The sequence below is a fragment of the Agelaius phoeniceus genome, chromosome 10 (genome assembly GCF_051311805.1).
Source record: "Agelaius phoeniceus isolate bAgePho1 chromosome 10, bAgePho1.hap1, whole genome shotgun sequence".
Classification (NCBI taxonomy): Eukaryota; Metazoa; Chordata; class Aves; order Passeriformes; family Icteridae; genus Agelaius; species Agelaius phoeniceus.
In genome coordinates, this window is record NC_135274.1 from 25,691,038 (window position 1) to 25,745,656 (window position 54,619).

The window sequence follows — 54,619 nt, forward strand, 5'->3', positions numbered from 1 at the left end:
ACTCCTGCTCAGCCCTCAGGATGCGGATCCAGTGGGAAATGCTCTTCCATTGTCTGGGAATGGTGTTCCTGCTGTTCCTCAGGGGCCTGCTCCAGTTAATTATGGCATTTAATTAGTCATGAGTGCTGCCTGGGGAATAAGATAAATGGTCTCTGCTGATTTACAGCATTCCAGAGATTGCATCAGTCTAAACAAAGGAAAATTGGGAATTATCACTGATGGATGAGCCTGGGTGGGATCTGGGGGAATTCCTCCAGAAATTCAGGACAGGATTCAGGGATGGAAGCTCCCAAAAATATGGAACAGGGAGGGGGGATTTTCCTGCATTCCTGGGGCACTTCCCATGGCAGATCCTGCACTGGATCCTTGGGGATCCCTTCCAGCCCAGGGTGCTCCACCACGCTGGGACACTCAGCACAATCTGACCCCACTAAAGCCCCAGACCCCAAATTTCTTCTGAAATGCTGATTTTTGCCTTCTCACTCTCCAAAAAATGAAGTTCTGGGCAGACAGGAGCCGGTTTGGCCCTGGAGCTGCTCCCAGCTCTGCTCCTCCAAATCCACATCCCAAAAAACCCGGCTTAAAATGAACCATTGGCACATTAGGCAGTTAAACCCGGCTTAAAATGAACCATTGGCACATTAGGCAGTTAAACCTGGCTTAAAACGAACCATTGGCACATTGGGCAGTTAAACCCGGCTTAAAACGAACCATTGGCACATTAGGCAGTTAAACCCGGCTTAAAATGAACCATTGGCACATCATCCAGGGAATTCCTGATTTTCTACCAGCTCCACTATTCCCAGTGAGGGATCTGCCCTTTCCCAGCGCAAACTCTGCTCCCTGATGGAGTCCTGCTGGGTTTGGTGATTGTTTGGTGATTATTTGGTGATTATTTGGTGATTATTTGGTGATTATTTATTTGGTGATTATTTGGTGATTATTTGGTGAATGTTTGGTGATTGTTTATTTGGTGGTTATTTGGTGATTGGTGATTGTTTGGTGATTGTTTGGTGATTGTTTTGTGATTGGTGATTATTTATTTGGTGATTGTTTGGTGATTATTTGGTGAATGTTTGGTGATTATTTGGTGATTGTTTGGTGATTGTTTGGTGATTGTTTATTTGGTGGTTATTTGGTGATTGGTGATTGTTTGGTGATTGTTTGGTGATTGTTTTGTGATTGGTGATTATTTATTTGGTGATTGTTTGGTGATTATTTGGTGAATGTTTGGTGATTGTTTGGTGATTGTTTGGTGATTGTTTGGTGATTGTTTATTTGGTGGTTATTTGGTGATTGGTGATTGTTTGGTGATTATTTGGTGATTATTTATTTGGTGATTGTTTGGTGATTGTTTGGTGATTGTTTTGTGATTGGTGATTATTTATTTGGCGATTGTTTGGTGATTATTTGGTGATTTTTTGATGTTATTTCCATTCTGAGAACTGTGTTCTCCTTTCCCCAGCAGCCTGGCCTGCCAGGCCTGGATTATTGAGGCCAAATCAGAGATGGAATCGGCACTTGTGGGGTTTGATAAAAGCCACAATGGCATCAAAACCCTCCCAAAGCCACCGAGGACAAAAAAATCCTGTGACAGCCAGGGCAGGGAAATGATCTGGCTTTGAAATTCACAGCCCACAGACACCAAAGCAGAGGTGACCTGTGCCTGTACCAAAGATTGCCAGGATTTAAATGGAAGGTTTCTTTCAGAATAAACATTTTATTCTGCTCAGAGAGAGATGGGGATGGGGTTGTGATAAAAGGGGCTGTGCTGGGCAGACCCCACCAGGGATGGTTCAAAAGCACTGGTAAATAACAAACAAATTCCTGTATCAAAGGACTTTTGGGTGGCTTCTTCAATGTTTTTAAATCTTAATTTAAATGAGGTGCTGCTGTCCTTTGGTGCTGCATTTTTGGGAGAAAACAAAAGTTAAATAACAAATTAATTCCTGTATCAAAGGACTTTTGGGTGGCTTCTTCAATATTTTTTAACCTTAATTTAAATGAGCTCCTGCTGTCCTTTGGTGCTGCATTTTGGTCCACAAGCACTGTTAAATAACAAATAAATTCCTGAATCAAAGAACATTTGGGTGGCTCCTTCAGTCCTTGCTCTCCTTTTTTTGGTGCTGTCCTTTCCTCCATGCCCAGGGGAACCAGAACCAGATCCCACCTGTGCAAACCCCCACAGCTGTGGAAGGTTACATTTTTCCCTTTTTTTTAATTTCTTTCTCCCAGGGACTTTTGCTCCCTTTTGCTCCTCAGAGATGGAATGAAGGTGCTCAGGGAACACAAGGTGTGCTTGGGATGGGGATGAGGATTTGTTGGGTTCTTTTTGGCTTGGGATGGGGATTTGTTGGGGTTTTATTCTTGCTTGGGATGGGGATGGGGATTTGTTGGGGTTTTTTGGCTTGGGATGGGGATGAGGATTTGTTGGGGTTTTTATCCAGGGCTGATCTCAGTGTCTGGGGGTTTTCCAGGGAAGGGCAGGGATCTGGGGGCTTGGCTGGGCTCAGGGATGGGTTTGGGGCCAGGCTGCTGCTGCTGTGGGGACAATTCACAGCCACACCAGAGCCCTGTCCTCACTGCTCCTCCTGCTGTGGGTGAGTCTGAGCTCCTGACACTGGGGTCTTTGCAAAATCCCTGAACCCCAACCCCTGACCCCCCACCCTCTGCTCAGGGGAATGCAGGACCCCAATCCCTGACCCCAATCCCTGTGCTCAGTGCTTTAGAGGAAACCCAGGACACCAATCCCTCATTCCTCCCTCCACAGGGACCCTGACCCTCAGCTTGGTGCTTTAGGGAAATCCTGGGACCCCAATCCCTGATCCCTCACCCTGTGCTCAGTGCTTTAGGGAAATCCAGGACCCCAATCCCTGATCCCTCACCCTGTGCTCAGTGCTTTAGGGCAAATCCTGGGACCCCAATCCCTGAGCCCTCTCCCCACTGCCACCCCCAGGACATCTCACAGGACAGCTGAGAGCCCAGGAAAACCCCAAAAAGCCCCAAACCCCTCTCTCCTCCACCTCATCCCTCCTGCAGCTGTTTCCTGCTGCTGCTGCTTTGGGGTTTTTGTTCCATTTTAACCCACACCCCACACCCACCCAGACATCCCACTGTTCCCACAGCTGCACCCAAGGGGGAATGGTCCAGAGGGTGGGAAAAGCTTTTGGGATTGTTTCTGGGATTGGTTTCCTTGTCTGCATTGTTTTCCTCATTCTATACACCCTAGTAAAGAACTGCTGTCCCTTTTCCCCTGTTTTTACCTGACCCCCCCAGCATTTCAAAGCTACAGAGCAGGGGATTTTCCTGGGATTTTCCATTCCAGGAAGTTCCTGCCCTCCTGGCAGATTGCTGTCCTTCCAAGCAGGACAGAGGGATCCACCCCAAGGCTGGGCAGGAGGAGGAACCGAGGGGAGCAAGGAATCCCTGGCTGGCTGCTGGCACTGGGAGTGCTGCATTTAAACAGGGCTGCAGAAATCCCACAGCCCCACCCCTTTTTTTCTCCCACCCCTTTTTTCTCCCCCATTTTTTCCCACCCCCCCCCTTTTTCCTCCCCTTCCTCTTGCTTTTCCTTTTTCCCCCTTTCCCCCCATTTTTGCCCCAAATTTCCCCCTATTTTTACCCCCCTTTTGTCCCCTTTTCCCCTCCTTTTCCCCATTTCCCCCCTTGTTTTCCCCCCTTGTTTCTCCCCCAATATTTTTTCCCATTTATTTTCCCCCGTTATTTTTTCCCCCATTATTTTTTCCCCGTTATTTTTTCCCCCGTTATTTTTTCCCCTGTTATTTTTCCCCCCGTTATTTCCCCCCATTATTTATTTTTCCCTTATTTCCCCCCATTATTTATTTTCCCCCCATTATTTATTTTCCCCCTATTATTTATTTTCCCCCATTATTTCTTTTCCCCCATTATTTCTTTTCCCCTTTTCCCCTTTTCCCCCTCTCGGGGCCCCTGCTGCTGCCAGCCCGGGCTGGATCCCACACCCAGCTGGGGCTGCCGTGTCCCTGGAGCTGGGGCAGGATCCGTTCCCATTTCCCCCCCAAAGGGAGCCCAGCTCCTCCCAGGGGGTCCCTGTGCTCCCCTGCCTTGGGAGGGGGCTCCAGGCAGCCCCAGCCCAGCTCCTGCACCTGTGGCAGAACAAAAACTGAACAGGAACAAAAATGAACAAAAATGAACAAAAATGAACAAAAGTGAACCCCAAGGTCAAACTCTGAGCCCTGGAGCAACCGTGAGGGACCCCAGGGACATCAGGTGACCCCAAAATGACCTTGAGTGACCCCAATGACCTCAAATAACCTTCAGTGACCCCAAAATGACCTTGAGTGACCCCAATGACCTCAAATAACCTTCAGTGACCCCAAAATGACCTTGAATGACCTCGAGTGACCCCGCTCAGAGACTCAAAAAACCTCAAAACCCAAAAATGACCTTAAATTACCCCAATGACCTAAAGTAACCCCAAAATGACCTTGCATGACCTTGAAATGACCCCAATGACCTCGAGTAACCCCAAAATTACCTTGGATGACCCCAATGACCTCAAGTAACCCCAAAATGACCTTGAAATGACCTTGAAATGACCTAAAGTAACCCCAGTCAGGAACTCAAAAATCTCAAAATCCAAAATTGACCTCAAATGACCCCAATGACCTTGAGTAACCCCAAAATGACCTTGAATGACCTTCAAATGACCCCAATGACCTGAAGTAACCCCAGAATGACCCCAAAATGACCTTGAAATGACCTAAAGTAACCCCAGTCAGGGAGTGAAAAATTTCAAAATCTAAAAATGACCTCAAATGACCCCAATGACCCAAAGTAACCCCAAAATGACCTTGAATGACCTTCAAATGACCCCAATGACCTGAAGTAACCCCAACATGACCCCAAAATGACCTAAAGTAACCCCAGTCAGGGACCCAAAAATCTCAAAATCTAGAATTGACCTTCAATGACCCCAATGACCCAAAGTAACCCCAAAATGACCTTGAATGACCTTGAAATGACCCCAATGACCTAAAGTAACCCCAAAATGACCTTGAATGACCTTCAAATGACCCCAATGACCTGAAGTAACCCCAACATGACCCCCAAAATGACCTAAAGTAACCCCAGTCAGGGACCCAAAAATCTCAAAATCTAGAATTGACCTTGAATGACCCCAATGACCCAAAGTAACACCAAGATGACCTTGAATGACCTTGACATGACCCCAGTGACCTCAAGTAACCCCAAAATGACCCCAAAATGACCTTGAAATGACCTAAAGTAACCCCAGTCAGGGACTGAAAAATCTCAAAATCTAAAATTGACCTCAAATGACCCCAATGACCCAAAGTAACCCCAAAATGACCTTGAATGACCTTGAAATGACCCCAATGACCTAAAGTAACCCCAAAATGACCTTGAAATGACCCCAGTGCCCTCAAGTAACCCCAGAGTGCTCCTGAGTGCCCTCGCTCAGGTCTCAGTGGCCCCGAGCAGCCCCGTGAGCTCCTCAGCCTCAGTTTCCCTGCTCTGAGCCCACGGTGGCTCCTCGGGCTTTGTGCTCCCTCCCTTGTCCCCCTGTCCCTCTGTCCCCCCTGCCTGGCACTCTGGGGGTGCCCTGGGTGTCCCCAAGTGTCCCCAAGTGTCCTGGGGCTCCTCTGGGTCCCTGCTGGGCTCCGGGCCCTTGGCAGCTCCAGAGCCCTGGGGACACCGGGGACAATCCCAGGGACACCGGGGACAGTTCCAGGGACAATCCCAGGGACACCAGGGACACCGGGGACAGGCCCAGGGACAGCCCCAGGGACAGCAGGGACAGTTCCAGGGACAGCTCCAGGTGACAGAGCCCAGCAGGGGCTCAGGGCCTCTCCCCTGTCCCACCCCAGTGGCACTGGGAACATTGTCCAGATTTCAATAATTTGGGATTTATTTGCTCGCTGTTATCAGCAAAATTGGCAATTCTTGATCAGTTCTTGATCATTGAATACAGAGCCATGGATTACTCATGGACTCAAAGAAAGATCAACAACTCCTTATCCCTATTGATAATAAATTAAAAAATTCCAAGAATTCTAGTCTAGAACTGGGAGGGAGATAAATTATGGAATTCTAGAATTGTGTGGGTTTATTTATTTTCATTCATATATATATATATATTTTATATATATATATATTTTTATATATATTTTTATATATATTTATTTATTTATATATATGTATATGTATAGATATATATATATGTGTGTGTATACATATATAATTTTTAATATATATTTAGATATTTATATAATATATATAATGTAATACAATATACTATGTATAATAATATTTATATATTAATATATAGGATATAAGACTATATTATGTTGTATATATTATGTTATATGTAAATATATAATAGATATATCTATTTCTATTATATATTTTTAGATATAAATATATAAATAATTTTAATTTTTTTCCCCTAGAATTGCTATGCAAGAACTCTCAAATTCTTCAGAATATTCCCATGAATTCCCTTGGATTCTCTTCCTGGCTGGTACCTGTGTGTCCTTCTTGTCCCTGGTGGATCAGAGCCTTTATTCTGTCATTCTCTCAGAATATTTTTCATTACTTTAAACCTTTCCCTGGCAGCACCCAGGCTATGAGCTGGAATTTAACAGAAAATTGACAGAACAGTCCTAAACCAGCCCCAAAATCAGCCTGCACACGATCCAGGAGCCTGAAATCCTAAAAGATTTTTTCCCCAGGAGTCACAGAAGCACCACAGCACACAGAGCTTGTGTGTTCCAACAAAGGAAATTTTATTTCAACCACAAAACTTTGGTTTGGTTTCTTTCTCACTGCCATGGGGAGATGGAACTCCAAACAGAGAAACTCTTGGTGGGCAGCACACGAGCCTGGAAACAAATAATAAATAATAATAATTGTATTAATGTCAGCATTTTAAATGTCATTACATTTATTAAAGTTATACATTTTATAATTATATCAATTATTAATTTTATTAGTGTTTGTAATATGATGAATATTAATAGAACTTGTGGACATTAATGAGGTATCTGCAAACAAAACCAGCACTTGAACCTCAGAGCTCAGCTGCTCCCTGGGTGAACATTTCCCTTCTGCTTTTCCTCCTTCTTTAAAATGTGAAAGGATCAAACCCTGCTGGGACAATTGTACATTAATGTCACTGCCATACTTCAGTCTGAAAAAACGTTTGGTGAAAATCTCCACGTTTTCATCAGTGATATTTTCCAAACTGGGGTTTGAAAGGAGCAGGAGGAGCTGATCAAAGCCTGTGACACAAACTGCTACATGAAAGTAAAAATACAATTAAAAATACAATTCGAAACTTTGTAAAACACAGTTCCAGCCTTGCCATTCTAAGTGAACCTGTTCAGTTCCCATTAAAAAAAATTATAAGGATAAGAATCAGTTTAAATAACAATCTGCTCTTGTGAAAAACCAGCTCACCCTACAAAGAAAATTCCACCTGTGTGAAACCCTCACTCCCCAAGAGACAAAAAATGTAAACTCTGTAAAAAGAGAAAAATGTGAGAAACACACATTGGTCATTGCCAGGCAATTAGCTGAGTTTCATTAATTCACTAATTAATTAAAGTCACACAGAGCACCTTCTAATAAAAGGTACTCCATATAAAAATCAACTCTGTAAATGAAAATTCACCTTTTCTACAAAGAAAGCCCCACATGTCTCTGTCTATTAGTACACCCAACCAGGCTAATTAACTCATTAATTACTGAGATCATTCAGGAGAGCAGAGACCTGCAGGGTAAACCCAGCCCAGGATCCCATCCCAGACTGGTTTGGACTGGGAGGGACCTTGGAGGGACCTTGGGGCTCCTCCAGGGACACTTCCAGCCTGGCCTTGGGCACTGCTGGGACCAGGGGCAGCTCTGGGAATCCCATCCCAGCTGGGAACCCCTTCCCCAAACCCCACAGAACCCATGGAACTCCGGGAATGCCTTCCCCAAATCCCATAGAACCCATGGAACTCCAGGAACCCCTTCCCCAAACCCCACAGAACCCCATTCCGGGAATGCCTTCCCCAAACCCCACAGAACCCCACTCCAGGAATCCCTTCCCCAAATCCCATAGAACCCATAGAACTCCGGGAACCCCTTCCCCAAACCCCATAGAACTCCAGGAACCCCTTCCCCAAACCCCACAGAACCCATGGAACTCCAGGAATGCCTTCCCCAAATCCCATAGAACCCATGGAACTCCAGGAATGCCTTCCCCAAATCCCACAGAACTCCAGGAACCCCTTCCCCAAACCCCATAAAACCCCATTCCAGGAATGCCTTCCCCAAACCCCATAAAACCCCATTCCAGGAATGCCTTCCCCAAACCCCATCCCACTGCTCACGGGTGCTGGGAATGTTCCCCTGGCTCTGCCCCATCCCCTGGGCTGAATTCCCCCTTCCTCCTCCTCCCAGATTGATTTTTGCAGCAGTTCATGAGCAGTAATTAATATCCAGGCAGGAGGAAGGAGAGCAGGGTTCCCACTGCTTGGAGATGTTTATTATTTATTCCTCTTTAAGCCTTGTTAGATTAATCCATTTTAAATTACCCCATGCTGCCAGGCACAATTATTGTAATTTATTGGGATCATCCTGGTGCTTTATTTCCCTCGGATGTGAGCTGGGGGCTGCTCCCCCAGCGCTCCCAGGAAGCTGCAGGAGCAGCATTTCCTTCTCCAGAGGGAACAACCCAGCCCAGCCTTCAGGCCACACTGATTCCTTTTTAATTTCCAGCAGAGAGGAATCATGGAATGGTTTGGGATCCCCTCCCCTGTGCAGGGACACCTTCCTCATCCAGCCTTGGACACTCCCAGGGGTTGGCAGCCATAGCTGGGATTCTAAGGACAGAATTCCTGCTCCCTGAGCCTCTCCTGCCTCATTTCCCAGGGGGGAATGGCTCCTCCTCAGCCATTCCTCAGGTTTTCCAGGGAAAAAAAAAATCCTCCAGCTCTGCCCTGTGTCAAAGACTTCACCTCATTTCTTTAGGAAAACCCCACGTTTTTGTTAAAAGCTGCAGCTGCCATTATTCCATGTAACTGCATGAGGGGCTGGGAGTCCATCAACAGCCACTGTAAATAGCAGCACCTTAAATAACACCACCTTAAATGATATCACTAAATAACACCACCTTAAATGATATCACTAAATAACACCACTTTAAATAACACCACCTTAAATAACAGCACTTTAAATAACAGCCTTTTAAATAACACCACTTTAAATAAAAGCACTTTAAATAACACCACTTCAAAAAATATCACCTTAAATAATACCACCTCAAATGATATCACTTTCAATAATATCCCCTTAAATAAAATCACTCCAAAAAAATGTCACTCCAAAAAAAACCCACCTTAAATAATTTCATCTTAAATATCACTTCAAAAAGTATCACCACCTTAAATGATATCACTTCCAATAATATCATCTTTAAATACCACTTTCAATAATGCTGCTCTGACCCCAGCACCCCAAATCCTCCCTGCACTGAAGGGTTTCATCAGAACTCCCAGGGGAAATGCAGCCACCAGGAAAAAAAGAGCAATTTTTAAATGGAGGAGGGAAAAGGGGCTCTTTGGATGAAAACAAATGGTCCTGGACCAAAGGATGGCCTGGGGACAGGGACACAAGGGGAGCTTCTGCTGCCATAAGCCTGCACTGAGCTGAGTTCAGAGCTCAGCTCCTACCCCAATTATGAACCTCCCTCAGCAAGTCAGGGCATGGAATTCAGTCTCCTCTAAGAGCAGCCCAAATCCCAGCCTTTCTCTGTGAGTTTTCAGCTCTGGAGCTTAGGAACAATCCAACAGAATCACCTCAGTGCTGCTCCATCAGATCTCTGTTATGTGAATTTTGTGCTTTTGAATTCCAGGCCGTGCCCTGCCAGCCTGTGGGCAAATAACACCAGGACATTCCCTTTTCCTGCCATTTACAGAACTCTCCATATCACCAGGATATTCCCTTTTCCTGCCATTTACAGAACTCTCCATATCACCAGGATATTCTCTTTTTTCTGCCATTTACAGAACTCTCCATACCACCAGGACATTCCCTTTTCCTGGCATTTACAGAACTCTCCATTCCCTCTCCTTTCATGAGCAGAGGGTGAAACTCTGGAGTCGCCAGGGGCAGTTTCCCAACAGGGAAAAAACAACCTTTAAATGTTATTTAAGCAGTCCCACAGGGCTCCATGAGCTCCTCCAAGCTCTGGCTGTGCTGCTGAGGTCCCTCCATGACCCTGGCAATGGAGAAATTTCATTTCCATGGGTAACCAGGCCAGCCAGCACAGCCCAGCACCCCAGGCACGTCCCACAACATCTGCACTTGCTGCAGGAGAAACACCCAAAAACCAGGAGAAACCAGAACCCAGCAGGGCAGAAGCACAGGATGGATCCCTCACACTCCCCAAGCCCTCAGACTGCCCTGGACATCCAAATTTCTCCTTTTCCCTCTGGAATACCTGACCACAGCCCACACCCAATATTTCTGACACCTGGCAGATTAGGGCCTCGTGTTTACAGTGAAATAACCAAAACCCAGGAGAAACCAAAATTCCAGCAGTGTAGAACCCAGGGGCAGAGCCCCTCCGGCCCCTCAAGCTCTCAGACTGCCCTTGGAAATCCAAATTTCTGCCTTCAGCTCCTGCTTTTTCTCCCTAGAATGTTTCACCACAACCCACATCCAAGATCTCTGGCACTGGACACCCCGAGGCCTCGCGTTTGCACTGAAATGACCAAAAACCAGAAAGAAACAAAATCCAGGAGTGTAGAACCACAGGATAAATCCCTCACGCTCCCCAAGCCCCCAGACTTCCCTGGAAATCCAAATTTCTGCTTTCAGCTCCTGCTTTTCCCCCTGGGCTGTTTGACCCGGGCAGACCCAGCCCTCCTGGCACTGTGGTTATTTTAAACACACTTTCAATAAACTCCCCAAGTTGATGCAGTTGGAGACCTGCAAATAAACGAGCTCATTAAACACCACTGGCACTTAGCAGCATCTCTGGTGGCCAATCCCAGCTCGGGCAGGGCTGTAATTTATAACTTTGATGCCCATTTAATCTGCTCATAACCATCAATCTCTGATTTTTATTGCCCCGTTCTGCAGCCTGAGCAGAAAAGCTGCTCCAATTAGGCCCCCCCAAAGCGACTCTCACAAATAAATTCTGACTTTAACATCCCACAGCACAACTGCCTGGGATCCATTCCTTATTTCAGAAATAGAGGAGCTGGGGAAGAGCTTTGTGATGGCAAAAGCAGCTCCCAAGGGCTGGGGAGCAGGAGCTGCTCTGGGCAGCCCAGAGGGCACCAGGAGGTTTTGGGGTGTGACATCCCATGAGTGACCCCTCAGAAGGTGGGGGATCCCATAGAGCTGCAGCTGGCCCCAGGTTCAGCCCCCAGCAGGGAAATGGGGTGGCTGGAATGATGCTTGGAGCAGGGGAGGCTGCCAGGAAAATGAACCAGAGGGAGCCCATGAACACCCAGTGGTGCCAGGCTGCCACTGATCCATCCCCAGTCTGAGGAGCTGGAATTGTCATTTTCCCCTGGACACCAGCCTGGCTCAGAGCTGGAATCTGCACCCTCTGGAGCATCAGATCCCTTCTGCAAGGCTCTCCTGGGGAAGAGCATTTCCCACTGAGGGTGAAAATCCAGCTTTGGTCCCAGCCAGGAAAACAGAGGGAGGCCCCTGAGCTCCTGATTCCTGGGAATGCCCCTGAGCTCCTGATTCCTGCAGCTCCTCCAAGGGAGCTGCTCTGGGCAATCTCTGGTGTGTCCATAAAAACCTCAGGCAGGGATCACAGCAGCAGCTCTGGAGCTGCTGCATCAAATCCAAGCTGGGTTTTCTACCTCAACAGCACAGATTGATCCCCTAGAAAAGCCCCACTTTGGGAATGTGAAACCTTCCTGGCAGTGCTGGGGCAGGGGATTTGCTCCTGAATCCCTTTGGTTCACTGGGAGGCCAATTGCTAACTCTGTTAGGCAATGTTGCAGTGATGGATTCCAAAAGGATGTGCAGGGCAATCAGGCTCTGCTCCTGAGGGCAGTAATTGGGTTAAGCTCATCAACAAACCCTTGAGAGCAGCAGCCTGGGAAAGGGAGAGCAGGAAGTGCAGCAAAGGAGAAGGGAAAAAATTATTCCGTGCAAAGGGGAAAATGTGAGTCTGTGGATTGTGCCCTTCATCTGACACCCTTAAAGTGACCAATGGGAATAGAAATGGCACAAAAATGGATGGGTGGGGCATTATGGAAGTGCCAGAGTCCTGGAATGGTTTGGAGGGACCTCAAAGCCCATCCAGTGCCATGGCAGGGACACCTCCCAGTGCCCCAGGTGCTCCAAGCCCAGCGTCCACCCTGGCCTTGGGCACTGCCAGGGATCCAGGGGCAGCCCTGGGGAATCCCATCCCAGCCAGGATTCCTGCCCAGCATCCCTGCCAGCCCTGCCTCTGGCACTGGGGCTGCTCCGAGCCAGCCCAGAACAATTCCAGGCAGGAGGAGCTCCCTGTGCCCCCAATATCCCAAACAATTCCAGGGCAGGAGGAGCTCCCTGTGCCCCCAATATCCCAAACAATTCCAGGGCAGGAGGAGCTCCCTCTGCAGCCTCCCCCTGCCCCAAACATCCCAGAACAATTCCAGGGACTGCCCCAGCAGCCACCTCTGCTCTCATTCCCCATTTGGAGCCATTACAAAAGGAAAGGGCTGGATTTGCTTCCCCTGCAGCAAAACAAAGCCCAGAATTCCAAATTCCAGCAGTACCAAAGAGAGATTTTCCCTGGGTTCAGCTCTGAAATAACGCTGGCATTACAGCCAATCCATCATCTATCACTGAATCCATGTCAGAATCCACAGGCAGGGAAATCCATCCATGCAAACGAGGAGCTGCTGGATTTCCATGGAGCCTGGAGTGCCACCTCTCCCCTCCAGCTTTCCCTGTGTGTATCCCTCATTCCTGACACCTTCCCTGAGTTCTTTAATCTAAAACCCTGGGAAATTTGCTTTAGGGAGCTCTTCTAAGCAATGCATTTTCTCACAGATTGAGAAGTCAAGGTTTGCTTTGGATTTCATCTTCATGGGGGTCTGGAATGCAGGGTGGGCAACGAGGGACACCCAAAAACCTCCTCTGGCCCAACAAATCCAAGCTGATTTGTCCCTACTGCTACACTGTAAAATAAACCCCAAAATCCATATACAAAAACATAAAATAATATTAGAAATCCATTTAATGCTTACCTGCAGACATTCTGGGAATAAAGTTGGGTTTTTAATGAAGTCCTGGAGTCTGGAGTTGAAGGAAATTTCCATCAGGATTGAGGGGACACCTGAGATGTCCCTCTGGGTTTGCCCCAGCCCCAGATGAGCATTTCCCCCCAGCTGCCAGGAGGCTGCTCCTTCCCTGACCTTTGTTTGATATATGATCTCAAATATCCATGATTATCATATATTCCATCCCATTGCAGGTGCCAGCTCCACCAGAGCTCAATCCCTGCCATTCCCAGCTGTGCCCACACACACAGAGCTTTGTAAACTCGTTAACAACTCCATTAATTAAGGGCTAACGTTGATTGGGATCATTTGAGGAGCAGCCCCGTGTTCACAGAGCCACAGCTGCAAAATCCAAATCCCAGGAAGAGCAGCTTGGGCTGAGGGAACAGAGCAGGAATTTTTTCCCTTCTGTTCCCTGGAGGCCCCAGCTTTGGCTTGGAGAACAGAGAGATTCAGCCCCAAATCCCAAAGAAATGAGGAAGTTTCCTTCCAAAGGTCAGGCCCAGCTGGATCAGACAAAACTCATCCACCAGAAGCTCCCCAAGCCCACCCAGGACCATGTGGAGAAGCCACAGAATCCCAGGAGCCCTGAGCTGGAAAAGCCCTCCCAGAGCACGGAGTGCAACCTGTGCCTGATCCCACGTCCAGGAGCTCCTGGGACACCTCCAGGGATGGGTGTGCAACCCTCCCTGCCAGGCCCTGAGCTCCCTTTCCATGGGGAAATTCCTGCTGGGGTCCAACCTGAACTTCCCCTGGTAAAACGCAGCAGAGAACACCAAGACTTCACCCAGCTTGGAGATAAATTCAGTCCAAGAGAAGGGAGGGGTCGAGGTGCTTTTCCCAAAGACTGGACTCTATCCCATGGAACCCCAGACTGGTTTGGGCTGGAAGGATCTTAAATCCACCCAGCCATGGGCAGGGACCCCCAAGCCGTGTCCCTGGGCACTGCCAGGGATGGGCACCCGTGCCAGGACCGAGCCGTGCCGGGACCCAGCCGTGCCGGGACCCAGCCGTGCCAGGACCCACCCGTGCCAGGACCGAGCCGTGCCAGGACCCAGCCGTGCCAGGACCGAGCCGTGCCAGGACCGAGCCGTGCCAGGACCCAGCCGTGCCAATCAGGCACCAAGCAAAGCCCAGCACCGCAGCCCCGTTTTGAGGTTTTGATCCCAATTTCCCCATTTCCCGACATCCCGAGGCAGCGCGGGGCGGTGCTGACCTCTAGTGAGGGATGCCTGGAAAAATGAGAATTCCCGGGGATGAATCTCCCGTCCCACCCGCCCGGCTCCAGCCCTGCCCCTCCTTGCAAAGGCTCCTCGGGCACTGGCACAGAGCAGATTCGGAGCAACTGGCACAATAAATCCCCGATTTCGAGATATTTTCAGTAAATGTGTCCATCACTGCCCCGTGAGGGTCAAAGCCCTTTCCACTGCAGCTCAGGGGGGAATTTGTCCCGCAGGATCCTGAAGGGTGCAGAGAATTCAGCAGTGAAAGTAAAACAGGAACTGCAGGGTTGGAAATGCCGGCCTGGAGGGAACAGCAAAGGAGCTGCTCCTCCCACCAGAACTCAGTGTCAGAGCTCAAGAGAAGCAGAAGAGCAAAATTCAATTTAAATCCCTCCCTCCCAGCAGTGGAGGCAGCTTTGCCTTTGGATCCTCAAAGAGAAACCTCCCCCAAACTCTCCACCCTTCTCAGGGAACAAAATATCCCAACAGCCCCCAACAGCAACAACAGAACCCTGGATAAGCAGAGACCACAGGCGCCAGTGTCCAGTGGAAGGTTTTATTTAAAACACCCAGAATTCACAAGTCTGCAGGGAAACCACCCAGCCAAGCCTCAGTGCTGGCCCTGAGGAGGCAGCAAGGACCAGTGAAAACCAGCACAGCTCAGGGGCAGGGAGCTCCCAAGCTGCTGCTCTGCTTCCCCACAGCGTCCTTCAGAATCCACAACTTTCACCCAAAAGGGCCTTCAGGAAAATGAGAGTTTTCCAGGGACATCAAAGAAATCTCCACTGAAAAGTCTCTTTTAAAACCAACTTTAAGACTGTGAGCTCTGCTTAAATTAAAACTATTAAATTAAGACTATCCTAAATCAAATGCAGCATTTTTATCCTAACAGACTCCACTCTCTGCAGCCAAACACGCAGCAAAGGCTCCTGAGCTTTTTGTGGCACACAGAATTCCCTGGAGCCATCCCAGGGACATTCCCCATTCCTGGGGCTCCACAAACCTCCTGTTCCTGCCCTGTACAGCAAGATCTGCTCACTTCAGGGACAATTTATCCAATTACCTCGAGGAGTAATTAAACCAAAGCAAAGTGCACTCTGCAGGAGCTCTGGGAACTCCGTGCTCAGCAAGGAGAAACGAGAGAAATGAAATTCCCACTGAAATGATGGGAAAATGATGAGTTCCAGCATGGAATTCAAGGCCTTTCCCTCTGGAAGCAAAACCCAGCTCTTGCTTTAACTCTTTCTATAGTTTTTAGTCATTAATTCTTTAAAATAAATCAGTTTTCACATTATTCAGGCTTGGAGAGGTTATTGCTGTTCCTGCCCTGGGATGAATTCCAAGGTGAACACCTTTTGTCCTTCTGGAATTGGAGATTGCTCTGCAACACTCCCTTGGGAGCTGCTCCCACCTTCTCCTCTCAGAAGAACAGAGCAGAGCAATGAAGGTGTCCATGAGGAGAGGCTGGGAATCCCCACCTCCATCCAGGCCCATCCCAGCCATTTCATGATGGACTTTTCCCCTTTCACAGCCAGAGCTCAAATCCTGGCCCTGGCCCAGCTACTCACGGAGCATTTGGGGCAGGAGGCCGGAGCAGCTGCTCAGAGGTTCCACAATTCCCCATCAGGATCTTGGCACTGCCCAGGGAGGAGGAGTTTGAGGCAATGTTTTAAATCTGGGATCTAGGCTGGCAGCAAAGCACGGAGCATCTGCTGGTGCTGGGCTCTGTGTCCCAGGAAATTCAGAGCATTCCTGCTTTTCCACAGGGCCAGGCTGCTATTTCAGCACACTTCTGTGGGCCAGGGTTGAGAAACAGGAGGAGTAATGAGCTGGGAGCTGCAAAAAAATAAAATTAAGACATTCCTCAGCTTCTGAGGCGGGCCAGCTTTTGATCCCTTTCCTTCATTCCATTTTTAATTATTGGGAGATTTCCTTCTGAGACCAAATCCCAGGAATTTCACTCAGAGGCGGAGTTGCTGGCTGTTAAAACCAGCCAAATTCTTTAAATAAACCCCTGATGATTCTGGCTTTGAAATGTCTGTGACCCCCTGTTAGTGATACCTGAGCTCCAAGCTTGGACAGGTATTTATTCCTTAAACTAAAGGCATCAGCTTTTGGCAGCAATTTTGCCAAATCATCTTCGTTCTGCCTTCTGAGCCTCTCCTGCTCTTCTGCTCTGCAAAAGAAAAGTGGCAAAAAGGTGTTTGCCCTGAGGGAAACCCTGCCAAGCAGGGAATGACTGGAATGTTAATTTAATAGTTTAATATTGTTATTTTAGTAGCTAGGAAATGCTCTGGGGTATCAGGAGAATGAGCCTGAGATGTGCAGGGATCAATAATTCAGTGGAAAGAAAGAGAGAGGCTGATTTCTGCAGGTTCCTTTTATTTCATTCCAAGATTTCAGTAGAAAGAGAAACCTTTTGGTTTTTCCCAGATTTACAACGTGCTCAGGGAGTTCTGTAACAACTTTTCTATCTATTAAACAAACTTTCATCCTTAAAATAAACATTACAATACAAAGATAATCCAGAAGGCAATAAAAGACTGCTCAGCAGTCTCAGAGTTCAGAAATCTACAAAAAAAAAAAGGTCCCTTTGAGCATCTGTGGCTCTTTTTGCATTGTGTGGAAAGGACACAAGCCCAAAGCTGTAAATACATTTAAAAAGTGGATTTTGCATTTAGACAGTGACAGAAGCAGCAGCAGTGAGCTGTGGGAGCTCTGGGTGAGAACACAAAAATGCTTTTGCTCAGGAAGCTCCACCTGTGAGCACAGGGGGCTGAGCTCAGCTTCACTCCAGGCGTGGGCAGCAGAGCCCAGGCAGGCCCTGAGCCCAGCAGGAAAAGGAATTTTGGCATTGCTAAAACACAGCAGAGGCTGAGGCAGTGCTGGAACCCCAGGGCTGAGAGGATCTTCCAGAGAGCTCCAGAGCAACCTCAGCCACCTGGCAGGGGCTTTGCTACTCAACTTTCCTTTCTGAAAGAAACAGGGGGACAACAATTACTGCAAAGCCTGGCCTGGGGCAGCCCAGACCCCACAGAACTGTTACACAAGGGTGACAAACACTGAGATGGGACAGCCCAGATCCCACAGAATCCTTGGAATTGTTACACAGGGGTGACAAACATTGAGATGGGACATCCCAGATCCCACAGAATCCCTAAAATTCTTCCACAAGGGTGACAAACACTGGGCTGGGACATCCCAAACCCCACAGAATATCCCTGGAATCCCTGAATTGTTACACATGGGTGACACACACTGGATTTGGGACATGTCAAATGCCATCAGTGCTGGGATTTAGGCTCCAACCATCACATTTTCTATCACATTTCAGTTGTGAGGCCACTGAAATAAAGGCAGGCAAAGAGGAACAGTGCCAGGAAAGGACACCTGGCTAATGCTGCCTCAAATATTGACTCACAGGAGGCAGGATATGAAACCCTGAAACAGACTGAAGGAAATAAATCCACCAGAAGTCAGACTGGAGAAATGATCTGCTTAATCCCTTCAGGACAAACCCTCCCCAGGGCCACTGACATTTGCTGGCTCTGTACTCACTCAGAAGCAGCTGCTTTTTGCAGTTTTGCCCTTTTCTTTGCAGACCAGTTGAGATCACCACCTGTAAGAGCAGCAATGAGCCCTGAGACCTTTAGAGCTGGGGTTTGGTGGCTTTGGGACCAGCACTGCCCCCAGGAGCTCTCAGAGCACTGAGAAAGCAGAAGAATGATTTCACAGAAGTAGAAACTGAGGTAAGGAGAAGCTGCAGAGACTCACCTGTGAGGTGATTGACAAAGTACAGCATGACCACAGCTAGCAGAGACACTGCAAAAGCAAAGGGGCAGCTTTAGTGACAATAAATGAACAGCTTTAACCCACAGCCAAGATCTTCGTGGTAGCTCTAACTCAGAGGAGTTTTCTGCTTTTGTAGATCTCCCTGTGTTCACAGCACGTGGTAATTCAGAAAGGATTTTAATTTTACACTTATAATTTACAGTTTAAAAGCATCATTTCTCTACTTTCACTCAAGTTTTTAAACACTGAAACTCTCCCTGCTTCAAGGAAACCCCAAGCACTTCACTGGCTGTGAGCTCACCCCAGCACTGCCCCAGCTGACCCCTCTAGAAGAGCAATGGTTTCTGGTTTTCAGCAAAGATGAAGCCAAAGAGCCCCAGGAAGGTCCCTGAGCCACTCCCAGCGGGTTCCACACTCACAGCACACACAGGCACTGAAGAAGACCTCCAGGAACAGGTATCCCCTGGTGTCCAGGATCATGCCAGCTGCTATGGCAATCACTGCCAGGCCCAGGTTCTGGATGGACTGCATGCTGGGACAGAGCAGGAACAGCAGGGGTTTCTTTTCTCAGGAACATGGATTTTCATTTCCTCAGGAAAAGCTCCTCAGTGGCACTGAGCCCACTGGAGCTGCACAGAGCCCATTTGCTGGGACATGGGGAAGCCAGGGCTGGGTTTTGCAGAAGCTCCTGTGCCTCCCCCAGCCTCAGGCTCAGTCCCAAACCCCACCCCAGAGCAGGCAGGAACTCCTGCTCCCAGCCTGGAGGAGCTGGAACCAGGACTGGGCTGGATCTGCTCAGATCCAGTGGTTGCAGAGTGCCAGGGATCAGGGCATGGCTTGGGATGAAGGACCCTAAAGTGGGACCACTCCCACTGCCCCAGGTCAGCTTGGCCTGGGGCACTGCCAGGGATCCAGGGAATTCCATCCCAGCCCCTCCTCAGCCTCCCAGGGAGGAATTCCTTCCCAATGTCCCATCTCAGTCTCTCCTCCTTGAGTTTAAACCATTCCCCCTTGTCCTGGCACTGCAGCTCCTTGTCCAAGGTCCCTCCCCAGCTCTCCTGCAGGCTCCTTTCCCTGGAATGCCCAATTCCCAATCTCCCATTATCCCTGCCCTGTCCCTGTGTCCCTCCATCCCTTGTCCAAGGTCACTCCCCAGCTCTCCTGCAGGCTCCTTTCCCTGGAATCCCCAATTCCCAATCTCCCACCCATCCCTGTGTCCCTCCATGCCTTGTCCCCAGTCCCTCCCCAGCTCTCCTGCAGGCTCCTTTCCCTGGAATCCCCAATTCCCAATCTCCCACCCATCCCTGTGTCCTGTCCCTCTATGCCTTGTCCCCAGCCCCTCCCCAGGTGACCCCACAGCCTCTCCTCCTCTCCAGGGTGGGGAACCCCAGCCCTGCATGCCCAGGGAGCCATGGAATACTCACAAGCCATAGGCAGTTCCCAGCTGGTGCTCGGGGACAACAAAGGCCACCATGGGCCACAGGGCACAGGCCAGCAGGGAATAGGCCAGGCCCAGCAGGCACTGGGGACACAGGGACACGGGGACAGGTCACAGCAGGGCCACCTCTGAGCTGCAGCCACAACAAACCCACACATTCCCCTCCCTTCCTCCCAAAATGAGCTCAAGAAATGCTCTGTGCAATGCAATTGTAAATAAATATCCACACCTGGAACGTCTTCTTCCAGGAATGATCCCTAAAATTAACTCTGTTAATTTAAATTAAAGGGCCTGAATGAGCACCCAGAGCTGCACCCCACTGGGAAAATGCTTGAAAACCAAAGTTTTTAATCCCTGCCCCACTGATGAGCACCACAATCCTCAGCTCCAAACAAACATTTCAGGAAATCTGCACTCAATAATGCAGATTTTTACTGAGGTTCCATCCAGCACATCACAGGCAGTTTGAGTAACAGTAATAAAGTTCAGAAATAAACTAAAAGAAAACATTTTAAGAGAAAAGTGTGCACCTGGCACAGGAATTTAGTAATGCAGTGAGGAACCTTTTGCACCTCACAACACACAGAATAATTCAGTGCCAACCCCATTGCTTATTTTATATTTATGAAAAAAATATTGGATATTTTATATCTATTTAGGTTTAACTCCCAGAAATAAATATTTGATATTTTAATTCTATTTAGGTCTAAATCCCAGAAATAAATATTTCTGTTATTTATTTATATAATAATTTATTTATATAATGAATCTTTTAATTCATATAATAATTTATTAATTTATATCATTTATATAATATACTATAATATATATTATATCTATAATATATAATACATAATATTATATATAATTATATAGTATAATATAATATTATATATTATATATTATATATGTAATATTATGTTTATTTTATATATATTATAAATACATATATTTATTAATTTATATAATAATTTATTTATATAATAAATATTCTGCTATTTTACATCTATTTAGGTCTAAATCCCAGAAAGAAATATTTGCTATTATATTTCTATTTAGGTCTAAATCCCAAACCCAAGTATTTGCTATTTTATTTCTATTTAGGTCTAAATCCCAGAATCAATATTTGGTATTTTATTTCTATTTAGGTCTAAATCCCAGAATCAATATTGGGTATTTTATTTCTCTTTAGGACTGAGTTACCATGGCTATCCAGGGGTTCCAGAAGGTGAAGGCCAGCATGATGTGTGAGGCCAGAGTGGTGACCACAGCACACAGCACCCAGATGATGTTCTTGCCAACCTTGTCCACCAGCAGGCCAAACACGGGGGACATGGGGGCTGAGATGATGTACACGATGCTGCAGGACAGGGAAATGCAGGATTTAACACCCCCAGAGTCCCTTGTTAATTCCAAGGCCAGGAGAAACAAAACATCCCCCCAAAAACTCCCAGGAATTTCGAATTCCCAAAGGGTTTGAGGACAGGAAGTGCTCAGCATCCAGCAGTGACAGACTCAGAGCCCAGCCAGGGTTTGCTGTGGGGTTTCACAGCTTTGGGCTTTGGCCTTGTCACAAATTCATCCTCAGACTACCCACACTGAGTTCCTTTAGTGCTGTCATTAAACTGCTTTTATCACTCAGAAAAGAATCACTAAATACTAAAAATAAAACCCTCCAGAGCTTTTTCTTTCCAGTGTGAACATCTGTTTTTAATAAATAAATCCACATTTCCCAGTTATTCCTTGGGTTGTGTGAAATTATTTCTCCACTTAAATGCAGCCCAACTCTCTTCCCACCTGCCCAGAGCCCAAAAAATACACCCTAAACCCTGGCAATGTTCCCTATTAAATCAACCACAATGTACCTGTTGATTGCACTGGCTTCTTGAGGGGAAAATCTGAATTTTTCAATAAAGAAAACCCTGAGGGAAGGAAAAAAAAATATTTAGGAAAAAGCAGACTTGAAGGACACGAAATCAAAGGTAAGTTAGATAAAGACATGAGGATCTCATTTACAAAAAAAATTAAATAGAGCTTTGACATAAATATCCAGATTCTCATCTATAATTAATTTAGGAGCTTGCTATCAGACTCCACAGATTTTAATTTAAGGATCATTCAAATTACACTTTGGGGAACACATAAAAAGTCCATAACCAACATTTAACCCAAATAATGAGGTACTGGGCTGTAAATATGGAAGGAACCCTAGAGGATCCCAAAGTCCACCCCATGCTTTAAACCTGCATCCAGTTTTAATCAGGAAATCAAACATTCCTCATGCCCCTGAGTTCATAATTCCCAAAGAATGTGAAGTTTTTCAGCATTTGGGTTACAAGCTTGGTGAAATTCCAAGGGAATGGCTGGAAAAGTGAGTGGCACTTACTTCCCCAGGCCAATGAAAGGGAAAACTGCAGCGTAGTAACAGACACAGATGACAAAGATGAGCCACAAGGACAGGGAGAAATCCTTCACATCTGTCAGCTTGATCACCTCTCCTGCAATGGGGGCAGACACAGCATGGCAGCAGGCAGGATGAACAAAGCTGGGATTCATCCAGTGATCCCAAAGCCCTCCCACACCACAGCCCTGGCTGCAGATTAAAGGTCCCTTTCATCCAAACCACGCTGGGATTCTACTGGATCTCAAGTTTAGTTTATTTTTAATTAGCCTGAGCTGTCCCACGTGGAAAACTCAACCCAGCAGACACTGGCAGGGAGGAGCTCCATGGTTCTGCACCCCTGCTAAAGGAAATCAGCTCCAAGGAAACACAGAACCAGTGGCACAAACTGCTGCAAACTTTTGTTTTTATAAATAAAGCAGGTGGCAGAGCATCTGCCTGCTGAGCTGGTGTTTAAAACTAAAACTCCATGTAAAAATGAGTTAAATTAGGATTAGAAGAGTGCCAGAGTTGAGCAGCAGGCACTGAATGAGCTGGAATGCAAAGCTGGTGCAGGGTGGCTGCAGGGTCAGCCCCAGCACTCACCTGTTTTCCCCTGCTCTTTACACAGCAGCTTCTCTGCCCTCCTGTCCAGGTAAGCCAGGATTAGAGCACAGCTCAGTGAGAACAGACAGGTGACCCCACCTGGGGAAGGCAACACCCCATGGTCAGTGTAAAAACCTCGAGCAGTGATCTGGGGTTTTCCAGCCCAATTACACCAGGTTTTGTTGGACATGTCAGGTACACCAAGTTTAGCACCAGCTCCAAGGCTCAAGAGCTGCACAGCTCAGAGGTTCAGGTTAAAACTGAACCCTGACATGTGGCACACACCTGCCTTGGAGCACAGACATGGACATGGATTTATTTGATTTCAGTCATCACCACCACTCCCCCTCAGCTCCTCATCTGCCCCTGGCAGGAACAGAAACAAACCTGGCCCCATTCCCAACACCAAATCTCCACACCCATGGCTCTGGAGCCCCAAAATTGTTCAAATTCCCCTTTTACAATCAGATAACCACAGGCAAGCTTTGACACTCCTCAGAAAATTTTTCAAGCCTGTCCTTTGCTCAGAGGATGTGAAATATTTCATCTCCACAAGACACAAACTTGAATTTGGCAACTCCAAAAATGCCACAGCATTTCAGAAGCTGCAGTAACCTGAGAGAAAATGAGAATATGATACAAAAGGTGCTGGAATTGCTCATTCTAAGCTCAGAGTTGTGCTGCTTTTAAGGGGTCAATAAATGCTTTAAAGTGATTAATGAATGCTTTTCAGAGATTAATAAATCAGTGACACCAACCCAGAACATCACTGACCTATGAGCAGAGCCAGGCCGAGGGTGCTGGGACCAGCAGAGCCCAGGAGATCCTGCACTCTGGAGTAGATCCATCCCATAATATTCATGTTCACCGTGCTCCCCTAGGCACAAGAGAGCCACGTGAAGAACCCAGCACCTCCCAGCTCCAGGGATTCACCAGGAGTGTTTATTAAAATGCCACCCAGGGGACAGCAGGGAAAAGGATCCAAGGGGTTCCCAGCTGGGCTGGTAACAAATCAATCCTTGCACCCAGGATACAACAGCACAAATTGAAATTTGTACAAGGCTGGAGGAGTTCCCACTGATGAGAAGGGCACAAACCCACGTGCATGAGCTCACAAACTGAGCTGGATTTAACAGATTTGATGAAACAAGATTCCCAGCAGACAGGACCAGGAAAAAGCCCCTTTTCCCTCCCTTTGCCCCCAGAGAAGGATCCATGGCTGCCACCACTGGTGAAGATCCCCCAGCCCCAGCAGGAAACACCTGCAGTGGTTGAAGGCCCCAAAAGGAGCCCCAAAAGAAGGAGCACAGCCCTTGTGTCCATGCCCAGCTGTGCTTGGTGCCCACTCACAATCCTGGCCATGCTGAGCTGCAATCCAAACACCAGGTTGAGCTCCTTGCCCTTGAACCAGCTGACTGCATAGGTGTTCTGGGCCACGGCCAGGGACTCGCCCCCAATCCTGCAAAACCAAACACAGCACTGCAGAAAGGGCTGGCCAGGGCAGAACTCCAGAGAAACCTGCCTGTGCACAGGTGATTAGTGCCTGTCTATGGACACAGGGCAACAGAAAGCAAAATGGAAATGCAGTGATCGAAGAACAATCCCAGAGGTTTTGATTCAGCAACACCTGCAAAGTCCTGGTTTTGGTTTTCTGACTAAGTTACACAAGGGAAAGAACTGGAGATCCTGCATTCCTCAGCTCCAGAGGGCTCAGAATGCTCCAGTTTTGGCTCCATGTGGCAGCACTTTCCTAGGAGAGCTTTCTAGGCTTGGTTTTTGTTGTTTTCTAGATGGCCTTACCTCAAAGAGCACAAATCTGCCCTTCCAGACTCACCCAAATATGAACCTGCCCACTTCCATCAGCCAGAAGGTATTGAACAGTGCTCCCAGAGCAAAAACCACCTGCACAGCAGCAAAGGAACATGGTAATTGTGCATTTCAGGCATGGAACAGAGCAGAACTGGCTGAAACAGGAACAAAAAGTATTTTCCCTTCCCACATCCATTTCCTGCTCTTTTTGGTTTTTGCTCCCTCTGCTGTTCATCATCTCCAGCCTGGCCCACCTGGGACTGTGTCATCCCCAACCAATTTCACATCAAACACACAAAAATGTGGATCCTGCCCACCATTTCAGCCACATTCCAAGGTGAAATGTGGATCCTTCCCACCATTTCAGCCACATTCCAAGGTTCCCCTTCCCAACAAAGCCCAGGGTTCTCCCATTCCAGTTCTCTAAAGTGAAACACAAACTGCAGGCCCAGCCCATCCTCTCCTTTGCACTCACCTGCCCAGCACACACAAAGATGCTGAATATTACAGTGCCCAACCTGCAAAGAGAATAAAATCACTTCATGCACAACCAGAATCCTTTTATTTTTTCCTTACAAAACTCTATTTTAGACCTGCAGCAGGGAAACGAGGGGAGGTGGATGGGCAGTTAAAAGGTCTGTGTCATAAATTGTGCAGCTCAATGATTCCCATAGAGAACAGGTGGTACAAGGGGCTGTTCTTGAAACAAATTTATTTAAGTTGAAAAGTAAGGGAAGCTCATCTATATTGTTAAAAAATCTTAAATTGAGTGGGAAAAATATTGAAGAGGTTTATTATAACCTTGAAAAGCTTTATATTATAAAGTCTAAACCTCCCCTGCAGTTTTAGCTCAGGGTTCCCTGCACATGAGAGCCACAAAGGCTGCACTCACCGGATCCCAAACACTCTGTCTATCAGGAAGCCTCCAAAGAAGCACAGCACCACGTTGGGCCACGAGTACCAGGCATAGAGGGCCATGAACTGGGCTGTGTTCACCTTCATGTCCTGCACAGCACAGGGGCAGTGGGAAAAACATTCCAGAGTGAGCATTCAGGAGGAGCCAAGCAGAAACAGCAGTTTCTGTAATCCACAGAATTCCTAGATGGGCTGGGTGGAAAGGACTTACTTTGTTCCAAGCCCTTCCACTATCAGGGGGTGCTCCAGATGGCCTTGGGCACTGCCAGGGACCCAGGGGCAGCCACAGCTGCTCTGGGCACTGCCAGGGACCCGGGACAGCCACAGCTGCTGTGGGCACTGCCAGGGACCCGGGACAGCCACAGCTGCTCTGGGCACTGCCAGGGACCCGGGACAGCCACAGCTGCTCTGGGCACTGCCAGGGACCCGGGACAGCCACAGCTGCTCTGGGCACCCCGTGCCAGAGCCTGCCCGCCCTCCCAGGGAACAATTCCTCCCTCAATCCCAAATCCCAGCTCCCATCTCCCCTCTGCCCCTGGAAGCCCTTCCCCGCTGCCGTGTTAGCCGATGCCCACACAAAAGCTCACTCTCGGTGTTTTTCAAAGCGCCCTGAGAGCCACTCACCCGCTGAACCTGCGTCTGCAGAGCGGCCGGGTTGTCGTAGCAGAAGTAGCTGCCTGCGGGGAGAAGGAGACGCCTCAGGGCTGTGTCCCGGCCCCCACACCCCAACTCCCCCCGCCACACGCAGCCCCCCGGCCCGTTCCGCACCGAATCCCAGGAAGCACATGAGGGCCAGGACGAGCAGGCGGTGCGGGAGGCGGCGGGGGTCGCAGGCGGCGGGCAGGGCTCGGGGAGGGCCGGGGGAGCCATGGGAGCCATCGCCGCCCTCAGCGCCCAGCAGCGCCCGCTGCTCCTCCGCCATCGCGCCCGCCTCACGTGAGCGCCCGCCACGTGACCCGCCCGCCACGTGACCCCCCCGCCCCTCACGTGACCCCGCCCCTCACGTGACCCGTTACCATGGCAGCGCCGGGCCGAGGCCTGCGAGGGAGGCCCAGGGAAAAGGGAACGTGAAACGTGAAATAAATCTAAAAACTGGAAACTGTGAAAAACGAGGGTCCGTTTTTTACATTGAGTAAACTTTTTAAATTTTGCCTCGTTAAAATTTAAAAAGTTTCCTGAAAAGAAAGTAGGAGACGGAAGTAAAGCCAAGAGCACACCTGCTATTCTGCAAACACCCTTTATTTACCATTTCTATTGCATCAGCCTGCTACATAGCCACAGACCCCCATGTCACCGGGATATTTTATGAAAAATCCCTTCACCAGGATTTTTTCTCCTGGGAAGCTTCAGCTTCTCCATGTTTTGCTCCTCTGGAATGTGATTTGGAGAACTGTTTATCCAGCATGTGAATTGTTTTTAATTAATGCCCAATCCCAGCCAGCTGCCCTGGAGCCCCTCCAAACACCGCGAGGCTTCTCCTCTCCAAAGTCATTTTTCTTGAGCTGTTTGCTCCAAAAGGTTCTTGCCATATTAGACAAACCCTTGAAAAAGCCACTTTGTTACTGTAAAAAGCTCCAGTCTGCCATCAAATTTCACCTTCTTGCACCAAAAATGACCTGAATCCCATGTACAGTATATAATAAATTGCTCTCTGATTAAAAGATGCTCTTTTTGAACAAAATATACTCTTAGTGAGGCACAACCACTTATGATTGAAGCCAAAGGATTTATTGACCTTTCCAAGGTAGTTATAATTTATTTACCTTTTCAAGGTGTAGAAAGCAAAGGGCTGAGTTTTACCTGAGATGCTGAACAACACATTCACCTCCCAGCCACTGTCATGAATTTGATAAGGAACCATGGAAGAAAGTCAAAACAACTTCGCAAAACATGCAGGTCTCATGTTGTGAATGAGCTGCAGACTCCTCTGGGACATAAATCCCTTCATTTCACTTGATACATGTCTGTTCAGAGACCTGCCAAAAGAGAAATGTGCTATTAAGTGAATCATGTTCAACTGCTCTAAACTTCTTTAGATTCCTTGAAATCTGAGCATCTCAGTTTACCACAGTGGCTGTGAAAAACATGGTCTGAAATTACAAGGCTTCCTTGGAAAAGCAGTTGTGCAACAAATTGGAAAGTTTCAGTGACAAACTCGAGGATTTCAGTGACAAATTCAAGTGTTTTTGTAAAAAATGAGAGAGTTTCAGTGACAAATTCAAGGGTTTTTGTAAAAACTCGAGGGTTCGAGTGACAGACTCAAGGATTTCTGTGACAAACTCAAAGACTCCAGTGACAAACTCAAGGATTTCTGTGACAAACTCAAGGGTTTTTGTAAAAACTCGAGGATTTCAGTGACAAATTCAAGGGTTTTTGTAAAAACTCGAGAGTTCCAGTGACAAACTCCAGGGTTCTTGTAAAAACTCGAGTGTTGCAGTGACAAACTCCAAAGTTTCACTGCCACTTGAGGGAGCTCAAAGATAATTGTCCTTGCAGAGCCACCTGGAGTTTCCTGATTCCAGGGGGACAATTTCTATCCACAGGTCAAAGAGATAACTTTGGGGAGCAAAGCCAAATCGAGTCTGGGGTTGTGTTTATCTTGTTCTGTGTAACATCAGGCTCTTCATCAGAGAGTGAGAAATTACAGCCATGCACCCAGAATATTTGACAGGAGCAAAAGAAAGTTTTCCATTTGCTAATTCCCAGTGTTTGTCTTTCCCCCAGCCACCTCCACCTTCCCCTTGGCTGTCTGTGATGTTCCTGTGAGCTCAGCCCTGACTGCCACCTGCATTGCATTGAGTGTTTACATCCCAAATAAATACAGTGGCCTGCTCTTAAACTCAGGCTTTAGAATGTTGGTTACAGATGCAGTTGCTGCCTCTCCATAAATCAGAGCACTTGAATTGCCAAATGCTGTGGGTAACAGCAGCAAATGGAGGAAATGCTGTGGACAGGACTTTATGGGGGCCATAAAACACTCGTGGCCTCCCCTCCTTGCACAGATCAGGTGCAGGGAGCACTCAGGACAGCAAACACTCCCAGGAAACGAGGAAGAATTTCAGGGTTCAGCTGCTCAGAGTCATTGCTGCCTCTGGGGAGAGGCTTCAAAACTGCAGTGAAGCAGGAGCTGTGTTCCACATGATTAAATTGGCTCCACCATCATTGCCCCATTATCCATTTTCTAAAGGAAAATTCTCATGCTTTCCCCCCCAAAGGGTGAGGGATCTGTCATACACAGGCATGCAAACAGTTTTTAGTCCCTCCACGTGCTGAGGAATGGGTTATTACAAACCTCTGTGTCTCACTCAAACATTCCTGGGTGTTTGTGCACCATCCCAGGTCTGACTTGTTCAAAGTGCTGGGAAGAGGCTGAGGAAGCTTTTCTGCCCCACAAATCTCTCTGAGAGCAAAGATCCTGGCCTGAGGAAGCTCCTGTGGCTGGGAGGATCCAGTGCTGCAGCAAACAGCTCCTGCCTCTGCTGAGTGCCACGAGCACGAGCGGGGTGGGTTTATGGCTCCTGGTGTTCATATTGCTCAATATTGCTCTGATCCTTCCTGAAACTCACAGCTCTTCCCGAGGGCAGCTGCTGCCAGGCTCCTTCTCCAAAGCCAGCTCAGGTCATGGAGTGAAAACACCCCCTGGAGAGTGTAGGAGCACCATTAATGATGTGCAGCTTCTCAGCCAAGGCAGGAGTGCCAGGAGATTTTTCTGATGTTCCAGGCCAGGCTGGACAGGGCTTGGAGCAGGCTGGTCCAGTGGAAGGTGTGGGATGAGATGATTTTAAGGTCCCTTCCCACCCAAACCAGTCTGGGATTCTGTGATTCTGGGAATCCAGAGGGCTGTGGGGACTGTACCTGAATTTCTGGGTAACGCTTGAACTTGACTTTGTGCACAACTTTCCCTTTGTGCCTGTTTTCCTCAGGACACACAAATTCCTGGTGGACTTTAACAGTGCTAAGTTCTAAAAATCCCCAGGTTATTTGGTGGAAATACTGAACAACAGCAGTTCCTGAGAGCCACTGAGCATTTCCTGGATAGTTCATCTTTGAAAAGATGCCTTCTCAAAACATCTACACTTCCTAAAACTCTCCTGTTTCTTCCAGCAGGATGGACATGAAGGGTTTGGGACATGAAGGGTTTGGGACATGAAGGGTTTGGGGACATGAAGGGTTTGGGGACATGAAGGGTTTGGGGACATGAAGGGTTCCGGGACATGAAGGGTTTGGGGACATGAAGGGTTCCGGGACATGAAGGGTTTGGGACACAAAGGGTTTGGGGACACGAAGGGGTTCAGGACATGAAGGGTCTGGGGACATGAAGGGTTTCAGGACATGAAGGGTTCCAGGACATGAAGGGTTTGGGGACATGAAGGATTCCGGGACATGAAGGGGTTTGGGACATGAAGGGGTTTGGGACATGAAGGTTTGGGGACATGAAGGGTTTGGGGACATGAAGGGTTTGGGGACATGAAGGGTTTGGGACATGAAGGGTTCCGGGACATGAAGGGTGTCAGCACATGAAGGGTTCCAGGACATGAAGGGCTCCATAGCCCAGCCCTGGAATTTCAGAGGAAGCTCTGCTCCTGACTCAAAGGCTGGAGGGTGGTGCCACCCAGCCTCAGTGCCCTGGGAATGGAGGAAGTTCCCACCCTGGCCAAGGGCTCTGCTCCCCTGCCCTGGCTGAAGGCCAAGGAGAGCTCACTGTCACCAGGGCTCTGCTCCCCTGCCCTGGCTGGAGGCCAAGGAGAGCTCACTGTCACCAGGGCTCTGCTCCCCTGCCCTGGCTGGAGGCCAAGGAGAGCTCACTGTCACCAGGGCTCTGCTCCCCTGCCCTGGCTGAAGGCCAAGGAGAGCTCACTGTCACCAGGGCTCCTCGTCCTCTGCAGAAGGCGGTGCTGGAAATGGGGGCAGAGGGAGCTGCTCCCTGGCAGTGCCCCTGGCATCCCTGCAAACACAGGGACCATCCCTGGGGGACACCCCAGGCCTCCAGCTCCTCTCTCCAGGCTCCTGCAGCCCCTCTCAGCTCTGTTCTGTCCCTCAGTTCCTCCATTCCAAGGCACATCTCCTGCCAGGCTCCTGCTTTAGTCCTGCCCAAGGCCGAGCCTTTTCTGCACATCCAGCAGCTCCTCCTCAGGCATTTCCTCTGCCCTCGAGTGGCTGAACTCTGCTGGAGCCTTTCCAAGACCTGCCTGGGGTGGGCTGGATTTCTTTCCTTCTCTCTGCTGCAGCCTGGAGAACTTTCCAAGCAAACAATTTCATTCAGTGGTCCTGTTGTTCCCTGAGCTTGAATTCCTTTGCTGACACACCTGATCCCTCACTTTCAAATTCATTCCTCCCCTCAGTGGAATTCCGTCTCACCAGCTCTCCCAGGCCTTGGATCTGAGGGAATTCAAGTCAATTCTATCCCTGTAGTTGACATGGTTATGTTAAATATTCTCGTTGGGTTGAGATGGTTTAAAATAAAACCAAAAGTGAAAAATCACAATTATTCCAATAATCCTGAGTCATCTCCACATATCCAACTTTATCTCTGAGTATGAGGCTTTGCTTCATAACCCAAGAAAGTGATACCACAGGGAAAAAAATACAGAAAGCTCCAATTTTGAGGAAAAGAGAAAAGGTGGGAAAGGGGAAGCATAATAATTTCCTTATAGGCAAAGAATTGGAAACAAGCTGCAGAGTGGAGGAAAAAACCATTTCACAAGCTGATAATTCAAATTAGAGGACAAGAAATTCTGCCTAAGTATTTGTTAAAGTAAGGGGCTGGAGAGGGAGATGAAATGCAATTTTCTTTTTCATTTCCTTCAAAGAGTGAATGAGAAATTATTCTGCACAGAAAAAAAAAAATGCCCTGTGATGTAATTCTGAAAATATAGTGTTTCCTTTAGAAGCATCTTGCTCAACACTTGATTTCACAGTTTCACTGACAGATTACAATTCTTTGCATTTTTATATCCCTGACCTCCCCACCTTGTGGTTTCCAAGTGCAAACAATTTCCTCAATATTATTCATGGCCTGGGAGGAGGAAACGAGAGTTGTTCCCCGTGACTGACAAGTGAATAAATACAAGTGCTCCAGGTGAGGAACTGGAACACTCCCCTCACCTTTCCTGGCACCACAGCCAGCTCACCCCACTCAGGAAACGTGAAGGGAACTATTCCTAGCCCAGAGTTTCAAGGAAAGGTCATTCCAGCTTCCCTGGCTTGGAAAATTTGTCATTTCTTAGGGCACCTCCAGGACTCACCTCCTTCCCTCAAGGCAGGGAAATGGGGCTGTGCTTTCACCACCCGAGTCCGAGCTGCTCCTGGGCCCCACATGTCCTTGAAAAGGAGGAAAAGAACAGAATTCCTTGAAAAGAACCTGGTTTGAGCAGAAGGAAATGAGTGAAGCAAGTTCTCAGATGGTTTTAGTGGAGATTGTGCTGTGCTTGGAGAACCTTTCCCTCACAGCTTGGTTCATTTCTATATTTATTTACCTTTTCCATTTAGGCAAATCCTGAATTCCACCCAGCCCTTACCAGCAGCACAAGGAATGGATCCCAGAGATGTGGGAGCCACATGGGATTTCACCTCTCCCTGCTTCCAGTGGGAACAACACTCCCAATGATATCAATATTTAAATGACTGAATTGCACACATAAACCAATTTCTCCTTGCATGGGGGAGGAAATCCCACCATGCTGACCTGGCCATGGACAGCTCCTGTGGAATCTGCTTTGGTTACACACAGGGCAGCTGAAACCCTTTTGAACAACAAGTTCTTTGTCCTTTTAGAATATCCCAGAGTCCCTAAGGTTGGAAAAGGCCTCCAGGACCATCAGTCCAGCTGTTAACCCAGCACTAAACTGCATCCTCAGGATTTTTAAACACTTCAGGGATGGGGACTCCACCACTCCCTGCATGGCAACCAGGAAATGAAGTCAGATTAGAAGAAATTGAAGAGAAAATAAATGAAGTTTTCTTTTTCTCTCTTATCTGGAAGGCAAATACAGCTTTTGGGTTTTTTTGTTTTGGTTTTTTGTTTTTTTTCCTGGAAATTTGAGATCCACAACCACAAAGCATTCATAGAAAATACAGCTCCAAGTTCAAATATCTGACATCTGACAACAAGTGCCAAGGGCAAGGCTCTGGAAAGTGATAGGGAATGGAAAATGGGGAGGGAAAACTGAACTCAGGAAAGGGAACAGATAAAAATCCTGCTTTAGAGAGCCAGGCCAAGTAAGGACATCCCATCCTGCAGCTGAAGTGTTTGCTGCCTTGTCTGAGTTTGCTGGCAAAGCCTGAACTCACACTCCTTATGTTCCACTCCAACAATAGAGCTTTGGGGCAGCCTTGGCTGCAGCACCCCCAGCTGAATTCCCTGGGTGCAGCTGACATGGAGCCTGCTGGGAAAGGACCCTCATTGCCCCCCTGGGGCCCTGCCCAAGCCTGGTAACCACTGGGGTGCTTTCCTTGGCTCCTCTGAGTTTACATCCCCAGCAAAAGAGCAGAAACAACTGATGAGGGCCTTTATAGCTCCTTAAAATCTGATTATTGCAGGGAATTAGAGCCAGCAGATGCACTGGAGATAAGGGGTGGGAGGAGCACATCTGAGCCCTGCTCTGGTGCTGCTGGGGAGGAGGGATGGCACCTCCCCAAAACTCAGATCACAGCTCTGACACTCAGGGGCTCCAAATCTGCATCCTCAGGAGCCCAAACCCTTCTTTTCCAAAGTCACTTCACCAAAGTCACTCTGCAAATTGGTCAGAATTCATCAGCTTTGTGTAATTTTTTTGTCCAGAATTCACATGTTCAAGTTTTCCTTTTAAGGCTGCCTGTTCCTTCCCTGCTGAGCATTCCTGCCTCCAGCCCGAGCTGTCCCAACATCATTTCAGCTTCTGCTCCACACATTCCCAGCCCATTTTCCTGCACTTTCTGCTCACCAAGCAAAACTGGAGCTTTTCATAAGCTTCTTACACTGACACCTGAAAGAGCAGTGCTGCTGTCAGCACATTCCCAGCCTTTCTTCCCTGGGAATATTTCCCAGAGCCAGCCTCACACCCTGTGTGCCCCACAGGAAAAGTGATTTCCCCACCAAGCTGGAGGGCTGGGATTCTCAGGGAGTCCCACCCAGCAGAAAATGCCTGAGAGTGGCTGTGGGTGGTGTCCAGCAGCTCCTCCCTTGTGGCCAGCAACCTTCCCCAAACACCGAGCGCTTCCAGGAAATGGGAAACAAACACATCCCACAGCACTGGGTGAATCACTGCTCTCCACAGACTTCTTCAAGGAAATGAGGAAAAATAAATGAGTTCCAAACAGCATAATTGACTCCCTGGAGGCCTTGGCTGGGGGTCTGTCCTACAGCCACAGCATCCCAATCCCCATGGATGCAGTGCCTGGCCCAGTCCCACTTTGGGGCTGGAAGAAAAGCACCACCAACCAGCTCTGCTGACACAGCAGCCTGTGGTGGATCTGCAAGGAAACCTTTGTGCTGCTGCAAGGCTCTCCTGGTTGCTTTGTGCACTCTGCAGACAGATTTGGCAAGCAGGCATTGTTACCCTGGGATCCTCCTGCAGGGTTTATTCAGGGTGTTTAATACCTGCCACAGCCATCCTGCATTTCTCTGAGCTGGCACTAAATGCTGGCCCTGAAGTGACAATTTATGGTTGGTTCTGTTGGTTCAGGATAAGCCTCAAAGCCAATAATGGGTATAAAAGTGCCACTCCCAACGTGTCCCATTCCCAAAGTGCCCCATTCCCAACGTGTCCCACTCCCAACGTGTCCCATTCCCAAAGTGTCCCACTCCCAAAGTGCCCCATTCCCAAAGTGTCCCACTCCCAACGTGTCCCACTCCCAACGTGTCCCACTCCCAACGTGTCCCACTCCCAACGTGTCCCATTCCCAATGTGCCCCACTCCCAACGTGTCCCACTCCCAACGTGTCCCACTCCCAACGTGTCCCATTCCCAAAGTGCCCCATTCCCAAAGTGTCCCACTCCCAACGTGTCCCACTCCCAACATGCCCCATTCCCAATGTGCCCCACTCCCAACGTGTCCCATTCCCAAAGTGCCCCATTCCCAAAGTGCCCCATTCCCAATGTGTCCCACTCCCAACGTGTCCCACTCCCAACGTGTCCCACTCCCAACGTGTCCCATTCCCAAAGTGCCCCATTCCAAAGTGTCCCACTCCCAACGTGTCCCACTCCCAGGGCTTGGGGATGCTCCTGTGGTTGTTCCCATGACCTCTCAGCTAAGGAATAAGCCAGAAAACAAAAGGATAAAATGTCAGGAATTCCTTTTGAGATCAACAGCTGGGAAGGTGCTTTAGCCCCCAGACACTGCTGGCTCCATACCCAGGCTCTCTTTGGCTTGGAATCATGGAATGATTTGGGATGGAAGGGCCTTAAAGCTCATCCAGCCCCAAAGCCCCTCCACTGTCCCAGTGTCCAGCCTGGCCTCGGGCACTGCCAGGGATCCAGGAACAGCCACAGCTGCTCTGGGAATCCCATCCCAGCCCCTCCCCACCCTCAGAGGGAACAATTCCTTCCCAAGATCCCATCTCAATCTCTCCCCCTTTAGTTTAAAGCCATTCCCCCTGGTCCTGGCACTCCAGGGCCCTGCCCAAGGTCCCTCTCCAGCTCTTTCAGGCTCCCTTTAGGTCTTGGAATCCCCAATTAAATCTCCCCAGATCTTTCTCTTCTCCAGGCTGGACACCCCCAAACTTCAGCCAATAGTCTGGAAAAGTCTCCTGCAGCCAACTGCAGAAAAATGCACAACTATCCAACAGCTTCTCCAATTCTGCATTTTTAGTTAATTAAATAAATAAATTGATCAGGGAAACCCAAATTGCTTTATCAGCAAGACTGACCTGAACCAGACTCTCCTAAACTCCTGTCCCTTCCTTGCTTTGGAAAGGAAACACAGCAAATGGAAAGATGGAAACACAGCAAAAATAAAAGAAGGAAGAATTGATTTGGTTTGATTTTTTGGTAATGACCTTCTACCCCCTGACATTTCTTTTAACACACAACCTGCTTCTGTTTCCTCCTCCAGCTCATTGAAACCTTCTCTGACTGCAGTGATGGCACCTCCTGAGCCAGGCTTCTCTTGCTTTGTGTCAGAATTGTTTCCTGTTCCATTCACAATGAGCAATTGGATCATTCCTGCCAAAAAATCTGGGTGAGTTCAGCACAGGTGCTGTGACTCTTCCCCTGGGAGTGCCAGGCATTTCCTCTCCAGCCATGTGAAATATTAATATCACTCCCCTCCCTTTCAAGAGTCCTGCTAAGCAATGGCAAATCAAACCTAAATCAAATTTAGGTATAAATGAGGGATCTGCTGCCTCTCAAACCCCACCATCACCACAAATATGGCAAGCTGATCATTAGATTTAAGAAGGCTGGAAGAACAATTGATTAACAATAAATCTCTGACCTTTGGAGCTGTTGGAATCAGTCTAAGTCCCCCAGCAGCACCTTCTGAATGCAGGAAAGGATCCTGGGCCTGGCTGAGGTGTCCCTGTGCCTCCCAAGGGTGCCACTGCAACCCAGGAGTTTTCCATGGCCACCAATCCCCTGGGAAGGAAGGGGCTCTGGAGCCAGAGGTGAGCACAGCCAGAGGATCCAGCAGGGCAGGGCAGGGGCTCTGTGCTGATGGGAGCATTTCCCATGATTGTGCTGTAAATACCCTCAGCACTCACTCCCCTCCCATTGTTCTCCTCTGCAACCAAGGGCAGCCAGGATGAAGGAAAAAAGGAAACCAAAATGTCAATACAGGCTGGAGCTTTCTGCAGGGAAACTCTGCAATGGCTTGCACAGAAAAAAGGGAAAGTTCTCCCTTTTTCCTTTATCTAAGAATTTCCCTTAAACTTTCTCTATTTGTTTGGACAATTAAATACTCAATTAAAAATCCTTTCAGAGGGAAAGGTGGATGATATCAGGGATTCAGCCACAATATCACTTCAATCATGGGTTACATCTCTCTCACTAAATACACACATATATATATTTATTTATAATTTATATAGATGTGGCACTGTGGTGTTTGTGAACATAGCACCAATTTAAAGAGATCTATATTTAATAAAAATTTATAGCACCAGGCTCTTAACTAGCAGCAAATGATTTAATCTGGGATAATTTCATTCATTTCATCCATACAAATAGTTCAGCACATTCTGTAACACCAGTACCTGAAAGAATAAAATTCCACAAGTCTGAAGGCATTTTTTTCTTTGGAAAAAAAAAAAGCTAACAAACCCATCCTGGACATGGTTTTATATTCTAAGCCAAACCCCAATATTATGACTCAAATCCCTCCCTGGGAGGGTGGGGAGGGGCTGGGATGGACTCTCCAGAGCAGCTGTGGCTGCCCCTGGGTCCCTGGAAGTGTCCCAGGCCAGGCTGGGGCAGCCTGGGACAGTGGGAGGTGTCCCTGCCATGGCAGGGGCTGGGAATGGGAGATTCAAGGCCCCTTCCAACCCATCCAGTCTGGAATTCCATGATCCTGTGAACATTTGAAGGTACCAAAGGCTCATTTTCCAAGCCAGAACCACCTTTTAGACATTAAATAGACATTTAGACATGAAACTGTTCCCAATTTCATTTGCTGTCTCTCCTAAAAACTCTCACTGTGTGGGAAAACCAGCAAACATGAGTGCCCAAGGCAGCATTTCTGGTGCATTCCTCAGAGGAGCACAGGGAATGGTGAGCACAGCCCTGGTCACTCCATCTCTGGGATGGGGCTGTGATGGGGTGGGGCAGCTCTGCCAGATGCCACCAACTCCCTGCCTCTCCCAGGGATCAGAGTGGAAGAGCTTTGTCCCTGGAGTGCCTCCCAGGGCAGTGAAGCTGCTGGAAGGGCTGTGCCCCTCTGCTGCTCTCCACAAGCTGCTCTGGAGCCTGGCAATGTCTGCAAGCCCCCTGGGCAGCTGCTGGATGGATCCAAGGCACACTGAGCTCACAGCTCTCAGCCTACCCTTGGAGTTTGTGCAGGATCAACACTGCCAGGTACCCCAACACTCATGAAAAGCACCACACTGCCCACATTGAGCTCTGGAAAAGCTGATCTTTCACCAGGTTTTTACATCCAAATGTTCAGTTGGACTGCCCCATCCTCCTGCTGGTTAAGGCTCTGGAGAAATAAACACAGTGGTGCTGATACATTTCTTGAGAAAACAAGGCCATGTTTGTCCAAACACCGTGACTAATCCAGGGGAAAAAGATCCTTTTCTCAGAAGTTCTGGGAACACACAGCGATGCAGAAAAGAACAAAGGAGGAGTTATTGCTAATCATAACCAAGAAAATGAGATCATTGTGAGGTAATTCACTGATCAATGTGAGATGAAAGAAACCAAACCATGCATCAGTATGCAAATGAGATTTTATGTACATTAATTACTTAAAGAACTGGACATAGCTGCTCTGATGTTTTAATTCCATGTCCATCTATACTCAGTCTAAAATGCAATCCTGGTTGATTTTTAAGTCCCAGGATATATATACAATATATAAATACAATATATATATATACAATAACCAAATAAGAACTCTGCAATACAGACAAATCCCAATGTGGATTTTGATTTGTTCTGTGAAATAATTGTGGGGGTTCCTGAAGACTAACCTGCCTTTCCTGCTGGCAGGGGGCTCAATCTGCTTCAGCACCTGGTTACTAGAAATCCTGCAGAAGAGTGAAATTAAAAACTGCAAACTGTCATCACACACTTTATAGGGTGAGCTGAAAATTGGGTAATAGAATCCCAGAATCATTAAGGCTGGAAAAGATCTCCAACATTATCAAGTTCAATGAATAATTCCAATAATTCCATGAGTAATTTATGTAGCTACTGACATAAATACAGGCTGTAAGTGTTTAACTTTGAGCAAACCTTTAAAAAACCTGAGTACAAAAATTGTATGTGGAGATAAATGCCTCATTTAGGTTAAATAATCTCCCTGCAACACAAATTCTTCTTCTAACAGAATGAACAATAAATTCTACCTGTTTTCCACTCTAAATAACATCCCCAGCCACTCAAGGAAGCTCTCAATGAGGAATATTTTTGTGTTTTATTTTGTCTAAGAGATGTTAACAATTATGAAATCAATAATGTTGGGATTGCCTTTGGGGTGTGCCAGAGCAGTGACAGTGCAGGGCTGTCCCCACAGGGGTTTCTGACCCTTCTGGGTTTTGATGAACCTCAGGGCTCAGCATCCCCAGCTCCTGGCACAGGGCCCAGAGAGGGGACAGAGAGGGGACCCAGTGAGCAGGACATGGAAAATCCCTTCCTCTCTGAGGGGCCACTGTCACCTTGCAGAGAGGGGCGGCTGCTGACACAAAGCTGGGGAATTTTGGTGAGAATCCCTCTGCTGTCCTCACCTCATTTCAAACATCCCTGAGGCATCACCCCCCTGCTGTGCAAATATTTAATGCCTTCTCCAAACATTGTGCAACCAAACACCTCCCAAGTTATTGTGCTCTTGCAACCCTTTCACAGGACGTGCACTGAATCTTTACAGAACCAGTGTCAAAAAGTCAGCATTACAAGGGGATTTTTATTGCTATCAGGTAAGTAAATGTCAGCCCCAAACAAGTTCAAGTTTTGTGGGGTGAGGGGTTGTGCCTCCACATCCATCATCTGCCAGGAGTTCCACCTGAACAGTGCTGGAGGCTTCATTTCAGATTCCCATCTTTTAGGGATCTGCCCAAACATCTCTGGAGCGGCAGAAGTGCTGCAAGAGCTGTCCAACAACCAAACCTCCCAGCTGAGCTCCCCTGTGACAGCCAGCAAGCACTCCAGAAAGCAAATATTCCCCTCAGCAGCTCAGCTCCAAAGGGCTGCTTTAATTACTGTTTGTTTTGAAACAGGCCTGAGCATGATCCCCCACGCTTTTGTTACAGTTTCACAAGGCAACACGGCGATTTCAGGTTATTAACAGGGATTATTTACTGCCTGTGTTTATTCCTGGCTCTGGGTGATGGCAGCTCACTGGGCATGGAAGGGATTTGTTTGTCTGGAAAGGTTTCTCTGTTCCATAGCAGCTCCAGGATTCAAAGAGGTTTGCCAATGTTCTGTGCCTCTCTCCAACACCAGTATCACAGTGATCATCTGCCATGATTGACTCCCTGTTTATAATCCATGTCCTCTCACTTTCCTGCCCAAGGTCATGGCAGATTTATTCCAATTTCCTTGCAAAACAACATTTGGGGAAGTGCAATAAAAGAGGATCCTGTAAATGCTGACGTGCTTGGAGTTTCTGTGCTTCTCTGTTTCACTGGGTTCACGAGGGGATTTTTCTGTGTGGGGATGTCTGACACTGCAGAAATATTGCTCTGAGACAGTAAAAACACCAAAGTGAATGCAATGGGGCACTAAAGGTGACTTCACACCATCAACCCTCAGCCTGGAGGGGCCTCCAAGCAACAGCAGCACAAGTGCTGATGGATAATTCACTGGAAAAGTGGGAACAGCAGCTAAGAGAGTCACAAACCTCCTGCTGCCATTTCAAACGTGCAGGACCTTGGCACACATTTTAAACCCAACATAAAAATACACAAAATAATGCAAACAGCATCAAAGGCCTTACCAGACCTTGCTGGATGATTTAAATATTGTCCCCTAAAAGTCAAGTGTGGGGTCACCTAATTATGGCCTTCCAGTACCTGAAAGGAGCTACAGGAAAGATGGACAGAGACAATTTGCAAGGGCCTGGAGTGACAGAACTGCTGCTGACACAAAATACAAATATTTCTTTTTAAAAAAATCTTATCCATGATTTTAAAATAATCAGAAGCCTTCAAACCCAAATTTTCCTGGAAAAAATGAGCCTCACTAAATCAATACCCATATTTTATTCCTATAGGTAAGGTCAGTCCAGCAATGCATTAAAAGGTGAGCAATTCTTGATTTAGCTAGCAAAATATTCAGAGAGTAATTAGAAATAAATTCTTGGGATTAATTATTGAGAATAAATCCCAAATCAGTTAAAATCAAGTAAAAGTACTTGTTCATAACTACAACAAGATGGTGAAGTTAAAACTGGAAAAGTTGCACAACCAAATAAAGTGAGGTTTGTCCAAATTCACTGTATTAAATTACAGTCAGCTGGTAATGATTGTGAGCCCCTGAGGTCTGCTGTATACAGGGGATATAGAAATCGCCTCCAAATATGAAACTAATTAGGAATAATTGGCACTAAACAAGCACTGGATGTATGAAAAAGGAAAATGCAAACCTCAGAATGCCTTTCAGAGCCACTGCCTGAACCAAGCCTCGCTTCCAGTTGCAAAGGGTCCAAGTCACTGGGGCAGAAGTGTGATGCAAACCTTGGGAGCTTCCCAGAAGGTCCTGGCTCCTGCAGGGGATGGAGAAGGGGACAGGGAGAGAGGCTCTGAAGTGGAGCTGGCACCAGCTCCATCCTCCTTGGGGCTGCAGCAAATGATGTGGGATGAGAGGAGAAAACACTGTAAAGGACAAAACCTCCCTGCAGCACATTCTAATTCATCAGAATACACAGAACCATGGAATCATGGAATGGTTTGGGTTGGAAGGGACCTTAAACCCCATCCATCCCACCCCTGCCATGGCAGGGACACCTCCCACTGCCCCAGGTGCTCCCAGCCCCAGTGTCCAGCCTGGCCCTGGGCACTGCCAGGGATCCAGGGCCTGCCCACCCTCCCTGCCAGGGATTCCTTCCCACTCTCCCATCCAGCCCTGCCCTCTGCCAGTGGGAGCCATTCCCTGTGTCTTGTCCCTCCATCCCTTGGAAATAGTCCCACTCCATCCTTCTTGTAGCCCCTTCAGATTAGACCACGGTGAGGTCACCCCAGAGCTTCTCCAGGCTGAGCAATCCCAACTCTGCAGCCCTTCCTCCCAGCAGAGCTGCTCCGTGCCTCTGATCATCCTCGGGACTCACTCCAGCACGGGATGCATCCCCTCAGGGCAGGTAATTCACCTCAGCTCCTCTGGTTCAGCTCTGACACACGGCAGAGCTTCATTTCACCCTCACCAAAGAGCCTGAAGCAACCTTGGCTCTGGGAGGACGCACTTCCAGCTTTTAAGGGTCCAAAACCCTCCGAACTTAAAGGAAATACATTTCCTAAATGTTGTGGAAGCACAAAACCTTGTGCTTGTACACATTTACAAACATGCCCCAGCCTTGACCTGGACCTGTTCAGCACATGAACTTTTGTTTTTCCCAAGTCAAATTGTTTTGTAAATTCAGATGAACGGCAGATTAGGGCAGCGTGATCTCTGCGGCAGCGCAGGAAACTGCCCTGGGATTGTCCCTGCTCTGTCACAGGGGCTCCGCGCCCTTGTCACGCTGCCCCTGGGTTACTCACAGTCCCCGGGCTGCCCTCGGCAGGAAGGAAACTGCCCTGTCACTGGGACCGCAGGAAAAGGAGGAGAAGGCGAGGGGAAAGGAAGTGCATCCAGAGTCAGGGATGGGGGCAGCGGCCCAGGGCTCGCCTCTGAGCCTGGCATGTTCTTGGGACAAGCCGCATTTAGAGGCTTCTAGCTCTGTTTAGGAAACTCCCCCACCACGGAAGGCAGCGCAGCTGTGAGTGTGAAACCCCTGCGCAGGGCAGGTTCAGCTCCTTCCCCGGGCAGCGTGAGCAGGAGGAGCCGCTCCCCCCGCACCCTGCGCCGAAGGTTCCTCCCCGGCCATCCCCGCTCGCCTTTCCCTGGAGCGGCGCTTCCTGCGCTCCCACGGCAGCCTCGGCGCTCGCCCCGCACCCGGCGCGCTGCGGGAAGGGCACGGCAGGACACGGCTGGCACTGCCCGGCCCCTCCCGGGGCCAGGGAGGGCAGCCGGCCTCGGGACTCCATCTGACACGGGCATCGGCGCTGCCGCCACTGCGAGGATAAACGAGAAAATGTTGGTTTCTTCCAGAAAAATGTTGGAGACAAACATGGCATATGTCACAATAAGGAAAAAAATCATCCTTCAGCTAGCCTTGGCACCAGGCAGGGACACCTTCCACTAGTCCAGGTTGTTCCAAGCCCCCTCCAGCCTGGCATGAAAAGATACAAACTGTTAATTACAGAACCTATGTCAGGAGGGAAACTCCTAATCAACAAATTCAGGAGAGTTAGCTGGGTGACATAAAAAACTGTAATAAAGAGTGATATTATACCTTTACTGTAATAACTCTTTCCCTCACTTAGGAAAGCCTCAGAAATACTAAACTTCCAGTTCTGTGAAAAAGCATTCCAGTAATAAAAAGAGACTTTAAGCTCCACAGGAGACAGTTTGAGTTCTTAAGCAGAGTTTGGATTTAGTTTTGATTTACTTCTCTGAGGTCCCAGCCCAGAAACCTGCCCCGATACTCATGCAGAGCACAAAAATAGATTCCCAGCTGCACATACAAACCCCAGTCTGCTGGGATGGTAATAGAGCAGGTCATTAAAAAGCAGCTTTTTTAACACAGGAAGTGCTGCAGCCTTTTACATTTTACCACATTTGGTCTCTCCAAAGGAGATGCTTCCAGGAGGAGCAAGGCAACAAGCCCACTTGTGTCCCAAACATCATTTTAAGGGAATCTGGCTGCTCTCTCTGTTGATTTCCTTCATGTTACCAAGACATGACTATACTGGTTCCAAACACTTCACCAAGTGAGATTTATCCCAGAGATGAATGCTTCTTGTGCATTGTATTTGGAATATTTCAGCTGTGTCCCAGGCAAAGCGTGCCATGGTCTGAGCAAGGCTCTGGACTTTTGGGAGATGTTGAGTTGTGGTAATGCTGAGAAGGAGCTAAGTGTGTTTTTCCAACCATTACCTGTGTGTGCTCTGATCTGTGTCAGGATTGTACATCTGGCTCAAGCTGCAGGCTCCCTTCAGACAAATCCTGTGACCCTCAGTGCCCCTGGCTCCTCTCAGAACCCCTGGTCCTGCTCCAGTTCCAGCAGGAACTGGAATCCTTTCAGGTCCCCCCTGGCTCCCAGCCCTCCTTGAGCACCCCGAGTCCCCCTTCACCTCCTCTCAGAACCCCTGATTCCCCCTGATTCCCCCTGGCTTCCCTTAGGACCCCTCAAATCCCTCTGACCCCCCAGAACCCCTGGTCGCCCTCAAGCTCCGCTGGCTCCCCTAAACCCTTTGGCTCCCCTAAACCCCTGGTCCCCCTGGCTGCCCTCCAAGTCCTCAGTCCCCCTCAAATCCTCCTGGTTCCTCACAGAATCCCTGGTCCCCATCAAGTGCCCCAGGCTCCCCTCAGTACTGACACCCCTCAAATTCCCCTGGCTCCCCTTGGTACCTGACACCCCTCAAATTCCCCTGGCTCCTCTAGGAAGCCTCAGACCCCCTCAAACCCCCCCTGCCTCTCCTCAGCACCTGACACCCCTCAAATTCACCCGACTCCCCTCAGAAACTTCAGACACTCTCAAACTCCCCTGGCTCCCCTCAATATCCCGGTCCCTCTCCTCAAGCCCCCCTGCATCTTCAACCTCCGTATCCCCAGAACGCCCCGGTTCCCCTCAGCCCCCGGCTCCCCCCAGCCCGCGGGGCTCCGGGGTGGGAGGGCTGAGGGAAGGGGAGTCGCCGCCGGGCCGGGCCCTCCGGCGGGCGCTGGCAGCGGGCGGAGGGCGGGCGGGAGCAGCGGGCCGGGCCCCGCTATTTGTACGGGAGCGGGGCCGAGCCCGCCCCAGTGCCCGCCGCTGCCCGCACCATGCCGGGGCTCCGCGCCCTGCCGGGGCTCCGCGCCTCACCGCCCGCTCTGCTGCTGCTGCTCCTCGCGCTCGCCTTGCCCCGGGGCAGCCTCGCCGTGCAGCAGCTGGAGCCCGGCAGCCGCTCGGCCGCGGCGGCGGCGCGGGTGGCCCTGCAGTACCGCAACTTCCAGGCGGGATCCCTCGGCGGGCTCAGGGCGCTCGGGCAGGTCCGCAAGGCTACGCTGAAGGTAAGCGGGGAGCCGGCGGGCTGTAAAGGGGCGCTGGGAAAGTGCAATTAACAGTAATTATTACATTACTACTGGTGTATGTAACTGAGATTAGCGCGTTCCCACGCACGGCACCGGGCACCCCACTCCCGCGTCCCTCAGGAGCCGCTGCCCCATCCTCGGGGACAGCCGGGTCCCCGCGGGGACCGCTGTCCATCTCCCCTTCCTCAGGGACCGCAGTCCACCTCCCCTTCCTCAGGGACCGCTGGCTGTCCTGAGGGACCACTGTCCATCTGTTCCTTCCTCAGGGACCCCTGGCTGTCCTCAGGGACTGCTGTCCATCTGTTCCTTCCTCAGGGACACCTGGTTCTCCTCAGGGACTGCTGTCCCACAGCCCCGTCCCTCGTGGGACCCCTGGCTCTCCTCCGGAGCTGCTGTCCCGCAGTCCCTCCCTCATACCACAAGCTTCATCTAAAGGTGATGCAGTTCCCACCAGAAAATACACTGTAATTTTTAAAAAAATCACGTGGAATTGAGGTGGCAGAACGGGACAGGAGTCCCAGAGAGGAGCAGCTACGGGGACAGAGCCTTCCTGTCATGGGGAGCTTACCGGGGATGCTCAAGGTCATACTGGGGTGCAGCCCTTCTCCTCCTCCAGGTCTGGGGGATTTTTGCAGCTTATTCAGTTTCTGAAAGTACAAGATCAGGCGAAAACTTCTGGGGAATGTTTGTCCCGGGCTGTAGATCCGGGAAGGAACGCATCACCTTCCTGGAGAGCCGAGGGATGGGATTTAAATCCAGCCCTGTGCTCCTGCTGCTGGGCAGCTCCTGAGAGCAAGGGCTGCTTGTTCTGGGTTCCCAGAAAAATAAATTCTGGGTCCTGGATTCTGCTGGGCAGCTCCTGAGAGCAAGGGCTGCTTGTTCTGGGTTCCCAGAAAAATAAATTCTGGATCCTGGATTCTGCTGGGCAGCTCCTGAGAGCAAGGGCTGCTTGTTCTGGGTTCCCAGAAAAATAAATTCTGGATCCTGGATTCTGCTGGGCAGCTCCTGAGAGCAAGGGCTGCTTGTTCTGGGCTCCCAGTGTGAGGTGCCAAAGGCAGCACTGGATTCCACTGGATCCTTTCCAGGATCTGAAGATCTTCCACCACTTGTCCTGTGTAGCTCCTACAACTGAGTAAGAAGGTGTAGTGTTAAATCTCCCCTTTCAAAAAAGATATTCCAAACCAAGCAGGAATATCTGGGATGCATGAATTAATGCAGCCCTTGTGTTGTAGAGATTATTGGGTGCTGAGCATGGAAGTGCTCCTGGGATATTGAAGTTTTCCTGTGAAATTGCTACAAACACCTATGAGAGGAATTCTCTGTTATTTTATACTCTCCAAAAGGATACATGCTCCTTCTGTATTTCCTGGGCACTTTGCATATGTCTACATGTAAATATTTCCTTCTAAAAACACATGTGCCTGGCTGAAGAATAAGTGAATATTTGTGGGGAGGGAAAGGGGTTTTTGCACCCCCTGTCAGCCACCTGTCTCCTCATACAGGAAGGAAAATAACTGGCTCATTATGGAGAAGAAATTGCTCCTTATTTCCCTTATTTCCTCAGTGCTGGGTGCTGTAGGAGCTCCCTGGAACCACTCTCTGCAGTTTATTTCCTCCCCCATTTTTTTTTGGTTTTTTGCATACTCTGTGAAAACAAGAGGAGAAATGCACGAAAAGTGGGCACTTCCTTCTTTCCTGTCCTCCCCTGGAAAAAAATGAAAAGCATTTCCTGCAAGGAATTGGCTGTATTACGTGAAGGCAAGGGGCAAAAACATTGGGATTTGGGTATTTTTTAGGTTTGTCTGGTTTTTAATTATTTTTGAAAGTGGGCTAATTTCCTATTGGTTACTCTATTACTGGATCTCATAAAATCAGGATAATTTTTAGTGGAATTTAATAATGAGCACTGTAATTTAATACCAACTTTATTAGCCCACGAGCTGGTGAAACTGGTAATTGGAAACAGGACTGGGAACTCTCTGAGATGGGAAAGATCTTCCAAGTTCAGGTAAAATGAGACCTCCTTTCCTGGCAGCAAAATGCCAAACCTGGAATAATCCTTACCTTGCTGTTGGATGCAGATGGTTTTTGTTGTCCTTTAGTTTTTCTTGACTGAGGATCTTCTAGGAAACAGCAGCTCCTGGAGTTGTTTAAAACAGACTTTTGATAATGAAGCATTAGTTTCATTATGCTTATTATTATTCATTCTTCATTCTTATTTCATTATGCTTATTATTATTCATTCTTCATGCCAGATGAAGATGCCAGAATTTAAAGGGAAGCTTTTGGGAGCAGTGCCCTGTCCCAGTCTGAAATCCTAATTCAGGAGTAGGGAGGTGAGGAGGAAAGGCAAAGGTGACCTCATGCAAGATTTGCTTATACTGGACTAGAAAATCCAGTTTTCAAACACCCAGGTGGACATTTCACAGCCTCAGCTGGACACAGCAGCACCAGCACAGCTCTGCTCCCTGGTACCAGCAATGAATTAGAAATGTTCCACCAGTGTCCAGCAGTCAGAGCCCCACGCTGGCTGGGAAAGGCAGAGCCCATGGCAGGGGCAGCTCTGACTCCTTTTCCCAGCTCAGTCATCCAGGCAAAAACTGATCCCAGGGGAAAATCCTGTGGGGAAACAGAGGGGAAGTGCAAACTGATAGCAAACTGATAGCAAACTGATTGCAAACTGATTGCAAACTGATAGCAAACTGATTGCAAACTGATTGCAAACTGATTGCTCGGGGACCTGCAGTGAAGCTGCTCTGAAATTGCTGTTTTGGCCTTCCCAGGACTCAAAATCTGTCAGGAAAGTTGCAGTAATTTGGAGCCCAGATGTAAAAGAATCCCGTGACCCAGATATTGAGTGGAAAAATGAATTACTCATTTGTTTTCTTCTCTTTTTGGACACTTTTATCTTTGGCCGCTTCCCTGGGGGTTGCCAGACACCCTGAGCTCTGCTCAGCCCACACTCTGGCATTGGGTAACAGCATTTGGGGATGGGACTGGGGGAAAATGGTGGAAATAAAAGTTTTCCTTCGGGACTGCAACACTTCTGTACAATTATTTGGTACCCAATGGAGTTTCTCCCCTCTCCCTGGCGAGCTCAGGAAGCCTCAGGTGTTCACACCAGACTCAATATTTGTTCTAGCTGTGTAGCATCATTTGAAAGCTGTCCAGGCAGCAGTAGTAGGGTGGTAGTAGCTACTAGCAGTACTGTGGGGGAGTTGTTGCAAATCAGGAGGGAATGCCTGCTTCAAAACCCCCAGAAACAGAGAATTCTGTGCTCTTTTAGAAAGGTCCTGCTGACTATTGCAGCTCCTCTCTCCTGCATGGTACACAGGAGCAATCCTGGGTCACTGTAAAAATCCCCAGATTTCACCAGGTTAGGGGTGTTATAAACCATAGCAATAACACCTCTTGGGTGGCTTTACAGCAGTCAGAATCTTGGACTTAAATGTGGTTATTGCACGAGGTGAGACCCTTCCAAACCTAATTCCACTGCAATCACTCCTTCTTTGGTGACCCTGCATTTCACAAAGTCCCTTTCACTACTCTGCCCAGCTCCCACTGTGACTTCCAGGACAGTGCTTGAGGCCATACACAAAAAGGGCAGAAGGGCAGAAGGAGTTTGCAGAGAAGAAAGAAATTATCAGAAAGTCTGAGCTCATCCTCTCTGTTTCCTGCACCTCCTTCATGGTGAGGTTTGGCTTCACACTGGACTTGCCTCATCCTAAAGCTCCAGGAGGAGATTTTAATAAAACAGAGTGACTGAAGCAATGGTTTACCTGCATTTCCCAGCTCTCTGCAGGTGCCACAGGCAGGTGCTGAGCTGAGGATCTGCTCTGGGTATGAATCTCCGCTCACCTGGTACCATTGGACATTTCCTGGGAAAAGTGCTGGGAACAGGGAGGCTCAGGGTCAGATAAATAACACACAAAGGTTGGCTTTGGGTCCTGCCAACAGCTAGAATTGGACTTCAACACCAAGAAGGACTAAAAATCAGTGATGCTGCACTCCAAACCAGGGAATTTCAGAAGGACCTTCCCTCCTCAGAGCTCCTTGCAGCACATAAGGTTTTAATTCCACTGCTGGCCCCATCTTCTCTCTTCCAGAACATCCCAGAGTCTGGCCACAAGTATTACCTGCAGTTCAGCACTGAGGACTACAGGACTGGGGTGAGTTCCTGCTCTTCCTCCTCAGCCTGGGCATCAAATCCACCCCAGCAGCTCCAGAACAGGGCCATGTGTGTCCCAAATGGATCTGCCACCATGGAAAGGCCTTGCTGCTCCTCCCTGCCTGTCTTTGCCCCAGGGCTCACCTGAGTGATCACCAGGCCTCAATCCCTAAGGGAATTCTTGCTCAAGTCATTGAGGCAACCAAAGGCCCGAGTGGAACTGTGCAGTGGCCCAAGCTGGGTGACAGTGTGACAGTGACAGTGTGGGCCCTGCTCCCCTTCTGTGCTCCCCATTCCCCCTCTCAGGTCCCCATTTTCCTGCTGCCCACACCCCAGAATGGGAATCAGGAGTTGACAGCTCCATGGTCTTTCCAATTCTACCCCCCTCCATTCACTCTGCCCCAGCTGTCAGCAGCATTTTACTGCTCTCTTCCTTCACACACACTTTGTGGAATTCAAATGATTTTTAGAACTTACTGTGAAGCCTTAGATTATTTTTGTTTCAAAGCTGGCACAATGAAAGTCCCTGTTATCAATTAATGTTGTTTTTTGAGCTCTCACAAACATATTTCCAGGATGACTTAGAGCATTGTCATGTCCTGAAAGCAGGACAAGCATTAATTAAAACCTTCTGTTAAATCCCTTTAGCCTTGTGGTTTTAACCTCGTTCCTGGAGAAAAGACAAATAAAATCCTCCTTGACACTTTCCTAATCCCTGAACAGCTTCATACGAAGAGTGAGTTGCTGGTAGATAAAATCTTGATTAAAAGACCAGTTTTAAACTCTCCCTTGACAGGAAGAAGCTGGGAACTGCCTGGCTACAGTGCTCTTTCCAAAGAAAAAGTCTCGTCCTGTTGTCAGCATCAAGTGCTCCCACACCAAAGACCAGAAGGAAATCCAGGAGGAGGACAACACATTTTACCAAAGGATCAGGCACCAAAGCAAGCCAATAACTGCAAACAACATTCCAGGTATATTCCTCCAAATTCACCTGTATTTCACTTTATCTCAAAGGGCAGGAAGGACAGCAGCATTTGGAAAGGAGACACATTGCTGACAGCAGCACCCCCAGCCCCTCCTGCTGTCACAGCACTCCCACCTGCCCAGGGGTTTTTGGAGAACAGAGCCCCTCTGGATTTACCACTGGCACTCAGCCCCATCCTGTGAGGGTGGTTTGGGTTTAAAGCAGCTCCACACCATTTCCAAGTCCAGTCAATGCAGATTGTCCTCCAGGAATAACAAGTGCCCAAACCCACACACCTCCCCAGCTGTGGTTGGAAACTCACTGAGGATGACCAACACAATTTTCCATCCTGGAAAAATCCCATCTTTTCTCCCAGCTGGGTAAGGACTCCCATTACTGGGGATTTTTGGGTTTCTCACCTCATCATGGGGATCCCTCTCTTGGCAGTATCAGCTGTGCCACATTTCATACTCCCCTGGGGCTGCAGGTTCAGCATCATCCCCCTCCCTGTGACACATCAGAGGGAGGAGCCCCATGCAGGAATGCTGCTGTGCCAGGCAAAACTGCTCTGAGGTCCATCATTCTTCTGCTGCCCAGCCAGAATTAATATTATTTTCTCTTTCTCCTTGCCTTGCAGACAGCTATGGCAACATCGAGCCTGCCCTGGAGCCAGTGTGGGCTCTGGCTGTGGCTGGCAGCAGCTCCATCATGTGGGAAAAGTCCACAGAGACCTTGGGATACTTCCTGGCCCAAGTGAAGTCTGTGAGGCAGTGGGTGAGTGGGGCAGGGGGCCAGGGGCAGCACTGAGCCCCCTCTGAGGGTGTTTCCCCAGATCCCAGGGCCTGCTCCTCACCAGCAGCTCCACCTCTGCACGAGCACTTCCCCAGGTTTTGCTGGGAAAATTGTCCTGACTGGATCTGCAGGGGAGGCTCTGCAGGGGCTGCAGTCCCTGAGCCTCTGCCCCTGCTCACACCCCGTCTGGGCAGCAGCTCCAAGGCTGCAGCACATCCAGAGCACTTCCAGAGCCCTCAGCCAGCTGGGATCCACGGGCAGCATCCAGCTTTGGCTCCTCAGCTGTTCAGCATCTCTGTGGAGGAAAGGTTCCTGTAATTCTCAGATGTAATTGAGGGTTAAATTCAATTAATTAGCACCTGGTTTCAGGGCAGACAGGCTGCAGAGCCACACAGCTCTTGGTGTCCTCAAACATTCCATGCAGGAATTGCTAATTCCATCTTTCCACAATCAAAACCCATCTGACTGCAGCCAGCAACCACAGCCACGGGGCCCTGCTCACCTCCTTCCCCGAGCTCCAGTAAATCACAGCAGACATTGGATTTTAACAATATTAAGCTGTGTTCCTGATAATTCTTCCCTTTTTCTACACCTGCCCAGATCAGGAAAGACGATTTTATTGAGTTTGACTACACGGTGCTCCTGCATGAAATGCCAACCCAGGTAAGGAAGTGCACGTGAACAACCCCTCCTGCAGCAGGGGCTGAGCTGCACCAGGATGGGGCTGAGCTGGGCCAGGATGGGGCTGAGCTGGGCCAGGATGGGGCTGAGCTGGGCCAGGATGGGGCTGAGCTGGGCCGGGATGGGGCTGAGCTGGGCCAGGATGGGGCTGAGCTGGGCCAGGATGGGGCTGAGCTGGGCCAGGATGGGGCTGAGCTGGGCCGGGATGGGGCTGAGCTGCACCGGGATGGGGCTGAGCTGCACCGGGATGGGGCTGAGCTGCACCGGGATGGGGCTGAGCTGGGCCGGGATGGGGCTGAGCTGGGCCGGGATGGGGCTGAGCTGGGCCAGGATGGGGCTGAGCTGGGCCAGGATGGGGCTGAGCTGTGTCAGGATGGGGCTGAGCTGGGCCAGGATGGGGCTGAGCTGCACCAGGATGGGGCTGAGCTGGGCCAGGATGGGGCTGAGCTGGGCCAGGATGGGGCTGAGCTGGGCCAGGATGGGGCTGAGCTGGGCCAGGATGGGGCTGAGCTGCCCCGGGATGGGGCTGAGCTGTGCCAGGATGGGGCTGAGCTGCACCAGGATGGGGCTGAGCTGGGCCAGGATGGGGCTGAGCTGCCCCGGGATGGGGCTGAGCTGGGCCAGGATGGGGCTGAGCTGGGCCAGGATGGGGCTGAGCTGGGTCGGGATGGGGCTGAGCTGGGCCGGGATGGGGCTGAGCTGCACCGGGATGGGGCTGAGCTGGGCCAGGATGGGGCTGAGCTGCACCGGGATGGGGCTGAGCTGGGCCAGGATGGGGCTGAGCTGGGCCAGGATGGGGCTGAGCTGGGCCGGGATGGGGCTGAGCTGGCCCGGGATGGGGCTGAGCTGGCCCAGGATGGGGCTGAGCTGCACCGGGATGGGGCTGAGCTGGGCTGGGATGGGGCTGAGCTGGCCCAGGATGGGGCTGAGCTGCACCGGGATGGGGCTGAGCTGGGCTGGGATGGGGCTGAGCTGTGCCCGGGATGGGGCTGAGCTGGCCCAGGATGGGGCTGAGCTGCACCGGGATGGGGCTGAGCTGGGCCAGGATGGGGCTGAGCTGGGCCAGGATGGGGCTGAGCTGCACCAGGATGGGGCTGAGCTGCACCGGGATGGGGCTGAGCTGCCTCAGGATGGGGCTGAGCTGGGCCAGGATGGGGCTGAGCTGGGCCAGGATGGGGCTGAGCTGGGCCAGGATGGGGCTGAGCTGGGCCACGATGGGGCTGAGCTGCACCGGGATGGGGCTGAGCTGGGCCGGGATGGGGCTGAGCTGCACCGGGATGGGGCTGAGCTGCACCGGGATGGGGCTGAGCTGGGCCAGGATGGGGCTGAGGAGCTGCCCCAGGATGATCAGATCTGTGTTCAAATCCCTCTCCAGGAAATCATTTCCTGCCACATGCGCCTGACGTGGCTCCCCGGGCAGCCCCTGAAGGTGAAACATTTCTGTGCTCCCGAGGGCCACGGTGCAGAGCAGGGATCTGGGGCAGAGTCTGGATCAGCTGCTGGGCCTTCAGCTGAAAAGGGAGCCAGTTTTTAAGTGAAATCCTCACTTTTGTGGATATGGATGCAGTCAGCAAATCCGTGTGCTGACAGACCTGGAGCTGGGATGGTCCTCCCGTGCAAGGCAGTGACTGGGAGTGGTTTCACTGATTGTTCTGTGCCAAAATCCATTCCTGTCACTTCTTCAACGGCGAGATTCAAGTTCTGCAGCTCTGCCTGAACCCTCTGCTACTCCATATATACACAGATGAACATACAGCAGTTGATTTGATGTCACTAATTAACTGTTACTTAACAGTTTGTAAACAAAATTAATATATTTGGATACAAATCATGAGCAAAGTGTTAGTCTGTCACTGAGAGATTTGCCTACTAATCTTTTGCCATGTTTTGGGCTAGAATCATGCTGATTTTTAACTCACATCTCCAATAAACCAAATGCCATCACTCAGGGTCGAGGCTGGGTTTTCTTTCTGCTGCTGTTGGAGCCCAGATTTCCACCTTCTCTGTCACCTCGAATCAAAGCAGACCTGCAGAGCCAGGAGGCTCCTTGGGGATTCATCCCCGTGTTTGGGACAGCTCCTGTGACATTCCTGCCATGTCCTGTCCCCCCACAAAGTCACAGCTTTGTTTGGGCCACCGAATTCTCCAGCTGGGCTCCCAGCAGCTCCATCTCTGTCCCACCTCTGCTCACTGCAATGTCCCAAACTGTCCCAGAGTCACCCTTTTCCCCCACCAGCCAGGTTTGTGGCAGGATAAATGAAATCCTTCCCAAGAACACCACGTTCCTGAGGAACAGAGGCTCTGGGGTGGCTGTTCTGTCATACTTGGGGTGGTTTTCACAATCCTGGAGCTGTAATTGGGAACAGTTCAAGGATTTCACACAACAGCTTGCCCTGGATGTTTTCAGGTGGGTGATGTCAGCTTCCCAGATTCCAGCATTTTACACAAGTAAGTCTGATTTCCTGACTGAAGCTTTTCCCCTCAGCCCCCAGTAAACTCAGGGAAGCAGCATTCCACACCCTCCTGGTGTTTTCTTTCCTGCTGGGAGAAAACATTTTTCATCATCAGAAGTGTGAAATCAGGAAGTAAAATTCCAAAATTTCTTAAAGAAGCTGGTGATTAAAAATTTTTTTTTTTTAATTAAGTCAAGAAAATAGGATGGATTTGGCACTTGGGGGCTCTGCTTTTGTCTCCTTACCTGGTTTTGGCCTCTGCTCTGCAGGGCTGGAATAGAGCACCAGGCACTTCCCAGGCACCAGGCTGGTGGAACTGCCTGCTCACAAATTCACAGCAGTTCAGGAACTCCACAGGAACTCCTGGATAAGTAGCAAAGCTGTGGAATTCCAAGGCAAGATCTCCCCCAGCTGCTTTTAGGCCAAGGTTTCAGCCTAAACCCTCAAATCATAGAGCAAAGTTCTGGTTTGTTTCTCTCCCGGGTTTGTGGAGAACCAGCACGTCTGGCAGAACTCATCAGCCAGGAATTCACATCACAACTGGTCTAAACAAAATACAGACCCCATAAATAGAAATATAAATCACATCAATAGAAACAAACCTCAGAAACACAAATATAAACCTCAGAAACACAAATTCAAACATCAGAAACACAAATATAAACCTCAGAGACACAAATAAAATCATACCCACCCTGTTTCCTGTCCTGTGTTGACACTGCTTTTATCAGACATCTCCAAATTTTGGGGAAAGTGCGATATTTGCTTGTTTTAGAAAACTTCCAAATGTCTAAGAACCTGCAGGGCTTTTCTGGGAATGAATTCCAGCTGAGCATTCCCAAAAGCAAAGCCGTGATGTGCGGGAATTGGGGATTTGTCCCAAGGCAGCACCACACGGACGCCCCACATCTCGCCTGGGGCCCATCAGCAGCTCCAGGCCCTGGCAAATCCTTTCCCAAGGTTTCCATAAATCATTTTCCAGCCCTTCCAGAGGAGAAGCAGCCTGGCTGCTCCACTTGTTTCTGTCTGGGAAGCAGCAACGCCAGTGCTGTGCCAGGAATGTCGCTGGGTTTGAACTGGAACTTCGCTCCCTGTTTACTGGAATCTGCAAAAACACTTCAGCTGAGCAGGGCAGGAAGGAGGAGAGAAAACTCAACGTGGACATTCTGGGAATAATTACAAATACAGAATTATGGGAATATCTTCTCACCTAACACCTT

At 49.1% G+C, this 54,619-nt stretch overlaps 2 protein-coding genes and 2 long non-coding RNA genes across 27 annotated transcripts; 2 read left to right on the top strand and 2 right to left on the bottom strand.

The window, feature by feature from the left end:
- Nucleotides 1-6,696: 6,696 nt before the first annotated feature.
- On the bottom strand, nt 6,697-26,410 carry MFSD1 (major facilitator superfamily domain containing 1). Of its 24 annotated transcripts, XR_013183717.1 has the most exons (18): nt 26,215-26,408; nt 26,071-26,123; nt 25,424-25,536; nt 25,007-25,049; nt 24,557-24,624; nt 24,073-24,181; nt 23,497-23,599; nt 22,723-22,821; nt 22,123-22,234; nt 21,602-21,658; nt 20,940-21,096; nt 19,723-19,820; nt 18,718-18,830; nt 18,281-18,328; nt 18,065-18,125; nt 16,568-16,682; nt 16,075-16,342; nt 6,762-6,881 (listed from the first exon to the last, which is right to left on the bottom strand). XR_013183717.1 is itself a non-coding variant. In XM_054639338.2 (17 exons), exons 1-17 carry the CDS (start codon nt 26,366-26,368, stop codon nt 16,283-16,285), a joined length of 1,563 nt encoding a protein of 520 aa, XP_054495313.2. In that variant the 5' UTR covers nt 26,369-26,408; the 3' UTR covers nt 15,049-16,282. The 24 variants fall into 24 exon arrangements, 17 of the variants coding, with proteins under 17 accessions (XP_077040333.1, XP_077040334.1, XP_077040340.1 ...); XM_054639338.2 differs by lacking the exon at nt 6,762-6,881 and having other exon boundaries at nt 15,049-16,342; XM_077184219.1 differs by lacking the exons at nt 16,075-16,342; nt 16,568-16,682.
- Nucleotides 24,573-25,081, top strand: LOC143694906 (uncharacterized). Its single transcript, XR_013183724.1, has 2 exons — nt 24,573-24,868; nt 24,911-25,081. It is a non-coding gene; the product is annotated as an uncharacterized LOC143694906 (long non-coding RNA).
- An 11,199-nt stretch (nt 26,411-37,609) lies between the features above and the next one.
- LOC143694907 (uncharacterized) lies at nt 37,610-40,990 on the bottom strand. The gene is made up of 3 exons (XR_013183725.1): nt 40,662-40,990; nt 38,050-38,106; nt 37,610-37,664 (listed from the first exon to the last, which is right to left on the bottom strand). It is a non-coding gene; the product is annotated as an uncharacterized LOC143694907 (long non-coding RNA).
- A 2,972-nt stretch (nt 40,991-43,962) lies between these two features.
- On the top strand, nt 43,963-52,890 carry LOC129124321 (ovocalyxin-32-like). The gene is made up of 6 exons (XM_054639236.2): nt 43,963-44,320; nt 48,448-48,510; nt 49,306-49,480; nt 50,111-50,247; nt 50,866-50,928; nt 52,322-52,890. Exons 1-6 carry the CDS (start codon nt 44,093-44,095, stop codon nt 52,478-52,480), a joined length of 825 nt encoding a protein of 274 aa, XP_054495211.2. The 5' UTR covers nt 43,963-44,092; the 3' UTR covers nt 52,481-52,890.
- Nucleotides 52,891-54,619: the final 1,729 nt, after the last annotated feature.

Coding starts and splice junctions, on each gene's coding strand:
- MFSD1 (XM_054639338.2), bottom strand. CDS start 26,368: ATGGCGGAGGAGCAGCGGGCGCTGCTGGGCGCTGAGGGCGGCGATGGC. Junction 21,097..21,601: donor GAAGCCAGTGCAATCAACAG/GTACATTGTGGT, acceptor CCTGTCCTGCAG/CATCGTGTACATCATCTCAG. Junction 19,821..20,939: donor GGAACCCCTGGATAGCCATG/GTAACTCAGTCC, acceptor CTGTGTCCCCAG/TGCCTGCTGGGCCTGGCCTA.
- LOC129124321 (XM_054639236.2), top strand. CDS start 44,093: ATGCCGGGGCTCCGCGCCCTGCCGGGGCTCCGCGCCTCACCGCCCGCT. Junction 48,511..49,305: donor CTGAGGACTACAGGACTGGG/GTGAGTTCCTGC, acceptor CTCCCTTGACAG/GAAGAAGCTGGGAACTGCCT. Junction 49,481..50,110: donor AACTGCAAACAACATTCCAG/GTATATTCCTCC, acceptor CTTGCCTTGCAG/ACAGCTATGGCAACATCGAG.